Source organism: Aulostomus chinensis, chromosome 17 (assembly GCF_037954235.1).
Source record: "Aulostomus chinensis isolate RoL2024-O1b breed Wild chromosome 17, RoL_Achi_v1.0, whole genome shotgun sequence".
Lineage (NCBI taxonomy): Eukaryota > Metazoa > Chordata > Actinopteri > Syngnathiformes > Aulostomidae > Aulostomus > Aulostomus chinensis.
In genome coordinates, this window is record NC_141336.1 from 23,509,903 (window position 1) to 23,577,631 (window position 67,729).

The 67,729-nt window shown below is 46.1% G+C and overlaps 8 protein-coding genes and 1 long non-coding RNA gene across 11 annotated transcripts in view; 4 read left to right on the forward strand and 5 right to left on the reverse strand.

Moving 5' to 3' along the window:
* Positions 1-267: 267 nt before the first annotated feature.
* Positions 268-5,382, reverse strand: LOC147246849 (V-type proton ATPase subunit C 1-B-like). Its single transcript, XM_086182564.1, has 12 exons — positions 5,011-5,382; positions 4,510-4,577; positions 3,246-3,331; positions 2,703-2,797; positions 2,375-2,466; positions 2,195-2,290; positions 2,018-2,086; positions 1,351-1,443; positions 1,174-1,261; positions 1,000-1,097; positions 780-909; positions 268-386 (listed from the first exon to the last, which is right to left on the reverse strand). The coding sequence occupies exons 1-12, from the start codon at positions 5,242-5,244 to the stop codon at positions 294-296; spliced, it is 1,242 nt and encodes a 413-aa protein (XP_086038690.1). The 5' UTR covers positions 5,245-5,382; the 3' UTR covers positions 268-293.
* Positions 5,383-6,512: 1,130 nt separating this feature from the next.
* On the forward strand, positions 6,513-20,474 carry nol10 (nucleolar protein 10). Its single transcript, XM_086182992.1, has 21 exons — positions 6,513-6,695; positions 6,953-6,998; positions 7,127-7,225; positions 7,340-7,417; positions 7,507-7,544; positions 7,751-7,887; positions 7,988-8,053; positions 8,159-8,219; positions 8,891-8,976; positions 9,114-9,192; positions 9,635-9,784; positions 9,936-10,002; positions 11,180-11,232; positions 14,208-14,334; positions 15,263-15,342; positions 15,471-15,569; positions 16,178-16,270; positions 16,378-16,554; positions 16,914-17,224; positions 17,314-17,416; positions 18,154-20,474. The coding sequence occupies exons 1-21, from the start codon at positions 6,630-6,632 to the stop codon at positions 18,289-18,291; spliced, it is 2,154 nt and encodes a 717-aa protein (XP_086039118.1). The 5' UTR covers positions 6,513-6,629; the 3' UTR covers positions 18,292-20,474.
* On the reverse strand, positions 19,792-21,035 carry LOC147246851 (uncharacterized). Its single transcript, XR_015109820.1, has 3 exons — positions 20,970-21,035; positions 20,291-20,612; positions 19,792-20,162 (listed from the first exon to the last, which is right to left on the reverse strand). It is a non-coding gene; the product is annotated as an uncharacterized LOC147246851 (long non-coding RNA).
* Positions 21,036-29,772: 8,737 nt separating this feature from the next.
* Positions 29,773-34,747, forward strand: odc1 (ornithine decarboxylase 1). The gene is made up of 11 exons (XM_086182145.1): positions 29,773-29,932; positions 30,836-30,984; positions 31,121-31,254; positions 31,462-31,635; positions 31,734-31,906; positions 32,013-32,229; positions 32,319-32,402; positions 32,756-32,918; positions 33,014-33,129; positions 33,213-33,427; positions 33,508-34,747. The coding sequence occupies exons 3-11, from the start codon at positions 31,156-31,158 to the stop codon at positions 33,641-33,643; spliced, it is 1,377 nt and encodes a 458-aa protein (XP_086038271.1). The 5' UTR covers positions 29,773-29,932; positions 30,836-30,984; positions 31,121-31,155; the 3' UTR covers positions 33,644-34,747.
* Positions 34,748-35,353: 606 nt separating this feature from the next.
* On the reverse strand, positions 35,354-40,522 carry LOC147246853 (G protein-coupled receptor family C group 6 member A-like). Its single transcript, XM_086182143.1, has 6 exons — positions 39,954-40,522; positions 39,572-39,872; positions 38,571-39,377; positions 37,805-38,011; positions 37,605-37,722; positions 35,354-37,446 (listed from the first exon to the last, which is right to left on the reverse strand). Exons 1-6 carry the CDS (start codon positions 40,115-40,117, stop codon positions 36,521-36,523), a joined length of 2,523 nt encoding a protein of 840 aa, XP_086038269.1. The 5' UTR covers positions 40,118-40,522; the 3' UTR covers positions 35,354-36,520.
* Positions 40,523-41,767: 1,245 nt separating this feature from the next.
* Positions 41,768-47,230, forward strand: tmem151bb (transmembrane protein 151Bb). The gene is made up of 2 exons (XM_086182144.1): positions 41,768-42,063; positions 43,238-47,230. The coding sequence occupies exons 1-2, from the start codon at positions 41,980-41,982 to the stop codon at positions 44,645-44,647; spliced, it is 1,494 nt and encodes a 497-aa protein (XP_086038270.1). The 5' UTR covers positions 41,768-41,979; the 3' UTR covers positions 44,648-47,230.
* Positions 47,231-48,044: 814 nt separating this feature from the next.
* On the forward strand, positions 48,045-50,748 carry mtres1 (mitochondrial transcription rescue factor 1). The gene is made up of 4 exons (XM_086182608.1): positions 48,045-48,134; positions 49,264-49,708; positions 50,266-50,338; positions 50,422-50,748. The coding sequence occupies exons 1-4, from the start codon at positions 48,116-48,118 to the stop codon at positions 50,602-50,604; spliced, it is 720 nt and encodes a 239-aa protein (XP_086038734.1). The 5' UTR covers positions 48,045-48,115; the 3' UTR covers positions 50,605-50,748.
* A 1,425-nt stretch (positions 50,749-52,173) lies between these two features.
* Positions 52,174-56,795, reverse strand: bend3 (BEN domain containing 3). Of its 2 annotated transcripts, none has more exons than XM_086182374.1 (4): positions 56,608-56,795; positions 55,472-55,526; positions 55,079-55,257; positions 52,174-54,971 (listed from the first exon to the last, which is right to left on the reverse strand). In XM_086182374.1, the coding sequence occupies exons 2-4, from the start codon at positions 55,521-55,523 to the stop codon at positions 52,776-52,778; spliced, it is 2,427 nt and encodes an 808-aa protein (XP_086038500.1). In that variant the 5' UTR covers positions 55,524-55,526; positions 56,608-56,795; the 3' UTR covers positions 52,174-52,775. The 2 variants fall into 2 exon arrangements, with proteins under 2 accessions (XP_086038500.1, XP_086038502.1); XM_086182376.1 differs by lacking the exon at positions 56,608-56,795 and adding an exon at positions 55,639-55,868.
* A 5,870-nt stretch (positions 56,796-62,665) lies between these two features.
* The window catches only part of pdss2 (prenyl (decaprenyl) diphosphate synthase, subunit 2), a 22,071-nt gene continuing 17,007 nt past the window's right edge, over positions 62,666-67,729 (reverse strand). Inside the window, exons 5-9 of one of the 2 annotated variants that reach the window (XR_015109751.1) lie at positions 66,506-66,679; positions 66,166-66,297; positions 65,949-65,984; positions 63,447-63,561; positions 63,216-63,354 (exon numbers count right to left, since the gene is read on the reverse strand). Coding sequence is in view for 1 of the 2 variants with exons in the window: in XM_086182534.1 (XP_086038660.1) it covers positions 63,199-63,354; positions 65,949-65,984; positions 66,166-66,297; positions 66,506-66,679 (498 nt within the window). In the remaining variant the exon portion in view is untranslated. Of the gene's footprint in view, positions 63,355-63,446; positions 63,562-65,948; positions 65,985-66,165; positions 66,298-66,505; positions 66,680-67,729 lie in introns of both variants that reach the window. The other variant, XM_086182534.1, reaches the window with a different exon arrangement.

Here is a 67,729-nt window from a genome sequence, read left to right on the forward strand (position 1 = left end):
CGGAAGATAATATTTCAGCTCAATGCCGGATCTTTCACCAACCTAAACAAGCATTTTAGTGCTGAAACATAACGTGATTATAACCAGCGTCACATCATAAAAACATCCATATTTCCCAGAGGCTCGCAGCAGTGTCAAAGGCATAAATGCGCACGCGGACGGTCCCACTGGGGTTGGAACACAGACACTCCTGCCCGTTTGGGTTGGAAGAGTTTTTGTGTCGTTCAGGGGAACACAAGAAGGCAGCAGAGGGGCGTCAGGGCCTTGGTTCTGGGCTCTCTCCTCGCCGACTGCTAGCTGATGTCCAGCGTGCTCATGTTGATGTGGAAGCAGATGTAGGAGAGGTACTCCTGCTGGGAGAGCCCTGGGATGTCACAGGTCACCTGCTGGCCACAGGGAGACACACACACACACACACACACACACACACACACACACGGAAAAGCGTCACACACAGCTGCAGCAGTGTTTGTGTTCTTTTCACAGCTAATTGTGTTTTGCTTATCTCGCAGACAGCAAGCAAGTTGTCCACAGTTTCATATTTGTCACTGCGTCCTGGCAAGTCGGTGGATGAATCTGCATGAGGCAGATGTCACGAAGGCTGGCCAGCAGATGGCTGACAGCACCCTCGCTTGCTCATACACCCACAGCCTCAAGAATTTACCGATTTCTCTGTTTCCTTTATTTTCCAGATTGAAGATTTCAGCTCTTTTGTAGCCCATTTGTGAATGAATTATTGTCTCCTGGATGAAACAGTGACGCTGAGTGTCGTCCCTCACGTCTGTCTTGCTGACGGCAGCAGTCGGGTCCAGATGACCGAACAAGGAGGCGAGCTCTTGTCTCAGTTTCTCTGAGCACTTCCTGTCTGACTGCAGCAGCAGGGCCTGATAGCTCACAGGTAACCCATACCTGGCGGGGAATATCATCATGAGTCTACTCACGCGTGGAGATGACACGGAAACAAATGATTAATCATCATGAAACGACATCAGCACTGACCTGAGGACTGATTCCACAAACACCCTCAGAGCTTTCAGGTGAATCCAGGCAACAAATACTTCATTGTAATTCACCTTCAGCCAGCGAACAAATGTCCCCTACAGAGGAGGCATGGACACGTATGACACACGCCTCACACTCAGGGAGAGACCACAGATCCCCAGCAGGACTCACATGTTGCTCTGTCTCATGAACGCTGAGCTGCTTCATCTCCTGCAGCTGCTTCTCCTCATCGTCAAAGCTGAAGTGGCGCACGGTGAACCTGTGTGGATCAGAGGCTACACTATGGTGATTGACAGACAACATGGCTGGGGCTTGATGGGCCCGTTTCTGCCTGTTCATCCCGCTTACTTGCTCTCCTGGGCTTTGGCCTGAAATTCACACACGGCTCGTTTGAAAAGCGTAACCGTAAAAATGCCTCCTTCTCTGTTCTCGTAGAGTTTCCTGATGGTCAAAAATTGAGAGAAAATTAGAGGGGATGCAGTGCTGCATGCGAGAATCAACCCAAACCATTAGCTTTGAGCTAACGATGCGCAATTGTCCTTTTCTGCGGTGAAATCTACCTTCTTGAGTGCACCTGCTTGTGAGTACTTAAAAGGCAAAATATTCTTTTTGAGTAAGTATCACAGTGAACAGCAGTAAATGATAAAATATCACAATGATCTGAATTAAATTAACAGGCTTTGTTTGTGTTCACTGATGGTAAATTCTTCCTCATGATAACTTCCTTCTTGTTCTGCTCGGTCTCCGTCCTTCAAAGCACCTTCTTTTTTGGTGTCAGGTTTCCCAGCTCAAGCTTTGACTCGGACAACAAGTGAATATGTTTGTCCCGTACAAGAAGACTTCTCTCTGAACAGCTCGAGCCACTCTTACTTTCTGCAGGTAATGGAACACTTGTTGTTAGTTAGCCCGACCTTTAGCCGCTGAGAGCAGCTCCTCGGAGCTTTGCTGGTGTTCTAGTAATCGGATCACGGTGATTGGCTTGTCTTACGGCCAGGAGTGCTGAAAGACAACTCACCTGCTCGAGCGTGGAACCACAAACTCTGAGAACGATTCGTAGGTCCTCTCCCACAGCAGGTAGTTCCCTCTGTTCCCACACGGATTCGCAGCAACACACATTAGAGTTGTGGTTATAATAACACCAGGAGTAAAGAGTTAAACCAACTGAAAACACTTGGAACTTGTTGTCTCTGACCTAGTGACCACTACCAGGAGAGTGGTGAGGTACTCTGAGACCACCAGGTCGTCCCTCCTCACTACCTCCATCAGACTGCGCGTCTGTAAATTCCCTCTGGAGAGACAAACTTCTTAGCTCAAGATGGACCGACAGCAGAACACAAACTGATCCGCTCCAGCTGATCCCAGACTCACTCACTCCAGTTTGTGTTCCAGGCTCTGCAGGCTGGTTCTCACGCTGTTGTACGCCGAAGCTCGCGATTTTAATTCCGTCTCCACCTGCAAAACCTCCTGACACACATGCAGGAATCAACAGACAAGAACCCATAAATAATAGAGAGAGGAAACGTCCTCATGAGCTCAAGACACCTTTTGTGAGTACCTGAAAGGAAATTCAGACAAATATACTCTGCAGGATCTATGCAGAGTATGGAAGTACTTTGTTTTGATGAGTGCTAATGCATGTGAATATACCATTATTATAGATGTTTGTTAGTTAGCATTAGTTATGATGCTAATTTCCATACCTTGTTGATCATGTTTACAAGGCTGGTCAGAGGCAGAGCTGTGGGATATTTGCCTTTGTCCCATTGAAACTTTGTCACAAAGGTCAGAAGGTCCACTGAGAAAGACACAGAGAGAGAGAGAGACAGAAAGACAGAGAGAGACACACACACACATACACACACACACACACACACACACACACACACACAGACAAAGTCGTAAGCCAGCGCAAAGATAAAACCTGAGAAACTGCAAACACACATCATTCCAGGCTGGAATCGGCATGTTATTCTGGAGGTGTGAGGGCAGCAACAGTGTCAGTAGCGCTCAGTCACACAGGGTTGCAGTTCAAACGTACCCCTCAGAGACTGGAGGTGCGTCTTCAGGGGACACTGACGAGCTCTCTGCCTCCTGCCGCGGCCTGATGGGGGCGAAGCTATCAGATACATGAGTTAGTTTCTTTTTCACTGCAATTTTTTTTTTCATTTCAATCCTCTGTGTGTGTGTGTGTGTGTGTGTGTGTGTGTGTGTGTGTGTGTGTGTGTGTGTGTGGTATGACTCACCTCCATTGGCGAAGGCCTTCTCCAGCACTTTGTCACTAGACTGCTCCATCACCTCCTTCATGCACTGACATGTTTTTTTAATCACACTGAGCAGTCAACAGGAAAAACATCATTATTACAGAATATTGATAGAAACTCAATCAGGCACTTCTTCTGTCATACAGAGCCTGGAAGTCTCTAATAAAATCATTCCTTGGTGATGAAAATTATTGGTTTGACTGGTACGAGTACGGTCAAGACTTCCCTTAAGATCTGGACACACGGGCTCGACCTTCCTGGACAGTATTTTGACGTCATACAGAAGCTTCAACGTGACCCTTAGAGGGTATTTTGCCTGCCAAGTACTCACAAATAGGAGTTTTCAGCTCCAGAAGAAGTTTTTTTTTTCACCTCTAGCATCTCTTCATTTTGACTCTGGAAAGCAGAAAGAGCCTGTCACATACAGTACTGTGTATTTAGCTCAAAGCTAATAGTGACTGACGGATAATGACAGCAAAATTCCCCTCAAAAAAACAAACAAACATCTTTTTTGCAAACTCTCGAGTGCATGGATCAGTAGGATCCACGTCTTCCCCCTCCAGCTGTCAGCTAAGGAGTCAACAAACACTTGGATTTTAGGTAGAAACAAACTTAAAGTTTGCAGCTACTGTCAACGGGCCTGGATGAGGGCAGCTGGTTGCGCTTTGCTCTACTGAAAACCAGCGCCATACTGGAAGTTTTTTTGGTCTGTTTGTTTGTTTTTTGCACAATTCAAAGTGTTTGTGGATTACTGAGCATACAGCTGGATAAACAGGACAGGGATTATACTGATGGAAACACAGTTTTGTTTTGTTTTTGTCTAGTTGCTGGAGCTGCTGTTAGCCGTGTTGCCATTAGCATCAAACTAAATATGTGTCTGGCTTTTTCTGAGCCCAGAGTGATTAAGAAATGATGCAGGAGGGGAAAAATATCAACAAGAGCTCGAGACACTTATTTGTGTGTTCTTGAAAAGGAATGAACACTTTTTTGGGTGAAGTACTACTTTAATGCCCTCCCTTGCACCTAAAATACACCAACAATGAATTTAAAATCAGGAGGGAAACCAAGCATCAGCTTCCTCTGACCATCAATTAATCATGGCGCCGACCGCACTCTGACTCACAGTCTTATTGAGGACAGGGCTGCACTCTAAGCCCCGAACATGCAGCGATCAATGAGACAAAAAGACAACACGCTCATTAGTGAAGTAGCCCACATAATCAGTTTGGTTCTCAATATGTGTTACCTTTCAGTCAGTGTGTCGAGCTCAGAGAGTTCATCCGACACGCTGAGCAGACTGTCCAGTATCCCCACCTGAGGTCAGAACAGGCCGTGACTGACGATGTTGTGGCATCGCTGAGAGATTACAGTGCTGTTTATGACTGGTTTTTAAGATTCCACCTGATCACATGACACGCTCACTGTGGTTTTTACTGTCGGGACCATTGCTGTTGTCGAGATGTGACGACAGGCAGGTGACACCGAGTGAAGTGGGTCAGACGGAAATTTTGCCTCAAACTGCAGAGAGCAACCTGAGCTTCCACCGCCTCACCAGAGAAGGACACCAAACACCATCAGCCTCCTCCAGTCCCCTCCACTGTACCCATTTAATACTTACAATTCTTCATGCTTTATGGTTCTCACAGCAGTCACCGGGTCAGAGCCTTTTACACACAGACTTTACTAAGTAACTAAACCCTTGTGGTGGTGTTCAAGGGGACAGAATCTAACACACATCCTCACCTACCTTGAGATCTGGGATGGAGAACTTGCAGCAGGAGACCAGGTTCGTTTTGGCAATGGTACGCTTTAGTTTCTCTACGCTGGTTAAACTGGGCTTGTCCAGCGGAACAGAAATCAACCACAAGTCTGTCATGACTTCCAGTGCTTCACATAAAGAGGTCCAGTCAAAATCCTCCCAACAAAAACAGTTTGGCACGGGATGGTCTGTCACCAGAGCAAACAAGCAAACGCAGCACATTCAGCTCAGCATCAAGATTAAACCTTCTATTTCACTGAGACTCTGTCAAATTTTGTTTCAGCCGTCAGTATTTTGTACATTTTTACATTTATTTTTGTTTCAATTTAAAGGAATTTAATGCTTTCAAATCCTCCCCGCCCCCTCAAAAAAACAGAAAAAAGAAAAAAAAGAAATGACTATCAACTGAACTAAAACAGAGAAAGACAAGAGCTTTTACAGCAGGAATTCTTACCGTCTGGTAATCGTCATGAGGCTCCTGTGTCAGTGCCGCAGCAGCTTCACATGAGACACACAGCCAGCCCACTGTCCTCTAGGATCTCAACGAGCTAATCTAACACTCTCCAGCGACTTCATTTGCAACTTTGCTGTCACAGAAACCCGTCAGTTTTAAAATCCTGATTCCTTTTAATGTGTTTTTGCTGTTCTTTTTTTTTTTTTTTGTTATACTGAATACGATTTGTGACACAGATGCATGTCGCAGTTCAGTGAAAGTATTTGAACACTGCACACAACCTTTTACACCTCTGAATATCAACCTAATTAACAGAACCTATTTAAAGATTAAATGGATGTGTGGAGTTGCTGCTTGGGCGGAGGAAGGTGTTCTGGTGCGCTTGAGTTTTGGGAGCCAAGTTGAGAATTATTCAGCAAAACAAAACAAAAAACAAAAACACAATCACTCAAAAGGGTGTTTATCACCTTCTCATAAGGAAATATATGTTGCTCAAAGAAATTAATCAAGATACAATAACATTCTTTAAAAACACTTTCAAAATTCCTCCTTTTTCTGTAATTTGAGAAGTTGAATTCACAGCATACCGTGAATTGCATTCAGCTCCAAAAAAGTACAATATGTCACTGTTATGTGCATTTATTTAGTCAGTTTTGTCTGTTTTTGCCTTTGAGATATATCAGGCAGGGAATGGCGACAGGTATTTAATACATACATGAATCATATATTCATGTACCTCTGATGTCATAACCTGTTAATATGCTTCTATATTTTAGCTCTCAACATGGTGAGCCTCCTGGTGAACTGTGAGTGTTGCACTGGCCAGACGATGCTGAAGCTGAAGACGCTGTTGTGACGTTGCATTACATTTATAGACTACCATACCTGCCAGTCATTAAACCGTCAATCAGTTCTTACAATGTCCCCGTGATTTTCTCCATCGGGGGTCAAGCTAAAGTGGGCAGGAACAGGCGATGGGACGGACTTTACAACGTACTAAGTGCGTTTTGACTGATTTTCGGTGTTTCCACACGGACATATTTCCGAAAGCTCACCAGCACTTCCTGTTTTTGCGCGGAGGCAACAACGTGGATTGGGCTCACCGGTGTAGTAACTGTGTAATGAGAGACCACGGAATCCATCATCTTTAAAAATGCAGATATCGAGTGTGAATGATGTGAAGATTTATAACCTGAGCCACGGAAAGTCTCTGCCGGAGGTAAGAAGGACTTAGCCTCATTTCGCTGGCTGAAATGTTGTTGGGTTGCTAAATAACTCGCTAGCTAGCAACGACAATCGTAGTCAGACGAACTCTCTTTAACTTCTTATAACTTAGTATTTTCTTGATTGTCAGTCTTATAAGTAAAATTGAACCTTATTTAACAGTCATTAAATCAGTAGTACCCCCCCACTCCCATGCCGGCTTTCAATATGCAGCTGTTAAACATGAACAACCTCTCACTCTGTCCCTCACAGTGGCTGTCAGACCGTAAGAAGAGGCAGCTGCAGAAGAAAGATGTTGGTGAGTCACCAGCCTCATATATATAAGTACACATGTAGATATATATAGATATGTTCACATATAGATATATAGATGCCTGCAGTTCTGCTGACACCTCTGTTCCTACTGTGTTTTCTTTCTTTGTTTAGACATCCAGCGCAGGATCGAGCTCATCCAGGACTTTGAGATGCCCACAGTGTGCTCCTCCATCAAAGTGTCCAAGGATGGCCAGTTCATCCTGGCAGCAGGTTAGGACAAGAGTCCATGATAATTTAGTTTTTTGTTTGAGCCTTTTATAAAGTGGCACTGAGTGGCCCTTAAGCGAAACTGCTGAGGATGTTATGAGTTTCTTTTATTTTCAGGTACTTACAAACCGAGGATCCGCTGTTATGACACCTACCAGCTCTCCCTCAAGTTTGAGCGCTGCCTGGATTCAGAGGGTAAATCCCCAAATAATCCCTCCTCGTGTAGGGCTTCTGCATTGTTGTTGTCTCTTTTTTGATGGCTTCCTTTTCTCTCCCTCCCCAAGTTGTGGCCTTTGACATCCTGTCTGATGACTACTCCAAGGTAAGTCTCATTGTTGGCTTTGGAAAATTTTGGCCTAATAGGTTTGTGGTTTGTAAAAGCTTTTGTTTCTTAAAATGTTCATTATGTACTGCAAGTCGGCACTTTTGAAATACAAATATGTAGCTGATGATGATGGGTCAGTGTTCACGTGAACAGCTGCTCTTCATTTCAATCCTGTGTGCGTGTGTGTGTGCGTGCGTGTTCAGCTGGTGTTTCTGCACTGTGACCGCTACGTAGAGTTCCACTCGCAGCACGGTCACTACTACAAGACTCGTATTCCAAAGTTCGGGCGGGCCTTTTCTTACCACTACCCCTCCTGTGACCTCTACTTTGTGGGGACGAGGTGAGTTCAGAGTTAAATGATTGACTTTCTCTTATTCAGACTTGTCTGAAATGCTTCCAGTTGCCAACAACATTGTCGCCGTTTGTCTTTCCATGTTCAGTTCAGAGGTTTATCGGTTGAATCTGGAACAAGGCCGCTTCCTCAACTCTCTTCAGACGGACGCTGTGTGAGTGTGACACACAAAGTTTTCCTTCTTAGACTTTTTTGTCATATCACATTTTCTGTGTTGGCTAACGTTTTTGCCGCTCCTTTCACTTGCCTTGTTAACCAGAGAGCACAACGCGTGTGACATCAACCCCGTCCATCATCTGTTTGCCACAGGAACATCTGAGGTAAGAGCCAACAGAGGCACCAGGTACTAGCGGCTAGAGCTGCAGCTACCAGATATTTCCACCATTGATTAATCAATAATTTCCTCTGTATTTAGATAGCACTTTGGTTTCCAGAGCCGAAAGTTTACAGTCCAGAACTCAAAGAACCATCAACGACTAAAACGCAGCAAATCCGTCTGTGTAGTCGCAGCAGATGTTTTATGGTTTTGCTTCAAAATGACTGAAAGTCCAATCCAGCATCAAAGTAGTTGGTGGTTAATTTTCATAAACCTTTTCATATTTGGTCACACGCCTCTTTTTTTCTTACCATTTATCATTTCAGCAATTTAAAACTGAAGTTGCTGTTTTGGTTGTTTTATTTTAAACTGTGCCTTTTTCAGTTTTGGGACTCCTAACATTTCCCTTCTTTAAGTTCCCTGCTGTTGTTTGGTGTGAAGCATCACACGCCAGCTGGTCTGATGAAAAACAAGCCTGGTGCACCGTTTCTCAGTGTTCAAGTTCAGATTTTTCAAACTGTTTCCTCTGCCAACAAGAAGGAAGGCCCACTGCAGTGTTTCATGGTTGTAAATTCAGTCCCCTGTTAATGATACAACCTCTCAGAAGTGTTTCTCCAGTTCTAAGTGTGTCAGTCGTGGTTTTCTGGTTGTTTGACATCGTTGCTGGGTTACCAGGGAAAGGTGGAATGCTGGGACCCTCGTGTCCGGAACCGGGTGGGTATTCTGGACTGTGCCCTGAGCTGCGTCACTGAAGACTCCGAGTAAGAACCAAACTGTCCCAGAGAGACTGACACGGCTCTTTCTGTTCTCTTCTCTGCTTTAAAAAAGAAAAAAGATACAAGTGTTCTCTCGACATGACAGTGATTTCATGCTGTTGTTGTTGTTTTTTTGTCTGCAGAGTTCAACGTTTGCCCTCAGTTAGCGTGCTGAAGTTTAACGGCTCCCTCTCCATGGCTGTAGGCACCAGCACAGGGCAGGTGAGACAGAACCGCGCACTCTGAGGCTCAAAGATGTGTCACTGTTTTCTCACGGCCGCTGACTGTCACGTCAGTCCAGTCAGTGTGAGAAACACGATATCACTGGCCGGCGGCTCTGTGTCCTCAACTTCCCTTCTGTTTGTTGGTGTCGTTGTAACCTGTCAGCTGCCCACATGGCGTGAAATCCCACGTCTTCTTCTTGCGTTACGTCATGTGATCTTCTCGAGGAAGTCACTGTCACCAAAACAGGCGAGGGTTTCACCAAAAAGGTCAAGAGCAGCTGGTGATCAATAAAACAGCCGTCATGCAAGGCTGTTCTAATAATCCTGGTGCAGAAAAATGCTCACAAGTAACTCCTTAATTGGGAATTTGAACTTCTCCGCTCAAAGCTCTCATAGCTTGAAATTATTGTCAGCGTTTTTCTCTCCTCTTTGTCTTGAAGGTGCTGCTGTACGACCTGCGCTCCAGCCAGCCGCTGCTAGTGAAAGACCACTTCTACAATCTGCCGATCAAGTCGCTTAACTTCCACGAGCAAATGGACCTGGTCGTGTCTGCAGACTCCAAGATCATTAAAATGTGGAATAAAGACAACGTAAGCCCGGCAGTCTCAAATGACAGAATAGAAATATGCCTGAGGTTTCGTCAGATTTGCACGTACAACATTACAACATTTCTTGTGTCCGACAAAGAAAACGGACCTGACTGATGTATGAGATGTCAGTAACCTCTTCTGTTGACCACAGGGGAAGGTGTTCTCCTCCCTGCAGCCTCAGGCCAACATCAACGACGTTTGCATCTATCCTCATTCAGGTGAGCGTTGCCTGACTGCCGTCTCTCTGCAGCAGGCATGGAGCCTCTGGTGGGGTGTGGGTGTTGTCCTTGTGCTCTGCCTGGATTTTGATTTAGTAGCGATCAATTTGTCCGTGTCTGTCACTCTGAGCACCTGGAGGACGCTATATTTTGATTGTTGACTCTTGTCACAACATCCTGCTATCAGCCATTTCTCTTCCACCTCCAGGTGGCGCCATATTACAGTAGAAATCACACACCATTTGATGTAGAAGTTGAGTTTCATCATTGTAAGTCCGTGGGTTTACACAGGAGCGCTGAACTGAAGTTAACAATTGGCTCTGATGTAAACCACTGTCAACTGTCATTTTATGAGACGCGTTGAGAAACGAGTCGTACGCTCGGGTGTGTGTGCGTGCGTGCGTGTGTGAGTGTGAGTGTAACAAAAAACAAGTTTAACCCAAATATGAGAACGGTTCATCAAAACAACTTCATTTCAGGCAGCTCAATCGGCCAGCAGTACAGCTGTCAGGAATGATGTTGATGGGATTTGTAGTTTTAGTGAAAAACGAAGCACATGTCAGTGTTGGGCCACTGGGGTGTGTGTGTGTGTGTGTGTGTGTCTGTGTTTGTGGCACTGGCACTGGTCGGCGCTGGTCGATCAAGCATGCTGAATCACCTGTGGAGCGTCAGTGAAGCGATCTGTGCCGCAGCAGAGAGCACACAGAAGGAACGTTCTCCTTCTCATTTTTCAGGTTCATCATCTGAGTGTTCTGATGACACCAGAACCGTTCGTTTCATCAGCTGGAGTGATATGAAAATGTCAGGCAACGGCTGTTACGTTTACATCCACGGTCCATTCCCTTTTTTGGTTGTCAACAGGTTGCTGCCAGCGGCTTCTGTGAGGGGTTGATCTCCCTTCACGTGGGGGGGGGGGGGCTGCTTTACCTGCAGCTGAAGTCTTTGCAGGACGTTCAAGTGAAACTCTTAGGTTCAGAAACAGTTGATGCAACAGAGTCCTCCTCAGAGAAAAAATTAAATTCTACCTTCCGCTGAATCCAAACCACTCCTGTCTCGTTGTTCAGGTGTAACAGGACCTTGAATGACACGCGACTGGAACTAAATTCACTTTACGTAAGAGGCAAGTTGGATTTCCCCCCTGCTGCCCTGTTTGACTCCTGTCTTGTGTCTTCTGCAGGCATGCTCTTCACCGCCAATGAAGATCCCAAGATGAACACGTTCTACATTCCTGTGAGTGTTTTTCCATAACTTAGTTGTGACTTGAGCTCTCAACAGAGGCGCAGCAAACACACCCACTTCCGGAGTGACTCTCACTCTGTGGAGCAATGAGATGCTGGTTATTACAGAGCAGATGTGTGATTCGGGTCATTTCTAGAGGACACGCAGCAGGTTTCTGTGTGTGCGTGCGTGTGTGTGTGTGTGTGTGCGCGCGCAGACTGGGATCTGCTTTTATGTAAAGTGTTAATCCCAGGTTCGGTGCTGAATATCAGCGCCTCTGTTCTGCTCTAGAGAGGCAGGTCAGGTCTGCAGTCGTTGATCCGCCTGCTTCTCGGCGTGCTGGAACACTCCGGTCTATCCAATTTCACAGTGCTAAGCATTAACTTGTCAATATTCCTTTGATAAGTTTGCTTTCCTTGATGAATCACAAGGCTGCACAATTGTGAGAAAACATCTCAAAGTGACTGAAGTGCTTTTTTATTTTAATTTTGACTCCTGGTTTTATTGAAAATCCCATTTAAAATGATAACGGTGGGATTTTGTTGGGGTTTTCTTAAATCTAGAAAGCCACGTGTAGATGGAACATCTCCGCAGCGCCACAGTGTTTCATTCAGAACAGTATTTGGGCGCACGGGTGGCCTCCAGCTCGTAGGGTAGTCGGCCATATTGCGATTTAGATCCGATGCACAGCCCTACTAAATGTTGTTTTGTTGATCCCCTCAAGCGTTGGCTGGATTTCCTGGGGTTCACCACTCATACAATACAATCACACAACAAACAAACACCATAGTTAGTTTATGAAATGAAGTCTTAACTTTACTTCAGACGTTTACTTTCTCTGATCTATCGAAGAGCCAGCGACGTCTGCTCAGTCCCGCTGAGGGCTCTACCGCTTCAGACTGAAACAGGACGCTACATTGGAGCAGAAGCAGACCAGAGACCGTCTGGCTGCTGTGAGTGAGGGGAAGTGGAGCATGAAACCCATTTACTATCTTCTTGTCCGTTTTATGACCATCCAAGAAAAAAACTTTTTGACAAAGCACCGTCACGTGTAGGTCTGTCCCCGGATAGCGAACTATTTATTTGAAAATCATCCATTTGCAAAATCAAATTATATCCATAAAGCCTGGAATAGAAGGAAACTTGCAACTCGTACATACTGGCACTGTGGATGGACCGCAGCAAGCTGCTTTCACTGCTAAGCTTTAGCGTGTTGTTTACATGGTATGAATTCTAAGTTACTTACATGGTACATTGCAACACTTCGTCGAGCCGACAACATCCAAGTCTATCTTCCCTCTGTTCTCTCCCCTTTCATTTTCTTGTCTCTCTCCCTCCCTCCTTCACTCTTGGAGTAATGTTCAGTATGTTGTATCACGACTACTCGTATCAGTGTGTTGGCACTGGAATGAGTTCCTTTGAAAATGTGTCTGATCAGTCCCGTCGGGGATGGGCTGTGTTCCATCCACTCATTCATAACACTATGGAAAAGTGCGTTTCATACTTGGATTCCAGAAAGTATTGAAAGGTGACCTGCACTCCAGCCCAATCCGGTGAAGTACTTCTGTGGTAGGAGCAGAATGTTGAAATGGTGAGGAACACATAGTGCGTCTTTGTAAATCTCTTAGTTCAGAGACCTTGGCGTCGACACCCACTGGTTTGACATCATTCTCTGGAAATCACGTGATCAACCTAAACAACCTGATCTTCGTGTCCTCTGATAACTTTTTTTTTTTTTTTTTTTAATCTGAAGATGGCCAGTGTGGTTCTAAGTACCAGGCTCCTCCTCAGCCTTCAGGTGAACTGTCAGCTCCGCCTCTGGTTTTCTGAGTTGATGAGTCTGACAGCTCAGATCGTAATCACGGCCCGGCGAGACGCTTTATCAGCTCACGTGAGACGACGGTGCACAGTGGAGTTAATTGACTTATGACTCAGTGTGTAACTTTGTGTGACGTCATTGTCTATGGGGACTAAACAAACTCAGGAGAACAAGCAGAAGGTGGGAGTGTAGAGGCAGCCTGCGTGATTCCCATCTAGCTAGCTGATTCAGACTCAGGCAAATGTCTCAGTAAAGAAGTTACACTCTGAAGTTGTTTGTTTGTTTGGCCTTTGAATTGTTGAGCCAGTAGAAGGAGAAGTAGCTGCAGCAACCGACATTCCCTCCAGGAAGTTGCATTCTTGTGATCGCATGAATTCACACCGGTTCAATCGATTAATGCCACAAAAGTTTGCAACTTTGAAAAAAATCCGGCAACCACGAAATACTCAAATTAAACTAAACTGTAAGATATTTGTGAGCGTTTGCGACTTTGTGAAACTTCCCCATTGTTCTCCAAATCTGTCGTGCACAACGATGCTCGTGGAGTTGGTGGGGAAAGTCACAAGGTCGTAACTAACGTCGATTGCAGGTAACTTGAATAATCCATCGATCTGTTCTTGTGTATCCCCACTGCATACGACTTGGTTTGATCCACTTTGTAAAATAACTCCTAACACTCTCATTTACACACAGCGAGTCTTTGTTCATGAGCTCGTCTAAGTGGCTTCATGTGGACATGAGAACCAGACCATGGATGCAGTTGTTATAACTCCACGTGATAGGACCGCGTTTCCCACAAACACCAGTTGTCACGCATGCGACGCATCCTCGAATCTCTGCAATTCAGAGAAAATACGGTAGAAAACACAGTCTATTCAATGTAATCGTGTACTTTTGACTGCTACGATCCCAAAAAGAGATCCTGGAATGAAACTGCTGTGTCGGCGGTTCTGTAATCACCTGTATAAACCAACACAAAGCCAAGAGGCACCAACTTTGCTGCTGGTGACCTTCGGCACTGTCGCACTAGCAGTTGTTGTCCCAGCAACCAAAACTTTTTCTTTTTTTTTTTTGCCAGTGTGGCTGCAAAATAAGTCCCATATTTCATTCAAAGCAGTCTTAAAAAGTCTTCACTTTAACCAGTTAAAGCCGGTTGGTTTGTGTTCAGGCTCTGGGCCCTGCACCTCGGTGGTGCTCCTTCCTTGATAACCTTACCGAGGAGCTGGAGGAGAGTCCGGAGAGCACCGTGTATGACGACTACAAGTTTGTCACACGAAAGGACCTGGAGAATCTGGGTAAGAGCTTTGTGGCTTCTTTTGTTTTTTTTTTTGTACACGTGGGAGAATAAAGTCAAGTCTGAAAGCAGAGATATGTCATCTTAACCAAGCAATGGATGGCTTCTCTCTCTCTCTGCTATTTGGAGACCTTTAAAAAGGTCACTGGTCATATAAAGAAACTCACTCCCAGACCTGCCAATTAAACTCCAAACTGTGAATTGACCTTTTCGCTGCCTGGAGGGTTCCCACAGGTGGTTAGACCATCTAAGTAGAGGCTTGGAGAACCACTGGAGCTTTAGGTAGGAAAAGTCGTTATGTGTGGTAGGAAGGAGGGGTGGGAAGTGGGGGGGGGGGGGGGGGGTTGGACACTGGAAAGGTTGAATGAACATTGGAATGCAGGCTCAGCAGTAAAGAGATCAAATGACAAGAAGCAGAGAGGTGGTTGGCTGCAGTGGAATAAAGGCGGAGGGGAGGGGGGGCAGGCGGGAGAACCATGGTGTTGATTTACAGGAGCTGCGTAATGTGGCCCTGTTATGTAACTGCGGGGCAGCCGGGGTGGACTGAGTGGAAGATCCTGGGAAGACCACTTTTACTCTGCATTCTCAGCGTCCCTTCCCATTCACGCATGCTTGCTTGCTCACAGGCTCTGACGCAACAGATGTCTTTTCTAAGAATGACTAATCTCAGGAGGGAGACACTTCTCCTGACTACCACAATTGTTTGCACACTACAATCCTGGTCAGCTACACAAATGCCCCTAGACACAATGAAATTAATCAGACATTTCAGTTCTGGAAAAGGAGATATAAAAGGAGTTAAAAAAAACAAAAACATTCCAACAACAAGTATTCTCAGGTAATTCCTGAAAATAAAGAAAAAAAACTAGACATTTACCAATGTACTTTTTGTAAATTCCTCACTTTGTGTTGTCCTCTGTTTTTATAAGGTTTGTCTCACCTGGTTGGATCGTCCCTCCTGAGAGCGTACATGCACGGCTTTTTCATGGACATCCGACTTTATCATAAGGTGCAGTGTCTCAAGCTCTGTGGGACAGATCTTGAATATTTGTCTGGATCTTAAAGTTTCATCTGGCCACTACCCAAGAGAAACAAGAATAAATGAATTTGACAGATTTGCTGTTTTGTGTATCCCAGGTGAAGAGCCTGGCAAATCCTTTTGCGTATGAGGAGTATCGCAAGGAGAAGATCCGGCAGAAGATCGAGGAGTCCAGGACCCAGAGAGTGCAAGCCAAGGTGAGAGCTTCAGACTGAATGACCTGATGCTTCCTGGTAGTTGCAGCTCAAGTCATCGGTGCGTACAACCGGGTGCTTGATTTTCTAACAGCGGGGCAACAGCGGAAATTTAAGCTCATTTTAGTGAGGACAGGGGCACCACAGGGCTACGTCATGAGCCCCCTGCTAGATAGATTACTTCACTCATCCCCGAAGGGAAATTATGTCATGGTAGCCCTCAACTGCACCGCCTCCTTCCTCTCCAACCACATCAGTAGGTTTATGGATGATCCCTGATGGTGGTCTGTCTGTAGACTACCAACCCTACGTTGGAGAGTCTCATGCATGCCCAGGGACCCTCAGGCAGCCAGAAACACTACCCCTAACACGCTGTCACTCACCGTCCAGCACCCTGGCAACTCCTGTGTCATATAAAAGAATGAAGGTGGACGGTTACAGTATCTTCAATGTAATGAGGGGCCTCCTTACTCTCTTATTCATTTAGAAACATTTTTTATGACACGTTGGCTGTGTTGTCACGTGTTCTACTCTCTTCGTGGAATGAAATTCGATTCTTGAACTTGTCCCTTATATTTAATCAACTGTACGTGTTGTCCTGACCGAGGCAGACGCTGCCTAAAGTGAACAAGGAGTTGGCTCTCAAGCTGATGGAGGAGGGTGACGATGAAGCAGAGCTGGCGTCTCGGAAAAAGAAGGGCAAGGTAGGAAATCAAAGATTGATCACTCAAAGTGGGAATTTGTCCCTCAGGTGTTTTTTCTGAAGGAAACCAAGAGTTTCAATTTGTTATCTCAACGTTTCAAACTCAAGGCTTTCCCAACCATCCTGGGTGATGACCGCTTCAAGATGATGTTTGAAAACCCCGACTACCAGGTGGACGAGCAGAGCGAGGAGTTCCGCCTGCTCAACCCCATCGTCTCCAAAGTGGGACAGAAGAGGAAGAAGAAGCTGCGTCTACTGGCCCAGCAAGCTGCCGCTGCTCAGCAGGCAAGTCTGTACAGGGCTGGAGGCAAAGCTCTGTCAGTTCTTTAGAAAAGTCTGTGTGAAGGACACCTAGCTGCGTATTTCCCAAAATGTCCCATAAGCCTAAAGCAAGTACCATAACTTAATAGTGGGTTTATACATTCATTTCCTCTATGGAAGTATTGTAAGTAAGTGTGAAATCGGTTTCTAGCATCCCATAATATCTCCAGACAGTTATCTTTCTATCTCTTGCTGACAGACCTCTGTAAACAGATTCTGTTGTACACACTAACTTTCCTAGACATTGTTTACGATCGAGGGGTAAAGCCTTCGCTTGTCACAAAGAAAAACATCACACCAGTGGTTGTTGCATTTCTGTCCAGGAGGCTGAAGAGGAGGAGGTGGAGGGGCGCGACAGCTCCGAGGAAGAAAGCTCAGATGATGATAAGAGCTGGGTGGAGGAGGTGAGAGAGCAGCGGCGGCTGCTGCGGCAGGAGGACCGAGACCGCCAACGGCAGCAGAGGAAGGATGCGAACCGCAGCACCATCCTGCTGGAGAGCCACCAGAATGGAGGAGAGAAAACCTCAAACATGGCCGAGGGCAAGAAGACAAGTCAGCCTCTGTTTTATCAGATTAAAACTGGAGAGGAGTTCCGCAGTTTTAATGACATGGCCCGCAAGCAGAAACTGCAGAAGTATGTCCTTGGAAATGTGTCAAACTGAACTGTTAAAAGACGAGACGGCATATTTGATCAGGTATTGAAGAGCGTGTGTGTTCTTTCAGAGCGTCTCTGGAGGAACGTCTGAAGTTAGAGGAACGCTCTGGGACCAGCAACGTGGCCGACACTGCAGTGGGCAGCAAACAGCTAACTTTTACTCTCAAAAAGGTAACTTGCTCATGTTGCACTGTCCCCCCGGCTTTTCCTCTTATACTCCTGTGCTGTACGAAGCCATGAAACCAGGACTTATGAGGTGTGTTTGGACTGCAGGATCTGGTTTGACTTGACCCGGGCTCACGCTGGCAACAACAGCCACCCATCTTGGTTCCCTCCAGGATGGCAGTTTATTTGCTGTTGTTTTGGTACATTCAGATGGTGGTCAAAAGCATCATATTACTCATGAATCCAGTCTGGACCATTGAGTGTTTCTGGTTACTTTGGAAGTCTCTACCTTGTAGTATTTACATATTTCCCCCTGAGACCTCCTAAAATGGCAGCTCCTGCGGTCTGAAACTGTAAAACTACAATATTTTGCTCTCGAGATACTCACTCATTTTGTAACTTTCATCAGACAATAGATTTGACAAACCACACAAAATGATGTTGCGTGTCACGAAAAACATGCTAACCTCAATATTACACACTCACTGAATAAATAGCAAAGAGGATACATACACAAGGATGACCTTAAATATCTGGAAAACTGGAGTGAAACTCTGGGAAACTCACAGTCGTTAGGAAACGTGCTCTGTGCTCCCGGGTTCAGGTGCGAAGCACAAAATCATTTAGAAAATGAGCTGGTCAGGGTTATTGACGCAAAGATGGTTCTCTCCTCCCTTTGCTCCCACCAGGCGTCTGACACAGGCAGCAGAACATTTCTTATATTCATCTCTTCTCCTTTGCAGTCGGCGCAGCAGCAGCAGCAGCAGCAGGCGGAGCGCGACCACCACGAGGAGAGGAGGAAGCTCCGGCGCTCAGCCGGACACCTGAGCAGCGGCCGAGGGAGGGGCTGGCGCGGTGGCAGAGGAAGAGGCCGGCGCTAGTCTGCCGCGCTCAGTGGCGCTGGATTCAGATGAGGCCTCACCTGAAGTCTTCAGACACACGAGAACACTGATTTTAAACTTAATCTGGAGACATTCTGCACAGGAGATGGAACGGCTGAGCCGACCCAGCTCCCGGGTGCCCGTGGCCACGTGCCGCAAAATTCAGAGAGCATTAAGAGCTGATACCTTAATGTTCATGGCAGCGTACACCTGGCGGCGATATCCAAAACTCTTTGATGTTCTCTGAATGCATTTTAACGTGGGTGGCGCCAGGAGGAATCAGAGCTGAAAGGACTTGCTCTGTCTCAGGCGGGGACTTGGGTTTCAGTTAATGAAGGGGTAAGAAGTGTGCGTGAATGTTGGAGTGTTTCTTATCTTCTTTGTGATACTGTACATTGTGAAGCCAAACTCTGTATCAGCAATACAAAGTGTTTATATTTAAGTGAGGAGATACGTTTTGACATCTTTTTACTGCTAAAAAAAAAAAGAAGTTTATACGAACCCGAGTGCTTAAAAGGCTCAACTTGTGCAAGTACTTGTACAACATAGAGCCTGCTCTTTCGCAGGAGTTAAGTTCCTACTTGCGTCAGTAGTGAAAGGAGGGGAGGAGGGAAATGTGGCTGAGGAATGTTTTTTTTTTTTTCTCTTTCCCCGCCAACAACTGCAGTTCTTGGAAATAGAGGGGCTGCCTGGGTGTTCCTCCCTTCCCCCAATATGCTACATGGTGTGAACCCGCTCTGGTCCAGCGTTGGCCTCTTTCAAATGTGAGGGAGGTGGATCTCGGCCAGTAACACTAGCCCCCGGGCTCATTGGAGCTCATTTCACCGTCTGTTAGCTTTTGTGACCGTATGAACAACAAACCATTGAGGAGGAATCCAGTAAATTAGCATGTTGGACATTAACATCACCCTGCATAAGCAACTTATGTAAATGTGTCTGCAGACGGAGGCAGGGAAGGGTGTGCTGGGTAACTTCTGTTCTCAGAGGAACCAGATCTCAACAAGGTCCGGTACAGACAAGGAAATTAAGCAAATTAATAGCTGACTGTAACTGCTGCCAGGAGCAAACCAGATGAAAACAAATGCTAGCTACATGCAAGTAGCATACAAATGTCCCGGAGAAGCGCGCGTGCACAGTCCCGCTGCAGCCTGGAGAAGCGTGGCTCTGGCGCCAGACACATGCCGAGTTGCATGTATGAGGAGGAACATGCGGAGTTTTGGGAAACAAATTTATGAGTTTATTTCTGAGAAGTTCCTAACAAATATCCTGGCTGTGTTTAAAGGTCAATTAAAAAAACAAAAAAAACAAAAACACAGTCCCTCAAAACCTCAGTGACTAACAGGGTTTATCTCATCTGTCAGCGGATACGGGGAAGGGCAGCTGATGAGACTCTCACTCTCCATAATTTGTGTCAAATTATTGCCATTATGAGAGTATTTAATAAGTCAAGTTGCATGAAAGTTTGTTTTTTTTCTAAACATGTTGAAACAAAACCAGTGATTTATGAGTCACTCTACTAAATATTTGCTTTTTTGTAGGCGGTCATGTTTGTCACACAACAGTTGCTCGCTAGTCTCTCCTGCTCCCAGCATGCAATAATTGAAATTGACATTTTTGGAATCTGGAAGTGTTTATTCTATATTCTTACACATTTAAAAAAAAAAAAAAAAGCTTAATAACACCTTGCAAATATGAGTTTCTTTTGGTATCCTTTCTATCACAGCCGCAGAAACTCAGGTATCAGATTTCCTTTCAGTTCCAGGGGATTTTTGCTGCCGTCTCTGGTCGTGCGTCCCCGTTTGGTAGAGGTGATCATCAGTGGAATTATCAGTCATTGCTTTGTCTTCAGAAAACGTCGGAGCCTTCCAACGCTTGGAAAGAAAGCGCACGGTTCCTCACACATGACAAACAATTCACTGAATATGTCATTCAATTCAACTTTTTTAAAAAATACAACGAAAACAAAACAAAGAACAAAAAAAAAAACCTAGCACAATACCTTGGTAGGATGAGCGGGAAGGTTTTCATCAGCCATTTGTTGAGAGACGGCCATGAGTAGGAAGGGCAGAGGGCCCCGAGACAAAGGTCCAGCCTAGTTTATGTGCCGATGCGTTGAGTCACCAGTGACACCGTCCAAAATGTAGAACAAATAAACATCATCTAGCAAAGTGTCATGTGGTGTGGGTTTTTTCTCTTGGTTCCAGGCAAATTGTTCCCTTTTTCCTGTCATGACGCTTCAGCTTCACCATGACAACTGGCAATCAGGCCACAGGAAGTGGGTCAGCCAGCGCTGGCACAGAGTCAGATAACAAATGGGGTTTCTATGAAGGGAAAGGAAGCGATATTTAGTACCGCGCCACATAAACATTTATGAGCACCACAACATGCCTCGTGCTGTGGCGTCGCTGCCTTGTGGAAGTTATCAAGGCACGTTTTCACTTGTTTGCAGGATTGTAACTTGGTTCGTGGTTGGAAAGTTTCATTTCTAAATGCCGACAGAGCAGCAAGCGGAGCTGTGTCCCAATTCCATACAGTCGACTTCCGGTTCTGCCAAACAGCGTAACTCAAACGTGGAGGAGGTCTTGCAACGTTTGACGCGTCATCAGGCGCTACATGTTTTTTTTTCTTATCTAATTCTGAATAAAAGATGTTTAGTCTTTCATAAGATACATTTGTACCCTTTTAGTTACACGCTGTTTCCTCTGTTGTGGTTTTGAGTGAATTAGCGTAAATTCAAATGCTACATGCTAGCACAGACTTGGATTTAAACGCCAATATGATCATGCTAGCATGATACAGTTTAACAGGTAGCCTGTTTACAATTCTAATTTAGCAAGGGTTAGCGTTAGCATGCTGACATTTAAAAACAAATTCTTTACTTAGTTATTCCTAGAAAACGGGTCAAAAAAAGTGATAAAATGAATAGCATGCAAGCATATAAATAGTAAGCTAACATATTCCAACCGCTATGATGCTAATTCCATTAGTTCGGGTGGCATTTGGTTGTGAAAGCAAATTTTTTTACTTTAATCTGGACCCTGAAAACCTACACCACATCCAAGTATTTTATTGTTTATTAAGTAGTTTTTTTGTTTGTTTGTTTTTTTTACAGCTTGAGGAATGTTGAACGAATACCGAATGGTTGTCTTTCAACGCAGCCAGAAACTGTGTAGCAAAGTAATTCATTTGGAGCGGTGGCGGTTTGTCCGCTTGCTTTGATACAATATTCACTTTATTTTAGCTTTGTTGTTGCTCTCCTCCACCCCCCGAGGGAAACATGTGGCTCTGTTCCACTTGGTTCACTTGCTAGTCACGAAATGTTGTTTGGTGCTGAGTAGGTTGTGTACGGTGGGTTGTCGGACATTTAAAGTGAGCTGAGCAGCATTTAAAAAAATAAAATAACATAAACAAATGCAGAAATTCACTAGAAAGCCCCGAAAAGCTGAGAGGAGCTGGGATCACGACAACGAGGAACACCTCAAATTATCCGCTATCATTTCATTCTTTTTTTTTCTTCTTTTTTTTTTTAAAGGTAAAGGTAACGTGGATTGGTTTTCATGATGAAATGTAAAGTGTCATTGATTTGCTGGTGCGTGTCAAAGGTCGAACCGTCCCCCAGGAGGAGGAAAGAACATCGGCTGAGTTTGAACTCAAATATCCTGATCCCAGATCAGTTTCCGTACAGTCACGAGGAACCTGAAATATCATGAAATATAAAAGTATTTATTTCTGGTCCTGGAAATGTTTTTCGAAAAACAAAAAAAGCAACAACAAAAAACGTTTGTGATAAACTGAGGAAAATCTCTAATTTTGGTTTATGCTAATACATGTGTTTTTGTTTTTGTTTTGTTTTTTACAAGGGGGGGGGGTGTCTTTTTTTGGAATCAGCCCACATAAATTGTCAATAACTGTAGCTAAGTATGCACTCATAAAATTGGTCTAATCTGACATTTCTGAAAAATGAGCAGTTATGAAATGTTACCTCAGACGTGTAGAAGAAGTCTTGGAACTTCGCTGGTCGATAAGAGCCTGAATCCTTCTCCAGGCATCGAGGGGGGATGCCTTTCATCCCAAATTTGTCGGAAGGGTAACCCCTGCTTTCAACGTATGGTTTAAACGTGTTGCTGTTTTTGGGTGAGCGACTGTCTGTTTCCCTTATTTACACTTTATTTTGGAACAAGTTATGCAAAAGAGGAAATATTTGCGATGCCTGCAGGGTCCCCAGACTATTTTTATATTTAGAGGTTTAAGGCTGAGGGCGAAGTGAATAAACTGTCATACTTGAGCAGATCTAGAGCGTTCCTCTTGTTGTCAGGCGCTGGCTGGGTACCACGTATTTTGAACCCTTTTGTTCCTAAAAAATTCCCAGTAATTAGGAGAAGAAGAATGCTCCATCAAATCTCCCTTGACTTTTTTCCCCCCTCAGCCACTTGCAAAACCCTTTCTAGTGTTTCTGCACGGGCGCTCATATGAATATGGATGTCATTCAGTGTATTTTACAGCTCAAACCACAGTGCTGGTGAATTACTGAGCGTCTGGCTGCATAAAGAAGACTTGAAACGTACCGGACGACGCGCCTGAAGGCGTGCAAACTCTCATTTTCGGGCAGTTTTTTTGTTGTGTCTTGTTTTTCATTTTGTTAAAGTAAATGCTGTTAGCCATCAGTCGCCATTAGCTCCTCCAGACAAGAAACACTCGTTCTGCATTCTAGAGTCACAAATGAGGGCTGCAGGAGGGAAAGGTCACTTATTTGCTTGTTCTTGAGAGGCAAACAGCAGGTTTTTGGGTTGAGTGTTGCTTTCATTTATTCGCCTTGTTCCGTGGGTAAACCGCTTACCTGAACATATCACATAATAGAGTTCCCCAGGGATGAAAAGCAGGCAGGTTTTAGTCATTTGGGAAACTGTGACTCATTTCCACATTTACAGGAATATTAGGGCCTCAACTACTTTGCCATCTTCCTCTGTGAATATGGAGGCTTCGCAGCCTCCGCTGCAGTGCCGGGGCGGCTCTACCGTCTACCTCGAGGACATCGGGCTCTCTAAACTCGGTCAGGTTAGCTGAGGACACAATTCCATCACATTCCTTTGCCTGCCAACTTGTTCCAACTCTGTAGGTGAGACAGGCTTGTTCTTTTTCTCCTACTTCTGTCATGCAAAGTTCTTACAGGGCAAAGCCTTCACTTCAATCTGTGTCTTTTATCTCCAAAAGGATCAAAGGAGTAAAATGTGCTGATGCAGGCTGTTCACCAAGCTTCAGGCCAACCCAGGAAAGTACAAAAGATGTCCCAGTGAAAATGCCATCTTTTTTTTTTTTCTTTTTTGCCTCAGTCACCGCACTGCTGAGCAAACTAACTCAACCTTGAAAGAAGAAGGAATGATGAGTCAGCAGAGGGCCAAATTAAACAACTGTCCCTCTCATCAGGCAAGCGAGGCAGCTGCACGGTCAAAGCCTAAATATAAGGGCAGTTTTTATACCATTCAGGCTGCAGCCAGGCTTGATTTAAAAGGTTAACATGCAAATATACATCTTGCATTGCACTGATTTGTACAATGTGGCATTTTTCACACAGTGGGGAACAATTCAGAGCGCTTAACAGTTTACCTGCAAGTAGATGAGAAGACAAATAGGCTGTAAACTGCTTGTTCATCCCAGCAAAACGACTGGAAAAGTCCCTTTGTATCTCCTGCAGCCTGGAGTCGCAACTCCTGATTGCAGGAGGTGTCCTCGCTATTTCTCTGCCCCACCGTGACCCCTGGGACTTTTGCCCCTCTACCCCAGCTCTCTCTTTTGCCTCCCATGATCCCCTTAGACCTTCTGGCCTCACCCCTTAAATATATCCTGTTGAAAATGCAGACATCCAAGTTGTAACCCACCAACGGCACACGATCCAAAAAACCTCCCCCTTGCACAACTCCTAGAGTTCCGTACATCCAAAAGCAGCGCAAACGTCCGACATTTTCAACTGTTTGAATATGTCGTCGCCAAAAAAAAACAAACCAAAAAAAAAAAAAAGATTTTTTTTTTTAAATGAATCAATCCATCATTTTGTCTATGAAAGGTAAGAAATAATGAAAATTCATTCTCCAGAGTTAAGGGTCGTGAGTCGGTAAGTTTCTCCCATCCGACGGTTAAAAAACTGTTGAGTTTCCAGTCTTGTCCAAGGAAAAGAATATTCTTATGGATGAGCAAAAACCTTTGTGTTTTGGGCATTTTAGTCCAAATAGTTAGCTAAAATAGTAGCTGTCAATCCTTTCAGCTTCTGTGTCCGAACATCCAGCCAGTAATCTCCGCCGTGTCCTGCTGCCTGTGCAAACGTGACGGTGTGTCAAAAACACTGATGTGACACGGATACGTCAGGACCTCCACGTCACCTTTCAACAACAAATACTCACAAGAGACTCACCCCTGAATTTTGGTCTATTGCACTGCACCATGCCATGCATTGGAGGAACGCAAAGACCTTTTGTTTATCTGTTATATCACTGATGCTCTGGGAACGTTAGCAGAAGTAATGTAACGTGTGCAAGGGCCTCTGACAGCCGTTGACACTGCAGGAATGTTTGAGCGTTTCTGACCTTCAGATTGAAGAACGAAACCTACGGGGGCAGAGTGATTTCCGCGCGTTATCACCCTAACAAGAGAGCGCAGATGTTCGCCAAGGCCAGAGGACCAAACTTATATTATAAAATTACCCAACATAGTGATGTGTGACCGCACAGATTCTTCACGTCTCTGCTGGAGGGACTAACACTCTACAAATAGAGGGTTGTTTTGTTTTTGTTGTTGTTTTTTTGTTCTCATTTGGTGTTTTGATGAGGAGGGAGACAAGACATGATGGCTCAAAATATCCCACAGTCAGGAAAGGGAAGCTGTTGACTGGGAAGTCGGTAACATATGATTCACTTCCTCGTTACACTCATCAGAGCCCCTCATGCCCAATGGATGGACGCATTGTCTTCCTCTTCTCCGCTCCGTTATTTACCTTTAACTGGTAAAACTGCTACTGACGCCATCGTGTATTTCCAGAAACAGCAGTCAGTCATGCACATTTAAAGAAAGTGGCCCTCGATGCGGGTCGGCTCCAAAACATGATGGGAGCAACGACAGACTGGAGTGGAGCATATGAAACGGTTACCATGGAGACTCTACAGTTAGGTGCTTTTTGGGGTGGGGGTGGGGGGGGGGGGTTGGACAACACTTTTCACTTGTTGATGGTGAACAGGACGCACCTGGAAAAACACCAGGCGGGCGAATTCTTGTGCCTATCATCTTCTTGGACGGATGCTGTGAGCAGTTCCACGGCGCCAGCGGCTCTGGGAGGCTGCAGCTACTCCAGCACCGTGGTGCTTTGACCTAAATTCTTATGCTAACATTCTCACTCTGGCTTGAGCCACCAAAGGGATTTGTTGTTGTTGTTGTACAAGGCACCTGTGTTATAATAGCTCATAAACAATGTCTCTGGTCTAGTGACGTGTTACCATGAGCTATGAGAGTGAGCCAGCAAATCCTCTGCAGCCATTTCTGTCCAGAGAGTGAGGACACACTTCCACAAATACGTCACTGAGATATCAAGAGGGCAGGCGCAGTACCACATCAACCTTGAATGAACCGACTATACATGAGCCAAGCCAAGCCAAGGCAAGCCAAAGCCAAGGCTCGTGAGAGCAAACCTCCAACCTGGAAAGTCTCATTCTTGATGAATGCGCTGCATCTCCCTCCACTTTTACAGCGGCCTGTACTGACGCGACGTCTCAATTCAAGTATTTCAAGTTAATTATCAACAACGCACTTTCGTCCTGTTGCTGGCTGTGACTGTTTGGGGCAAAGCTGTGTGACACTCGCCACATCTATGTCAGTCTATTCAGTCACAGGTGATAAAGGTAGAGAGTTAACGCCGCGGGAGCCATCTGCTCCGAGCGGATGTGCCCAGGCAGACGAGCATTAAAGACCCCAGTTGTGGTAAGTCGCTGTCTGGGCCGCTGTAAAGGCACATTGAGGTCAAGCCCCCGATTTGCTAATCTCAAATGGAATGTCACACCTGCAGCTACTTGGAGGTTCAAATGAGTCACTCAGAATGAATGAATGAATGAATGAGTCAAACAGTAGCAGGTGTTACAACACGTTAATAGTGAGAGCATGTAAGGTCCCAGTGGAAACATTAGAGTGTGTCTTTCGCTTCTGTTTTCACGATGCGGCAGCAAACTTTGGGATGCATCACAAAATCCCACCTCAGCAAGTCAGTAGAACTCTCCCCCACGTTTGCCGGGCTGATTATTTTTTTCTTGGCCAAAACTCCCTTTAAAAAAAAGCACGACTTTACAGCAGCAGTGTCAGGCAGGCTGATGGTGCTCACGAACTGAGAGTCCCTGCAGTAAAATACGATTCTGCAAACATTTGATGCCAAATAAAAGCGGTGCAGCACTGCCAAGTTTGGATCCCAGAATCTGAGTTTTGGGAATTTGCCTCCATGTTGACATGAGACATGGATGTGCAGAGCCGGATAGTTGAAACTGTGTGCGGCATTTGGTGAGTAGCAGCTGACAAAGAAGTGAAAAGAATTACAAAGATGCAGTAATACTGATGGTACACAGGCACCAACACGCATACACTGAACTGTATCTGGTGGGAGGCCAATAACAATCATCATCCTTGTCTTTTGTGCGGCCTTGCAAATGTGGGAGTCGGGCCACAATGGTCCACAGTAACGGCAACAGAAAGTCCACACAGAGCAAGATAGACATTACAAGACAGGGAGACGGGGAAAAAGAGAGGCGAGAAAAAAAAAAACCAGACAAAGGAGCGTAGCCGGAGAGGAGAGAGAGGAGAGACAATCTATCTGGGGTTCGATATGTAATATGTTTTTAGTGTTTTGTGATCTTGTGATTTTGAACCAGCTGATAAACATCTGTTGAAAATGAATTAAGCCCCGAGTATGAGACCACTTCCGGCCTGACAGGCACGGGTCTGCATAGGAGGTGCAGCCCGCAGCAAGTTTAGATTCAGGGCAGAACTATAAGGAAATCTGCGACGCATCAGAGTGACTGCAGATTAGTTTTACCCCTACCCGCTTCTTAACTTTTTGACCCGCTCAGAAACGGCTGTGCTTTTTACATTTTTGATAATTAAACAACTTGGAAAAAGTGACTTCACTAAATAATTCTGCAGGAGTTTTTTTTAAATTTTTTTTTACATTTTTTTTTTTTAAATGGAAACCCTGCTGTGCGGGGAATAGATTGCCATCTTGACCTGGAAAAGATATTAAATTAACGACCACAGATATTTGGTCCTCGTGAAACCCTACAGTTTCTTGTTAGTGTCCTGGAACTTATGCCCCTGCAATGTTTCCATATATACTGTTAGGTCACACTGACCTTTTTTTTTTTTTTCCATTTTCTTCCATTTGGTAATGTCTGCTCTGCAAATCAAACGTCTATGCAAGCAACATTTGCACTGATTAGGAAGTGCAGTAAGGGGGGAAACGTCTGGGACAGGAGGGGTTCAGAGCAAGGAGCCGTTGCAGACCTTTAGGCAACCCTGAGCAGCATTTTCAGTGAGACGTCTGTCTTTCGTCCGTGCTAAACACGTGCTTTAAAACCGGGAAATGAATGATGGCGTTGCCCTCCCTCAGGTAAGGCCCCTGCCGTACTGTCATGTTTACATCTGTGTTGACAGCTTGCTATCTGACTCATCTTGTGAGCTCTTTTAATCCCATCAGGCAGGTCAAGACGTTTTGGAGCCAAACTGCCAGATGGCAACAGACTCTGAGATTATCGCCATCCAGGGCTCCTTCCGAAGCGACTCACTGGAACGGATTTCAGCACGCACAGCAAGGCAACAACTCCAACTGATGTGCAGATCCCAAGAATCCGTACAGAGAATGAAGCCATATTGCTTAGTTTTATCCTCTGCTTTGAGCCCCTTCAAGCTACACACTGAAGCTACATGTTGCCCTTCTGCCGGTGGAACGTAAAAATATTTCCCCATCACTGATATCTGCGTTGCTCTGTCTTTGACCAACATTTCACGTCAGGGAATTCTTCAGCTCTCTGAGAGAGTCGTCACCAGTAGAACCACTTCCTGTGCAGGCTACCGTTTTAGAGCAGAGAAGAAAAATGATTTCCTGTATGTAATTTCGGCAGAGATAATGGGGGGTGGCAGGGTCCTGCTTCAGGGCCAATAAGGTTGGATGGATGCATAGGCTTGTATACGCACTTATGCTGCATTTTAGCCAGTATCAGAGTATCAGAGGCGGTTCTATACTGGCACCAGTATCAAAAAAACATAAAGCTCTAGTTTACTGGCGACCTGTCCAGGGTGAACCCCGCCTCTCGCCTGTTGACGCTGGGACAGGCTCCAGCCCCCCCGCGACCCTTAATGTGTAGGAATAAGCGGAAGATGACGATGGATGGATAAAGCTCTAGTTTATATGTCAGAAAACAGAAAATTGTATCATGAACAAACATAAATTATACACATTGCTGCTGCATCTAACCACCAGTCCTCAATCCAGACGCCTCACCAGAAAATGAAACAAAATAAATGACATGACTACATTTTGAAAAGTGGCTGAAGCTGAAGACTCAACACTGGGCCCTGACTGACATGGCATTTGATGGGGTGGTGATGATACCGACATTAGGAAGTTAAAAACAAATAAATAAATAAAATAAAATTTAAAAAAAAAATCCAAAACCATATTGATCAACTGAAATCTTTAAAGTATGTATATTTAAAGAAGAAAAAAATATCTGTGTATGAAGACAGAGGGGGCAAGGACACAAACTCATACATAAACGTGCATTTTTATTTATTATTTTTGGGCTGATTGCTCAATACTGCTTCAATAATTGTGCCAAAAAATTATGTATTGCAGGCAGAAAGTTGGACTGTTTAACAATAAATCAATTTTATTGTGCAAAATTAAAAAAAAAAAAAAAGTGGGTCGGTGTAGCATTGCTGCACTGTCCACATCAGCCCAACTCCACATCTCTGTCTCTTGTTTCAGATTCAAATCCCTTTTGGAATCTTCCTCCCAGCGGTGCAGCCTGGCCTGGTCGTCTGGGCTGATTTCATGTTGGGAGGTTGGTTAGACGGAGTCAGACGTGTCGGTGGGTCGACCTCCAGCAAAATAATTTAGAATACATAAATAAATAAATAAATAAATAACCTGCATGAAAGGGACTTTTAAAATTGCACGTTTAACTTATTTATTTGTATTTCAGGAATAAATGGAAAGAAAACTCGGCAAAAGAGCAGTTTTTATATGTAAGGTCGAGCCTAGGACCGGTGGGATTCGGTACCGGTTCCGTCTGTCCCTCCTAATCTTGTGTGTGGTCCTTGGCAGGAGCCTGGAGGTCCCGTCTGTCTGGCTGCCTTCTTTGCCACCATGTGGATGAGGTGACAAGACCAAACCGGTTCATACGTGGATGGGAGGCCGGTTTCAGCTGGCTGCGTTGCCGTGGTAACGCGCTCTCTATAAATAATGTGGGGATCCTTTATCGGCTTCCACTTCAGTCGCAGTCTCGGAGTCAGCACCTCCAGCCGCGGACTCCATTGTGAGGAACTGCTTCCCCAACCCCCCTTTTTTCATCCCAGCTCCCGGGTCTCATGGACAAACTCTTTGTAAATGCTTTTTAAGGTGAGTTCAGACCGTCACCGGCATTTTTGCCTTGTTGTTATCATGAAGAAACATCAGTTTTCCGTCTACTAACGCTAGCTAACGGACCGGTTTGGTTCCCCTTCCCCAAGTAAGACACACAAAAACAGGAACTACCATGATGTTACTGTTTCAATGTGCTTTTTATTTAATTCAAAATGTCACCGAATTCAAGGGTTACCTAAGCTACAACGTGACCGGTCGTTAGCGCGGCTAGCCGCATGACCGTAGCGGCTAGCCGCGTAGCATTAGCTTGTGATCGGAGCTTCTCCCGGACTTTCGACTTTAGACGTGAGTAGTTTGTTGGAAAACAGCTTTGTTTGATTTAGTAAAATCACGTTTGTATTAAGTTTAAAAAAAAATCCAAATCGCCTCATGGCGTGACGATCTATAAGCGGAACCGGCATATTGACGTGGGCATCCTCTGCTAGCAGCCGATTGGTTCAATTTCACGTCATGGTTTTAAGTTTTAAGGCGGGTCTTGTATTTAACTGGAGTAAATCTTTCTGGGGGCGGGGCTTAAATGTGTGGCTGTCTTTCAATTCGTTTTGTGCAGATGGTGTCAAGATGACATGACACGGTTGTGCAGTGACCCTGTGGGTTTCCTCTATTTCGGTTATTCCTATGAGATGTAGAAGAGTTTAACTCTGTGAAATCTTTGACATTTGTATTTCAGATGTCACAGTGGCCAACATGAGAATGTATATTTGGGGGTTACTATAAAATATAAGCTTTCAATGTAGAAGTTTAATCCTTAGAGAGTAAACGATGGAATGTGAAAGAACGCCTCTTAGCATGAAGCATCCTGAGAGTCTGTCTAGACCTGCTTTGATCCACTTTGACCCCACGCTTATATGTGCTTAATATCGCGCTTTTTCTTTCTAGAATCAGCGCTTTAAGCGAACTCACACTGGCTGCTCTGCAGGCCCCGGCCTTGAGTCTTATCTAAAGGGATTTAACTTCACTGGTGAGCCACCTTGGCGCCTCTGCACCTGAGAGTCTGCAGCCTAAAATTCCATCTCTTTCATATCCAAGTAAGTGTCTTACTTTTAACGGCTTGACTCAGTTTAGCATTGTTGTGTCCTGAAGTCTTGCCTTCCCGATGCTGGGCAGTAAGCAGACATTAGTGATCAAAGCACCGCTCTAAAGGATGACTCCGATCTCTTACAGTTAACAGAGACCAATCAACAGGACCTCTTGTGACCATGAACACTCAGACTTCTGAGTTTGAATTCTCTTTCCTGGAGGAGGGGTTTTGTGCCCGGGATATTGTGGAGCAGAAGATCAATGAGTCATCCATGACGGTAAGGATCCTCATGTTTGGGGAGAGATGAATGTAAACAAAAAGTGACATCATACGCCCTCTGTTGAGCGAGCACTGATTGTGTTCTCTCCTCCTCAGTCATTCACACAGTTCTTCTGTTACATGTGTGGTGAATCCTGCAGCACCGGTGCTTTTGTTGGGACAGTTGCTGTGAAACCGATATGTCACCATTTGTTCCGTCTTCCAGGATGACCGGGATGCCTTCTATGTGTGTGACCTGGGCGACGTTCTGAAGAAGCACCTTCGCTGGGTGAGGGCGCTGCCTCGCGTCTCTCCTTTCTACGCTGTCAAATGCAACGACAGTCGGGCTGTAGTTGCGACGCTGGCATCGTTGGGGACTGGTTTTGACTGTGCAAGCAAGGTGTGTAAATACTGCCAATAGCTTCTCAGCTGCTGGGATGGCAATGCCAGCTGGGTCTGGAGTGAGTCTTTCTGACTGTTGGTGTTGTCCTGCTCTAGACGGAGATCCACCTGGTTCAGTCGCTGGGAGTCGATCCAAGCAGAATCATCTACGCCAACCCCTGCAAGCAGGTTTCTCAGATTAAATATGCGTCTGCTCACGGTGTCCAGATGATGACGTTTGATAGCGAGGTGGAACTCATGAAAGTGGCTCGCTGTCACGACAACGCCAAGTAAGACTTCCCCCACAGCAGACGGGTCCCCACCACATGTACGAGTACCTGAGACGCGTCTGCTGTCTCTGCCCTGTTCGCTGATCTTGCTTCCCTCTGCTCCCAGGCTGGTGCTGCGTATCGCCACGGACGACTCCAAGGCAGTGTGCCGCCTGAGTGTGAAGTTTGGGGCCCAGCTCAAGGCTTGCCGGGGTCTCCTTGAGCGTGCCAAGGAACTGGGGCTGGATGTGATCGGCGTGAGCTTCCATGTTGGCAGCGGCTGCACCGACCCAGAGACCTACACTCAGGCCATCACTGACGCCCGCTGTGTCTTTGACATGGGGGTGAGTTGCTGTTAGCATCTGTTAAGCTACGTCTCACTGCAGTGGGGTTCCACTCAAAGTGAACTGTGAATTTTGTAACCTCCCGCTAGGACGAGCTCGGATTCAACATGAACCTTTTGGACATTGGAGGTGGTTTCCCTGGTTCAGATGACACTGAACTCAAATTTGAAGAGGTATTCTTTCATTTTCTTTTAATAAAGCAATATTTTCTTTGCCAAATACGTTTCTTTAAAACAAACAGACTACAGAGCACTGGAGGCCAAGGAGGAAACGGTGCACAGAGTGAGGGAAAAAAGCATTTTTAGAAATGTATTGTTCCCATCATGAAGTTATTTTGAGGCCAGAAGATATCAGAGCTTAAATAATTAATAATTACATTTAGGGAACAAGTTTAGTCTTACAAGGTAAATGTATATATTTTGTTCTCTCTGGTCGCTCCAGGGCTCCCTACAAGACACCATGTCCTCTGTCGTCTGTCTCATTTTGAACAGTGTTTCTAACCTGTGACCCCTCTGTGCCGTACCAGATCACCGCCGTGATCAACCCGGCCCTGGATAAGTATTTCCCTGCTGACAGTGGCGTGAGGATCATTGCTGAGCCGGGCCGCTTCTATGTGGCCTCTGCTTACACCCTCGTGGTCAACATCATAGCCAAGAAGGTCCTCATGGACGAGGAGTCGGCCTCCGATGGTAAGAGACAACGCCTCGGTTTACCAAAAATGGTAATTGATGCATTATTTTTTATATTTCTGAGTTGTGAATGGATGTTTGATCCTTCGCGGCAGAGGAAGATGAAGTCATCAGTGACAGGACCCTGATGTACTACGTCAACGATGGCGTGTACGGATCTTTCAACTGTATCCTCTACGACCACGCTCACTGCCTGCCAACGCTGCATAAAGTGAGTTGCGATCCGGCGCTGAGCTGTTCCTCCTCCTGGAGGGAGTTGTGGTGATTAACCTCTGCCCCTCTTCCTTCCAACAGAAGCCAAAGCCAGATGAGGTCATGTACCCCTGCAGTATCTGGGGCCCAACATGCGACGGACTGGATCGCATTGTAGAGCAGTGCTACCTCCCTGACATGCACGTGGGTGACTGGCTGGTTTTCGAGAACATGGGCGCCTACACCGTGGCCGCCTCCTCCACCTTCAACGGCTTCCAAAGACCCGATATCCACTACGTCATATCCCGCCCGGCCTGGTGAGTGAAGCTCAGTCGCAGCTGTAAATGCATCGTGTGTGCCCCTGCGGTGTCTAACTGACCCTGGTTGTGTTGTCTAGGCAACAAGTGCAGCAGATCTGCTGCCAGGGCCTGCCGGCTCCAGTGGAGACCTCCCTGTTTGAAGTGCCAGCCTGCTGCGGCCGAGAGAGCAGCCTGGAGATGCCCATGAAGCCCTCTCAGGCCCACGTGGTGTAAACCCGTGCTGCTCACCATCTCAGATCTAGCATCCTCCGCCATCAGTTACTGGAGAAGCCTCATTGTATCGTTTATTCTTTCCTCTTCTCCTCCATTGTTTGTGGAAATTCTTGGCCAGTTACTTGACAGGAGATGGAGGGGGGCATGTTGTTGCACATACTTGTGTGTTCTGTGGAAGCTGGGGATCAACCCTCAATGAAATGAGGCTGAATCACACTCTGAGTGTCTCTGTGGGTTCAGGCACACCGTAGCAGGGCAACTCAGTACATGAAAGTGTTCAAGACTTTCTGCCCTTGGTAGGCGGGGGGAGGACGTTAGGGACAGAGCCATGACATCGTGAAACGACTCTACCGAAGGTTTCCCATCACCGCTTGAACCTGAAGCATTTGTCCAACAGGTGCCCGTTCACTCTCGTCAATCGAAAAGCTCATTTACAGCATTGGTTAACTGAACTGTTGCGCCCCTGGAAGCCCTGTTACCAGCGGAGTTCACGTCCCAAAACTCTAAAAGAGGTGGTTGGAGGGGTGATTTAATTCCTCAATAATGGCTGCTATGTTTATATTTATCTATCTTTTTTTTTTCTCCGTGATCTCCTCTTCTCTACAGAACGCCGTTAAGTGTTAATCGTTAAGATTTTAACATTGGAAAAAGCTACAGTCGGTATCCTCTCTGTTCGTGAAGAAATGGCTGCTCAGCGTTTGTGCTCTGTGAAAGCTTCTCTGCTGACAGTGGCTCAAGTCATCATTCCAGTTAAAGCATTTCATTAATCACATGTGCATGCGTCACACTGGGCGTGTTAAATCGTAGCGCATATTACCATGAAATCACATGATTTGAACACGGCTTTACAGACGCTCAAACTGGCCGACACTTGCAAATCTTAAGATTAAGACTTATCAGCAGGGACTCAAGCGCCACGCTGCCCCTCTCCTCTTCATTTTATTTTTCATGTTTTGTAGCCTGTAGAAGGCAAGACTTCTCAGTCATAAGAAGCAAGTACGTTAAAGTGGATATGAAAGAGATGGGATTGCAAATTCATGCTTTCCTATGGAAACTTCCTGAAGTTTTGTATTTTTTTAAGAAATAAAACCGGTGCAGAGCTGATTTGATGACTGCTGTGTGCTTTGTTGGCGTGGGTTCAGGGAGACTGGAGTGCCTGAAATGTGTTGTCAGCAGGATGTCTCAAGAGCTCCCTCTAGTGCTGGTAGAGGGAACTGGTTTACGTTACCCTTTTTCAGTCTCATTCATCACGATCATCAAGTATTCAACATACATCATAACTAGTTGCACATAAACACTGGGATTTACAGGTACTATGTTAACGTTTACAGAGCTGTAAATAGAAACATTACTCCATAAGATGTTACACAGTTTTTTTGTCATTAATTTTAGGGTTTCATCATTTTTAAATATTTGAATTGGTGCGACTACAGATTTGAGGTGGTCAACTCAACAAATAGAACATTAGATTTTATTGAAACAAGGTGTATTCCAGGTGAAGGTGAAATTAAAGAATAAAATCTATTTTTTGGATGTAATGAACAACATTTTAAGCCTCACTTCTCCAGTATTTAATACAACTAAAGTGCATTGATTTCTCAGTGTATAACTACACTGTTTACGATTCAATTTTTTTTTTTTTGGAGACTAAAACAATCAATATACAATCAGCATTAATTGTAACGCGAGTAACAACAAATCCAAAAATGTACGTTCAAGAAATAAAGCGGTTCAACAACAGATTTCCTTTTTCTTGTTTGAAGATGATAGAAGTGTTCACACTAAACTGGCTCAACTCTGAGTGTGTAAACATGAATAATCTCATTCACGAAATGGTCTTACACACTGTGCCCTACAAAACCGCAGGGCGATTTTAGCCCTAAATGAAGTCTTACAGACAGGAAGCAAAGCCTGATGGCTACTTGCAACTTCTCAATCCTGACATCTGTTTGGTTTTTACAGGTGGGGTGATTACCACTTCCAGACAGGAAGAGAACAAATTGATGGATAAGAACATTTAATGAATAGGTGGCCCGGTGGTGCAGTGGTCCTCACTGTGGCCTCACAGCAAGAAGGTTGTGGGTTCGAGTCCCGGCTGCAGCACGGGGTCTCTCTGTATGAGTCTCCATGTTCTCCCTGTTCCTGCTGGGTTCTCTCTGGTACTCCAGCTTCCTCCACAGTCCAAAGACATCAAGAGGGACCAGGTTAATCCAGACTCTAAATTGACCGTAGGTGTGGCTGGGAGAGCCAATGGTTGTCTGTCTCTATGTGTTGGCCCTGCCATGGACTGGTGACCTGTCCAGGGGGAACCCCGCCTCTCACCTGCGGGCTGCTGGGATAGGCTCCACCCCCCACCACCCTTAACAGGATAAGAGGTAGAAAATGGATGGATGGACGTTGCTCAAAATATGTACTTTCAGGTACTCATAAATGGATGTCCAGAGAATGAGCACCAAACTGCAAGGGTTTTGTTTGTTTTGAGTTTAGCTCCAATCAAAGTGTTGGTGGGTTACTGGACAAAGAGGTTGTGGACCATACTGGACTGGACCGCACTTGAAAGTTTGGAAGATGACATTTTTGGGCAATTTTGCTGTTGCTAGCAGTTAGCCACGGTTAGCTTCAAGCTAAACTAACGTGGCTAGCTCTTTCTGCATTCTGAAGTCACATAGAAATGACGCAAGATGGGAAAAAGAAAAACTTTTTCCAAAAGGCAAAATAAATTTTTGTATTAAGTATTGCTTTTAAAGTATGGACCCAAACTTTGGTTTCTACACAAACAATACTGTGGAGAAAAAAAACCTCGATATGCCAGCAGGATACATGTAGCACAAAGGCAAATTGCTCACAGGTGTCTTTACTCTGGATGAACATCTGAGATCAGGCCTTCACCACAGCAATGCCCTTCTGCTCGTAGTGCTTCCTAATGTACTCGGTGATGGCGCTTTCATTGTTAATCTCCTTCTTGAACACCATGATGTAACACTTGGGAGCCAAGTGGGTGCAGAGGATGCTGTAGCTGGAGATGAGAATGGCCGTGCTTTCAATAGCTTGTTTGTGCCTCCCGAACAGACTGATATAAATCGGGATGAAGAGGATCCAAATGACCAGGAACAGCAGCATGCTGATGGCAATTAAACTGGCATTTTTATACAAATCTGGCAATTGCTTCCCTTTGAATGCAAACAGGAAGCAAATGAGGGCCAACAAAGCATTGTAGCCTAACATGGCAATAAAAAAGCCAGAGGAGCCTTTGTCACATTGCAGCAGGATGGTTGTACTGAGGACCTTCCTCTCTGGTAGCGGGGGGTAGAGGTACAGCCATGGAACACACAGAGCTAGCTGGATCCCTGACACGACCACCACCACGGCCAGAGGGCGGTTCAGCTTCTTAAGCCAAGACTTCACCTTCGGGTTGAACATGAAGCCCACAAAGATCTGGAGCAGGTTAGCCAGAATGCAGGAGATACAGAGGGAAAAGGCAATTCCAAAGAGAGGCAAGCCCACCATGCAGGAGGCTGCTGTGGGCTTCCCCGGGAAGCTAAATGTCAGGCAGAAGCAAGCCAGCAAAGACAAAAGCTCCAAGAAGCACAAGTAACCTCCGACAGACTTCACGATGGGAGTGTTGAGATGGATCATGAACAGAATAGCAAACCCGATAGTCATTATGATTCCGAGGGCTTGCAAAAAATTCATGATGACAACGAAAGGATCGGACCAGGTCTGGAAGACGATTCTTTTGCTCAAACATTTATCCTTTTCTGGGGATGAATACTCAGACTTGCTGCAGCGTCTGCACTCCACACCTGCAGGAGCAAAGAAAGAAGAGAGACGGTCTTAAAAGTTCTAGGAATTCCCTCATATTGGTTAATTGGTTTAGTTTAGAAGATTCGATTTCCATTATTTGAGGTGGTGGAGATTTAGGTAAAGGACAGAGTCGTCTGCAAACAGGATTATCACTCACCCTTTCCAGGGGAAAACTCTCCGTCTGCACATGGAACACAGTCGTTGCAGCACTGGTCCTTCTTCTTTTTCAGCTCTTCTCCTGGTTTACATGTTTTGGAGCAGTTATAAGCGGTGATCTTCCAGGAGAAAACAAAATCAGAACACAATACCCGTACATTGTTTTAAAGGAATAAAACCGTGACGTAAATTTAACCTCACCATCACTTTGCGCATTTCTATCACAAGGTCATCTGGTAATTTGATTTTTCCATTCGGCCAGTATTCCCCGATGGTCTCTATGTGTGTTTGCTCTGAAGTCATGTCCCAGTAGACAACATCGTACCCTAAACTGGGGTCTCCATTGTCATCAAAATATATATTGGTGTTGTTGACGGTGAAGTTGACTCTCCTGATTTCTGCTAGAAGCTGTGGAGACAAACAATGTCAGCCAGATGGTGGCACATCATTATTTTTTGGTATTAACTGTTTCAATACCACTCACATATCCCCTTCTGGAGCTGCTTTATTGAAAGATAAATGCATTCAAGCCGTCGACAGACTACTTCACACGTAACGCTCATTCACGGTCAATCGCAGAATAATTTAAGGAAGCAGCTCCTCCAAACTTTCCAAATGTTTTTAGACCAAACGGATGAAACTCTGATCGTGAAACGAGTCATTTCGCAGGGGACGCTAAGCAAGTTGTCAGTATTTGCTTGTAATAACTGTCACTGCCACAAGATGGAGACAAACACGCAGCGTTATAGCTTTAACATCATTTACAATAGCTTAGCTTAGCATAAAGCCTGCTAGCCTGACTAAAGGTGATAAAAATCAATCTACTTTCCTGAGGCCAGAAATACCTGACGGTAAAGTAGAGGCAGTCATTACGGTTAGTAGTGCTTCACTGACCACTGAGCAGTACTGGTCCTGAAAGATGCGCAGTAGAGGCGGAAAATGTTGCACCATAAAAACTTGAATGTACCTCCAAGGTTGAAAACTGGTCACTTTGTTCACACCGCTGGCTGTCACACTTCAGCAAGTGTCTGAGCCCCTCGACAATGACTTGGACTGCTAAGTAGATGTTGTATGATGTATCCCGGTCAATATTATCGGCCAAGCAGCTCAGGCCCAGACATCCCTGAGCCCCAGGCTGGTCCCCTGGTAACAGGCAGTTGTCTCCTCTGCTCCTCTCCGAACACAGTGGATAATGAGTCAGGTGATGTTTGAGGATGCCGTCATTGCTGCCGTTGAACAGTGAGAAGACGTAATCTTTAAAACCAGGGACCTCGTTCCTCTTGGAGTTGAATCCAAAGACCCGGCCGGCCAACTTGATACCCGGCATTGAGGAAGTCGATGAAGAGGTGGACCAGGAATCACTTGCGATCCATGTTCTGTTGAGTTTGTGGTTGACAGCTGCTTCCATAATGAGATCAACATACACTCCTTTGGTGAACATGATGACAGCCTCAGCAGAGGAAGCGTTGATGCTGCTCACCAGGGCTGACAGCTTTGTGTGGGTTTTGGACTTGTTCTTGGAAAAATACCCAGGCAGGATTTCAATAAATTCAATGCAAACGTCTTTCATTTCCCTGAAATTGTAAACGAGCCGATCGCTGCCGTACTTCCCATACTCGTCGTCACTTCCTATAATAGCCACTGTTTTCCAGTTGAACTGCTTCACCAGCTCAGCGATGGCCTTTGTCTGATATTCATCACTAGATATTGTTCGCAGAAACGTGGGGAACTTCAACTTCCTGCTGAGCAGCTCGCTTGTTGATGCGTAGCTGATCTGTGGAACGCAGGAACACATCACATTAGTTCTGCATTGCATTGCTATTATCGCATTTAGAATGTACAGAATCTTGAAATTGAATTTTAAAATGACACAAGGAATTCTGCCTGATCTAATAATTTGCCCCAGATTATGAAAAGGCACTCCATGTGTTTTGCATTTCAAGCGGGCAGGAGAGAGAGAAGACCAACCTGGGCCACTGAGGACAGAGCCAGAACTCGAGCAACTGCTATTGACACTTCAGAATACCTCTCCCCGATCACTGCCTTGGTCAGGGGCTCGGGGAGAGGTGATTGAATGTCAGGAGGCAGTAAACCGCTCTGGCCCTTCAGCAGCTGGAGCGTGGCTCTGATGGCCAAGGTGGGATCTCCACAGGTGTCATAGATGTCATATCCCAGAGTGATGTTGGGTAGAACCCTTGGGGTGTGTTCGTTGATGTCCCTGATGGCATATATCATCACTTGAGAGTGTAGAAAGCTTCTGAGGTCATAGCTGAAAGATGCAGAGAGAACACGTGGAACAGACAGATTCATACTGTAACGCTTCACGTCAGCGAGGCCACACGCAACTTACTGGCTACAGGAGACGGGTCCGGGGTCTGTGGTTCTGTTGGTTTGCAAATGGATCGGGAAAAGTCCTCCGATGATGACGTCCCCGGGGCTAAACGCGCGCAGAAACTGAGTCTCTCCTAACAAAGGGTTGCAAACAGCCACGAAAGTGACGCATAAGAAGAACATTGTGGACGTCCGCTCCTCTCTGAGAAGAATGAACAGATTCCTGGCTCTCGTGTAACTTCCCTCGCAGGGAAGTCAGGCAGCATCATTTGCACCGTCAGACGGATTCTGACAGACTTTATGCAAAACGCTCGTCTGAACCAACTTAGTGGTTTTAAGTCCTCGGAGAGGAAGATTCATTCCTGCCAGTCTTGATGATGAATCTATTTTACTCAGGCGATAATACCTCAGACATAAAAACAACAACAACAACAACACAGCCTGGATTAAAGGTTAAAACCAATCTGGTGGTTGTTCAGTCACTCTGCCAGGAGATCGTGGAGGTGACACTGAAGATACTGTAAATCAAGGCAGGACCACAATGCATGTCGTGACTGGAGTGACCAGTAGGGGTCAGTATTGAGAAAACCACGAGTCAACGCTGAAAACGCGGGGTTGGATTTCTTTCTTTCCTCCAGTTCCTTTAATGATGTTCTGTACGTGAAACATTTGCTTGCATGCATTAAATATTTCACCCTGACGAATTATCATCTTGATAATAATAATAACAACAATGAACTGTTACACAACCCAAGTGAGTATGAATCAATGTTAAATGTTTCAGTTGCTATATTAACCCTTTGGGGTTCTGCTGGTTGTGATATTTGGACCTGCTTTTTTTTTTAATTTTTAAAAATACTTTTACAAAAAAATCATATATTCAAAGGTAAAAAAAAATTAAATTATTCCCCCATTATTATTTTTTTCAATTGGAAGTTGATAACTGTATCATTGTATCAACATATTTATCAAGGATGGTCGAAAATGTTCATTCAAAATTCAAAAAAGTATTCGTTTTCCCATTATTTTTTTAAATTTGAATGACACACATCTGTCGACGTGTTTTTGCATATTTCTGGGTAAAGATGATTCCCTTCATCCTGATCTCAATCTGCTCATGTTGGTTCATTTAAAATGATCAGAAAATTACACGTTTCTACAGCTCAACACGGCGTCGAACCAACAACTGCGACGACTTCTAAAAATCACATTTTCAAAACAGAGAATCCAAGTAATTCTTAACATGAATCACTTGACAATATTGAACGACTCATTTGACGGTTTGGAGATTCCACCATTCTGAGGGTTCGAGTCAAGATGCACCCATCCTCCAGTTTTACCTGCAGGATTGTCTTTATTTTAAATTCTTGATGTTGTGATTTCAATCAAATCGAGATTTACTGCTCGGACCCATCTTAAAAGCACAGTCTCTGCTAATCTCGATTTATAGGATTAATTATGCAGCCAAAAATCTGAAGCATTAATCCCTCCAATACTGGGATAACCTCCTCGGACGCTCCTGATTTTATGATATGTGGTGACACACAGGCTCAAAGCATGAGCGGGATAGACTCTGGTTCTCTGGAGCAGCTCTGTTAGGGGGGGACTTCCCCTTTAAGTGGCTTCTGCAACAACATCTCCCGTGTACCTGCCCGCCTCCCTTAGCACCGCGGACAGCTCCACAGCCCGCTGACGACGCCGTCCCCTTCTGCCAACGCTCCGCGGGCCCCGAGGGGCCGACCACCAGCTCCACGCCATCGTCTTTGATCATGTTACTGCGGCACTGACAGCCACATCGTGGAGGGAGGGAGGGAGGGTGGGATGCGGGCTTCCCCTTAGACACTCACTGGCTGCCTCATCTTCCAACCGCCTGGAATCATCCCTCATCTCTGGGTCGCCTCCTTTGACTCGGGCTTTTCTCAGGATGGGGAGTCTGGACGCAACAGCAGGTGTCTGAACCAGTGGCGCGTCCTGTTCGAAGAGGTGGGGTCTCTCCTCCACCTCCACGCCCCGACATCGTTACCAGCAGCCGCCCGCCCAGCATCATGTCCCCTCCGGCGTCCGCTGCGACGGCGAGTGAGAGCAGCACCACCACCACCACCGTCTTCGAGGAGGACACCAGAGAGGAGGTATCGCTCCCAGACAGCCCCTGGGACGCCTGCATGTCGTTGAGGCGTCCTTCTTGTTATTGCGGGGTTAGAATTCATTCAAGTGCATGTTTGCATGAAAACGCTCTTGCACACATGGCAGTGGACCCCCCCCCCCCCCCCACACACACACACACATACAGACACACACAGACTCCCCGCCTGCCATTAGCTCAGAGGGCCTGCAGCATTGATTTCCTCTCTCATTGTCTCTCTGGAAAACAGCTTTTCTGCAGAGACATAGAACCGAACAGACCGAGCTGATGAAACCAGGCACACTGCATGGTGTGAGGCAGTTCCTGACACGCAGGTGCCCTGATAGGTGCATGATCCAATCAGTTCTACTCGGGGCCACAGTTCACAGCTCATATACAAACTAATTAGATCTCCAGAGGGCAGGGCCAGTAAAACCACGGCATAACGACCCCAAACGAAAACAGCCCCAACTGTATTTCTTGCTGCAGTGAAGACGAGCAGTGGGGCGGCAGAAGGAGGTCTCAAAAAGTCATCAGATGCGCTTATTTCCTGAACAGTCTTTGCCTGACTTATAAAATTAAGGGTTTGTTTTTTGTTGCTAAAAATGTAGTGTGTTTCTTCCACGAGCGACCACTCATAAAGCTGACGAACAGCTTTTAGAAAAATAAGCGCATCTTCAACATGTTTTTAAGTTTTTCTTTATTCACTCAGCCTGCTACTACTAGTTTTTATTTGCATATTTTTTAGTAGTCACAGTAGTTTGAAGTTAGTTCTTTAAAATCTTGGAATGCCCTCAGTTTCCCGTGTGTCTAAGCTTCTGTGCAGTCATGCTGGAATCCTCACACCTCCGATAAAGTGGAAGTTTTGAGGAAGCGTGTCAAGTTCTCACAGCCTCACAAACCATTCAACATATCAAGACGTGGCTCGCGCCGCACGAGCAGGCTTCCATCGATGTTGTTTTAGGAACAGAAATATGACACGGCTTCTTTTTTACTGATGCTGCTGACTGAAATATTGAGCGTCAGCCATTTACACACTTCGCTAAGTCATGGGGGGGGGGCAGGTCGGACCCTCTGCTGTACGTTTGACTCTCCTGGTCTAGGTCACGCTGACGGTGCAGGGACGTACACAGACACTAGAAAACTGAGCGTCTCCTCTGTTTTGTTTGTTCCCCCAACAGCAGAGACCCCTGAAGCAATCCCTGAGCAAGTCTCTATGTCGGGAGAGTTTCTGGAAATGCCTCCTCCTGTCCATCCTCATGTACGGCTGCATGGGGGCCATGGTCTGGTGTCACGTCACCAAGGTGACCCGCCTCACCTTTGACAGTGCCTTCAAAGGGAAATCCATGATGTACCATGACAGTCCCTGCTCGGATGGCTATATTTACATCCCCCTGGCCCTACTGGGCATGCTCTATTTGGTCTACCTGGTGGAGTGCTGGCACTGTCACGTGAAGAACGAGCTGCAGCACAAAGTGGACGTGGAGGGAATTTATGAGCGAATCCAGAGGATGCAGCAAGCTAAACCCTGCATCTGGTGGAAGGCCATCAGCTACCACTACGTACGGCGAACTCGACAAGTTACACGGTATCGCAACGGAGACGCCTACACCAGTACCCAGGTTTACCACGAGCGTGTCAACACCCACGTGGCTGAGGCGGAGTTTGACTACGGCCACTGTGGCGTTAAAGATGTCTCCAAACAGCTGGTGGGTTTAGAGAAGTCGGCGCTCACTAAGATGAGGTTCACCAAGTGTTTCAGCTTCGCTAATGTTGAGTCGGAGAATTCCTACCTTACACAACGAGCCAGGTTTTTCACCGACAACGAAGGTCTGGATGACTACATGGAGGCCAGGGAGGGCATGCACCTGAAGAACATTGACCTGAAAGAATATGTCATGGTTCTGTGTGACCCGGAGCATCACCCCTGGTACCTGTCCCATTACGTCTTCTGGGCCGCTTCATTCCTCACGTTCTCATGGCCTCTCAGAGTCTTCACAGAGTATCGCACCGCGTACGTCCACTATCGTGTGGAGAAGCTGTTTGGCCATGATTACCTCCCCGTGACCCCTTGTGACGATCGGCCTTACTGGCGCCGCATCCCTCGTGTCAACACCATTGACAGTACAGAGCTGGAATGGCACATCCGGTCCAACCAGCAGCTGGTGCCCAGTTACTCCGAGGCTGGTCTGATGGACCTGGCCCAGTGCCCGTCCAACTTCAACGGGATTCGTCAGAATTGCGAGCGCTGCCACAGAGCCATAAGCTGTTCCTCTGTGTTCTCACGCAGCGCCCTCAGCATCTGCACCGGGGCAAGCTCCCGCATCCCCTTCAGCGGCAGCCGGTTCTCTCTGGCGCGGCGCTACGGCTCCCAGCGCAGCTGCTTCTGGAGGAGCGGCAGTTTGGACGACCAGGAGAGTCCCAGCGAAAACACCCGCTGTCTCTCAGAGCGCCTCACCACAGACGATGAGGAGCCCCCAGACTACGAGGACGCACTTTGCTACCCGGTGCTCATCGTCCACTGCAGCGAGAACTGCCACAACCACAGGTCCTTCCACAGGAACGGCTCCTGTGTGGAGACTTCCCTATGACCTCGCCCTCTCGGACAAAACAAATATCTGTAGCATCCAAACAACTTCAGATGCAGAGTGTGTCTGAACGTAAGATACACATAGAAAAGCCTAAATCCTGAATGTGTGAATCACCACAGCAATAAGAGTGATTAGCGAGTGGAGAGCAAGAGCACACACACGCATGACGTCCAAGACTGTTACACTGCACATCAATACCGAAGCTTTTAAGATCTCAATATGACTGAAACTGCAGTTACCTCATAAGAGCTTCTCCGAGGCCCCGGACAAGACGGACAGATCAAATTCATCAAGCGCAACGTGAGAGCGGAGCTGATCCCGATGGTCTGAACATCATCGCTCTACAAGTCCAACCTGCTTCCACTTACAGCAATAACTGTGATCAAGTATCATCTCCACAAGTGAAAGGATCGACACTTATGCATATCACAAAGTAACACTGGGCAACACAAAACCCTCCAGTCCATCAAGAGACTCACGAACTCTTGGGTTCTCTGGCTGTTATATCAGTTTGTAACTATTTAATTTCTGATGTTGCGATGTAGTGGTATAATTTACTCTATTTGGTGTAACCAGATTTCCCAGAATGCCTTTTGACGAGGCCAGATGAGTCTGTTTTCTGTTACGGTCAGACGTCCACTGAGATGAAGGGACTGGCATCATTAACATCTCTGCTTTGTATTCAGTGGATTCCTCTCTTTTTTGACTCTTGACTGTTGGTACAATATGGCAGCTTTTGGATGTTGAAGGCCTGATACCTAAAACCGATGTTTACAGCTGACATTTTAGATTCCTGAGTTTTTTTGTTTTTTTGTTTAATCTGTAACAAAACTCCACGATAGATGTTGGACATGTGATATCACATGTTACAAGTTGAGTACCTGCAAGGAAATAAGGTGGCTTGGTGTTGAAATCTCTGATGGATTTGGCTTTACTAACATCAGTCAAACACTTTACCTTCCAGGAAAATGCCAACTTTGGGGTAAATATGCTTATTTTCTATCCTTTCCTTCCTCCGCACTGCATTAGCAGACCGAGACCCGCAGAGACCTGCTAGTCAGCATAGCACGGTCAATTGTTGTGGGTGGGAAGTGTTAGCACAACCCTGTCAAAAGGAATACGCTTTTATTCAAAGAAGTCTAAATGAACTAAGGTTGTTAATTTCATCAGTTATGAAATGACAATTTGAAAGGAAGGCAGCACGGTGGAGCAGTGGTCCTCACTGTGGCCCCCCAGCAAGAAGGTTGTGGGTGGAGCCCCGGCTGGAGCAGGGGGTCTTTCTGGGTGAGTCTCCATGTTCTCCCTGTTCCTGCTGGGTTCTCTCCGGTACTCCAGCTTCCTCCCACAGTCCAAAGACATCAAGAGGGACCAGGTTAATCCAGACTCTAAATTGACCGGAGGCGTGGCTGGGAGAGCCAATGGTTGTCTGTCTCTATGTGTTGGCCCTGTGATGGACTGGTGACCTGTCCAGGGGGAAGGCTGCTGGGATAGGCTCCACCCCCACCACCCTCAACAGGAGAAGAGGGAGAACATGGATGGATGGAATTTAAAAGGAGACATTGTAATTTTAGCATTAAACACTCTGGAAAAGGAACACTGTGTCAACACAGACCAAGAAGTTGAAGCGCGAACACTTCCCATCCACTACAACTCATTGCGCTAAGCTAACTAGCGGTCGGTCTCAGCTCCCAAACGCAGCAGCACACAGAGGAAAGATGGGAATCTCTAGGCTCTGGATCTGACGGAGATGGACAATGATTCCCCAAAACTTAGCGTGTGTGTTTTTTTAAATTTTTTTTTTAACCGCATACTGCCACGATTTAAAAAAAAGGGAGAAAAAAAAAAAGACCGTTAACTGTAATTAAAACCACAACTCATCCTTACATGAATCTTGTAGACAGGTTTACATTAAACAGGTGTGTGACACGTTAGACAACCGCTCGGCTGTCCAACCCAGCGGGTGTCAAGCAAACATGAGGAACATTAAATCTACGCCCAAATCTGCATGATTTCCCTCTGCCAACATTATAGCTGAATGTAAACCACCAGCGCACATTATGTAGTATCTCCATCATGTATTTAGTGGTGACTTCACTGTCTAGTGTGTAAAAACTGAATGTGCTCACACCAACATGCCACCGTGTTTCTCGAAGAGAGTTTGACATTTGATTCACCTCCCTCTTGAGGACAGTTTATGCACAGCACATGGACATCACACCGACTTTATAACGCTGACTTTTTTAATAACAGCAACACATTGTATGCATTCTAGCAAATAATATCTTCTTACATTGGTTTCGATGATGTAGTGACAACAGTATTATGCACTTGAAGTAACACTAGACATTATGAATTGTCGTGAAGCTGAATGTTGATGTAAATTCCCTTCAAGTAATAAAGTATTCAAGTTGTTATATTGGCAAGTACGTAACTGCTCAGACAGAGAAAAAAAGTACTCTTATTCCTTCTTGTACAAAATATTCTTGCTGTTGTTATAATTGAACGGGATGTATAAATAATATGATTAACTTTTTCAAACATGTATTCAACTTCTGGAAAAGAATAAAAGTTGCAGCAGATGTCAGGGGGGAACCCCGTGTGTAAGACTCGAAATACATCTTGGTTGTATAATGTGTGCCCATCACAATGACCTTGACCTTTGACCTGTAAATGTTTTTCAGGGTCCTCCTTTGTCCTCCCTCAAGGGGTTCAGAGATATTGTGTTCATATGACGTGACCTTTGACCTCAGAAATTCTTTCAGCTCACCCTTGAGTTCTGATGAATGAGGAAAAATTTGGAGAAATTCCCTCGCGCCATTCCAGAGGTACGACATAACGAGGAATGGGACAAAGACACGAGGCCTCCGACTTGGGTACACTAAGAGTTCCAGATCAGGAGTGTGTGAGTACTGCAAGAGTGTCCTTCACCAGAGGAGTCTTTTTTTTTTTTTTTTAGAAGAAAGGCAATAAAATTAATTGGCTTGATTGTACGTTGCTGCATCAGTATTGGGTTCCTGTTATATGACCCTTCCATGGTTACTGGGACTCTTGAATGGAGCTGAGCCTCCCTCAGTATCATTACTGGTGTTTTTAAGTCAAAATATGAAAATATGAAGAGGAAACAGCCTGTAAGCGACTGAACACTCTTTTTCCTACAATTAGAACGCTCAATTTAATTTTGCTCTCTAAAAAACAAACTCACAGCCTCTGAATTCCCTTGTGAGCACATCTCTGATTTCATGCGTTATAACTCAAGGCTCAGGATGTTACGCACCGTCATTTTTTTTCGCAGCAGACTGGCAGAAATTGGGAGAAATAAACACGTTTAGACGCCCATTTAATTCGGTTAGAAAAGGAAAAAAAATAAAAAGCGTTTTCTCCTCCTGTGCGCCAGGGGGCGGCATTTGGGAGGAGGCTGCAGATTAAACCCATCACACTGTGACGGGAAACGAATCCCTGGCAGGAGCTATGAGGGGTTGCTTCATAGGTGAGTAGGTACCTGATTCAACCGCTACACGTGGATGACTTTAGACTTTGAAACGAATTATTTGCTGGTTAGCAAACGTGGTATTTTCACGCGCTAGCTAAAGCGGCTAAAGCTAGCGGCTAGCCGCTTGTGCCTCTCCGTCTGACACTTGCTCACGGAGGAAGCCATTACAGTGCATGACAAAAAACAAATGGAATAAAGGTGCAAAAAAAAAGAAAGAAAAGGAAATAGACAAAACACAACAGCTCACATTTAGGACATAACGAGCTCTTTGAGCGGTTTTTGACAACAAGCGTAGCTTTCTGGCCTCTGTGAGCCTCTCAGTGCTACAGAGAAGTGCTGAGAGACGAAAGGTCAAACAACCTAAGAGAGACAAAAGCGTTCGATTGGCTGCGGTTTCGAGGTTAAACCTGCAGACCGAGAGCAACCTGAGGGTTGCAGGTTTAAAAAAAAAAAAAGAAAAAGGGATCGCGTTTATTTTGGCTGGTATTGTGGATGTGTCGTGTTCATTTTTACTTAAGTTTTTTTTTTGTTTACTTAAATCCCGTTTTGTTTTTGTGGGGATTAAAGTAGAACCTTTTAGAATGTGATTTGTAGCAGGATGTCACTGCAGCGCCACAATGTGCCACTGATCAAGGTAGCGCCCCCCGTGACTACAAAAACCAAAACCAAAATGCAAGTGGACACACAACTGCCATTTTGATCAATTGTGCGGCTCATTTAAATGAAACTACCAGTGTTTTAAAAGTTTTTATTGGCTTTAAACGAGACCGTGTATGAAAGATGTCTAAAACACTGAATTTGATGGTATGTTTTGGAGCAGATGAATGAAATAAAATCTTAGGTGTAATCTTTTTTTTTCTTTTGTGCTTCATTAATTAACTCTGTACCGGGGGGGGGACCCCCATCAATTAAAGTTATACTTCCCCAAGAATGTGTAATTGGAGCTCAGAAAGAAGTTTTGCTGCTTCGCATCTCTTTGGCTCCAGGATACAAAAAGAGCCAGCCTCCTCTATTTAGCTTGAAGCTAATGGCTTCCGGCTTCTAACAACCAAGCTATCCACAGTTGTGTTAACAAAAAAAAAGGGTGTTGTCTGCTATAACCCATGTCTTCTTCATGTGTTTACAGTGAGTGGGTGGAGCTCCAACATGCAGAGCCTGGCAGTGCAGGTGTTAGCCATGAGGCAGCTTGGCCGGCTGAACCAAAGCCACCTGTTGGCTGCTGGATACGGACTGAGGCAGACTGAATGGTCTCCCAGGACCATCCACACCCGCCAGCTGTGGGGCTGCGCTGCTTCCACCGCCCTGGGCTGCCACCGGCCGGCTCTCTGTGGCAGGTACGCCATGAGGAGCTGGTCCGTCCATCAGCTGAGGTTCAAAAGCAACAAGAGGAAAGGTGCTGCCAGTGAGACACAGGAGGACGAAGACGAGGATGAGGAGGACCCAGAGGACAGTGATTACGAAGATGAGGTCGTGGACCCCAATGTACCAAAAGACTATAAAGACATGGAGAAGCATGTGCAGTCCTTCCGCTTTGATGTCATCATGGGGGCTGGCCTGAATATCGCACGCAAGTGAGTTCATAGCTGCTGATAGAAGACAACAAAGTTCAGGTGTTGCATGAATGATCCTAATGCAGTTTTGATATTCATGAACTAACGAACACCAGCAGGCGTCGTGTGTGTATTTCCAAGTCCTCACAAGTGGGCGCCTTGAGCTCACGAGAGCGTTTTCCTCACCCGCATCACTTCCTTGTGGCTCCAGCACGTAGAAAGAACCAGCCACGTCTACTCAGCTAGAGGCTAAAGGAGACTGGTGTCTTAACAACAAGCTACACCAACAAAAGAGCAAAACAGTCTGAAAGCATCCGCTTACAAACTCTGAAGCGCGTCGTCACGCTCAGTAAAACCAACTGTAGCTCTGCATTTGTGATAGATTTGATGTTGTTAGCTGTCGGGCGCCATTGGCTTCAAGCTGCGTGGCTGCGTCAGCATGCTGGAGTCACAGAGGTGCTGCGGCGTGTCAGAAACTTCTATGTGTGAGCACCTGAAAGGCAAAAAAAAACAACAACAACAAATGGCTTCTTGGTGCGTTGTATGGCTTCACCAAACCTCTGCTCATCTTGCAACAGTAAAATAGAGGACAGCTTCTACAACAGAATGCTCCGACTAAATGGACAGACGCTCATCAAGAAAAGCAAATCAGTGAGTGCCGCATGTTTTCCACTCATGACGTTTCCCCGACGCTGTCATGGCGGTGCAGACTCACGTTTCTGCTTTGCATGCAGGTGAAAGCTGGCGACACCTTGGATCTGGTACTGTCAGAGAGCAAACAAGCTGACACCGTTACTCTGATGAGAGTCGTCCTCAAGCAGGTTTCGGGTGAAACCACCAAAACAGAGAAGTACAAAGTCGTTTTAAGACGCTGGAAATTCCTAGAGCTCTCGAGGGATGAGGTCTTCAAGCCGTGAACCTGGAATAGGACGGCACCGCATGGAAAATGACGGGAAAAAACTGCTGTGGATCTGGAGAGGATAAGATAGGTGTACTGTAAAGAGTTGTTACTGTGCTGTTTCACACACTCTCATACCCAATAAAGATGCACGTGGATGTTCTGGAATTCTGCTCTTGTATTTACTTACCCTGTAAGGAACCACAAGACAGTCTGTTGCAACTTGGTGGTTTTCATCATTTTGGTGTGTTGTCCCGTTTCCCCCCCTTAGAATTGTGATAAACAATACTGAGGATAGGATAGGATAATTATCGCGGCAGGTCTATGAGTGAGTTTGTGAACAGAAGACCGGTCATCTAGGAATGTCTGACGCGGATATCGGCTCAGTTTCACTCGGGTCTCTTTGCTCGTCCTCTATGGTTTGTGATGGCGAGTCATCAACAAATGAGCTTCAAGGGCTTTTTACTCTCCTGCTCTGTACAAAATGGGAATATTTTGTACAGAGCAGATACCGGCGCTGGTAGGCATCTTCCAAAATCAGTTGTAAAATGTCAGCCATCGGCAAACATCCGATCGCTCGTTTGGAGTTTGCTCTTTCTTGCAGGGAGGGAGAGTTTTTGATAAGACAGCAAACAAACAGTGTAAGAGGTGGAGAACTGAAACCGCATCTGTTCACACGTTTTCCTTCAGGTAACCCGGATGTTTTCACGCCAAACTGATGTGACTCAGGCCCTCTGCTACACAAACATTCCTGATGATGCATGTAAAAAAGAAAAAACCAAACCAAACAAAAACGCTTCGGGTGGGTGTGCCGAACGTTTCCTGTGAGGGCGCTGCTCATCTCCCGACTGTGGCGGCGGACCGTTGCTTGATGGGTGGAACTGTTAAACATTCACAGCATTTTACTGCTGAAGATGACCTGTTTAGATAGCAAGGAAAGTCATTCGAGTTAAACCAACAGTAGTAAACTCACCGCTGGACTGTGGCGGCTCAGCAGAACGAGGGCGTTTCGCCAGTAAGTCCTAATATTTAGATATATTTGGACCGTCGACTTCCAAATATCACCATCCGCTTCTGCCCCAAAATCCAATATCAGTCGGGGCTGAAATTACAGGCTAATAAATCCTCCATGAAGGCTTGAATACCATTAGTGTGTACTGATACCCACTCATATGTCATGTGATTTTATTAGAAATAGGTTATCATGATCCATCGTCATGTTAAATTGTCTTATAAACTTCTATAAGAAGGCTTAACATAAGCACATTGTTATTCAAACAGAGGTGGCACGATGCTACATCAGTTACTGCCATGGAAATGCATCACATCATCGTGATTAAGTTCTATTCAAATAGAAAATGTGATCTAGACTATCAGCTACTATCATTGTTAATGATTTTTAAGGCTACAACAATATTGACAAAGTATGTTAGATAAACTATGACAGGTTTGGCGTATAAATAGAAGCTTTTTAAACTCTATCTGACAGTGATAGTTCTACATTAAAGTAACACTTGGCCCGGAAAGTGTGTTCTGCCTTTCGAGTACTCAAAAATATATATTTTGAGCTCAAAAAGTTTTGTTCCCCCCCCCCCTCCTGAATAACCTTTTTGGGCTCCAGCAAGCTGGAGTCAGCCATGTTTATTTAGCTTGAGGCTAAAAGGTGACTGGCAGTTTAAAACGGCTGCAGCAACAAAACGGCAACACTGTCCGAAAACACTTGTTTACAAACTCGAGCACATTTTCCTGATGGTCTGGATAAAGAAAACACGGCTCATACAAAACGATGCACGTGAGAGTTCGCAAAAGGTCGCTTCTGCTGCTGCTCTGCTGCTGTGGCTGCCGGCAACAATCAGCCTCCAATCAGCTCCACGCCAAACACACCTGGCCGGCTCTTTCAGCATTCAGGAAACAAAAAGAAGTGACGCAGGAGGGGAAAAGCATCTTTGTGAGCTTAGGGCACCTATCTGAGAGATACTTGAAAGGCAAAATACAACTTCTTTGGGTGAAGTATTGCTTTAACTACAACGCTGTGGTCAGAATTTAAAGTAGGACTAGAAGTAGAACTGCAGAAAATCGCAACAGCTTGGCTTCATCCTACAGAGGACAGCTTGTACAGTAAAAGTTCAACAATGCGTTGTCTGCTTGTTGTCTGATGACAGAAAAGTGTCTAACTGCAGAGTCGTGTAACTAGGACACAGTGCTCGACCTCTTGGCCTTCTTCAGAATGTCACACTTCTTCCGATTGGGACGCCGGCAACGTTCGTCAATGCTCGGAACACATTCGTAGTGCCACACCTCCTCCATCTTATCCACAGGATACACCGTTTCCACATAGTGACGGATGAGCCGGAGACGCACCGGGTCCAGCTGCTTCTTGTTGCAGGCCCCTGAATGGTTGTACTGCAGGCGCAGGTTCTCCTGTGTGAAGAGCTCAGGAAAGAGGCGGACCAAAAGTCTGGCGGCAAAGTTCCCAACAGAGAGGCTCTGCTGGACAATTTCCCGAACCTCAAGGTCTGAGAGCAGGTAGACAGAAGGAACAGGGAAGTCCGGTTTGGACACAGTCAGTTCATCCAGAGGGATTTTGCAGAAGTCTTTACTGCTCTTCTCAGGTGGTAAAGAGGGAATATCTGGATCCTCCCGCATGTTCTCTGGATTGAGCTGGTTCAGCTGGCAAATAAAGTCCTGCTCCGGATCTTGACCGTAAACTTTGCGCTGCTGCAGGTAGGACCTCCTCTGCTCCGTGTCGCGTCTCCTGCACCTCTCGTCGAGTTTGCCAATGAATTCCAGGACCCACACCCTGTCGTTCTTGGCCTGCGGGTAGACTAACTGCACATAATGACGGATCAGATTCACACGAACAGGGTCGAGCTGCTTCTTCCCGAGGGAGCCGCTGCAGTTGTACTGCTTCCGTGTGTTCTCATGGGTGAAGAGCTCTGGGAACATGAGCACCAGCAGCCGGGAGGCAAAGTTCCCAATGGACAGGCTACATTCATAGTTACTCTTCAGCTGCTCCTTGGACAAGAGGTACTCCTGTGGAACAGTGAATTCTGGCAGAGGAATCTCCAGATTGTCAAAATCTACAGGCATAAGCAGCGACTTTTTGGACTTGCGACCGGGCCTCTCATGGTCGCACACCTCTGGAACCTTAATAATAGAAACGTCTTCAGGAAGACTGGCCAGGTCAAAGCCTTCGTCGTTGTTGTCAGGTTCACTCCCGTTGCCGTTACTGTGGGGCCCCTCCAGAGCGTCCTCCATGTGCTGGACGCACACCTGAAGCCAGCTGTCCTCAGGCACGTCAGGAAAATTTGCCTCCATATACTTTCTTATTACTTCCATCTTGTCAGAGTCTAGAATCAGCTGCCCTACGTTGTTAAAACCGTTGCAGCCTTCTGGCACTTTCCCCTCTTCAAAAACCTCTGGAAAGAGGCGGTGCATCAGGAAAATAACGAAGTCCTCCGGGGAGGAGAACTCATCTAGCTCCTCTGTGGCTTGTGTCACTGCCAGGCTGCTCTGCTGATTATCCAGAGGGACATGCTCCTCCTGACCCTGCTCATTAATGAAACGATATGTTTGAGGATGCTCCGCTTTTATCCCAGCTCCAGTGATTGTCTGCTTCCTGAGCAGCCGAGCACTCTCCATATCCCTCTGGGCCCAGAACCGATTAAAGAAGTCATTAATCTGAAGGAGGCATTCTTCCTGCCAGACGCTGTTGTTCTTGACAGAAGGGTAGCACACCTCAACGTAGTTGCGTATCAGCTGCAGATGGAGAGACTCCAGCGTTCTCTTGCTCGCCATGCAGTCGTGAGAGCACTCCCTGGCTTTGAACAGCTCTGGGAAGAGGTGCACCAGTAAACGGCAACCCAGCTCCCCGGCACTGGACGTCTGCTCCATCAACGGATTCAACTCATCAGTTGTCAGCAGATACTCAGGCGGAGGCTGGAACTCTGCCACCATCTCCGCTGGTTTGATCTGCTTTTTTATCCGCATGACTTCAAGGGTTAACAAGTCCACTTTGCTATGCAGCTGCGTCATGCTGGAGTTGAGGGTATTGAGGATGAAGAACATTTTCTCAATAAGAGGATAAAGATTGGAGTTTGTTGACAAGGTTTGGTCTGACGTGTCCGTCGATGGTGAGATTTCCAACGAGCCATTTTCCTCTGAGCTTTGGAGACTGGATGAGAGGACGCTGCTTAAGTTGAGCTGGTTTCCGACACCAAGACTGGCCTGCTGCTCCAGGACAGGAGCGTTCTTCTTCTCCGAGATCCTGTGGGAGATGCTGAAGAGAGGCTTCCTGTAGGAGACCCTGGACTCCCTCTTCTCTCCGGTTGTGGTGAGGCATAGAGGCTCGTGTCTGTTGCTCTCATCCATCAAGTGACGCCTCATCTAGACACAGTTCATAAATACATTAAAAACACAGCGTACAGTAGTGAAATCAGGTCCAGACTTTCCTTCTGCTTCTAGTTGGCTAAAATGGTGTGAGAGTTGCTGACCTCGCCAGAGACTCTGGGTCTTTTGCTGCTTGTGGACTGGTTAGCGTCAGGGCCCATTTCTGCAGATGTCCGTTTACCAGCCTTAGTGGCCCCCGGAGACCCTCCACCGTGTCCTTCACCCGGCTCGCAAATAGCAAAGTCCTCCATCTCCTCCTTAACGTCCGGGACATGCTTGTGGTCTGCCAGTAATGACATTTTCACATTTGTGAACATCCTCCCACATTCACTGACCAGTAACGTGGGTAACATTCTTCATGATTCATCCAGGATTTATAAGATAATCTGACGCCTGAATAGCAGTGAGGTGTCAAAAGGTTTGACCTAAGGCTTCTAAAACATTTAAACGATTCTAAAAATAAACAACGATAACTGCGAAACGGCTGCTGAGCTTACCTTTCTCAAGCATCGTTTCATCTGAAACTTCCCCATGCTCAGAGGAACTCATAGCCTGAAAAAACAAAAACAAAACACAAATAATGGTTGATTATCAAGTGTAAACATGAAAAAGCTGCCAAGTAATTCAAGGTGATAAAACAGCACCAGTAAAAGTAGTTGTGCACCTGAACACAGGCGCGGAAGAGAGCCAGCCACGTACATTTGGCTTGGAGCTAAGGGCGACTGACGGCTAGCGGCCATAACTGCCCAGAAAAACGCGCACCATGCACTCGCCCTTCATCCTGCCGTATTCTCAGTAATACACACACACTTTGATTTGAGTTAGAAAATACACAATGGGGCCACGGAGCTAAACGTGGCTGACTCTGTCTGCGGTCTAGAGTCCATAAGCCGTGTGTGTGTGTGTGTGTGTGTGTGTGTGTGTGTGTGTGTGTGTGTTGGGGAGGGGGGTACAGCTGCGACCCCCCCCCCCCCCCCCGGATAAAAACTGCATAACGACGCCCTGGAAGTTTTTGAAAATGTTTTACTTCTGTTTCACAAACTCGGTGGCATCAAAGGCACTTCAGTTGTCACGTGAGAGAGTACAGTGCCCTAATAACACAGCACGTGACCAGCTGCAGTCACACTCACACACACACACACACACACGAACTGTTTGCTCAACACGTCTAAACCGGTTTGGTGTGCGGTTAACACGGTGTCACGAGCCGTGGAGAAAACAAACCAAGCCGAAGACAAAAGTAGAGGTTTGTTTGTTTGTTTGTGGCCTGGGCTCAGGGACTCCTCGCTCTCCTCCAGGAGCAGCTACTTCCTCATTCTTCCGCCCATGAACCCTGGGACCAAAACACGAGATGTTGCTCTCTCTCTCTCTCTCTCTCTCACACACACACACACACACACACACACACACACACACACACACTCGCACACAGACGCGTCACAAAGACCCAATTCCTTTGCGCCATTGCGTCCATTAATGCGCTGCTCACTTGTGCACAACATTAGTGAATTATTATAGTGACGCGGCGATGTTTGCGTGGACCAGTCCCTCCCCCACCACCACCACCTCCTCCTACACCCCCCCACTGCTCGGACTCGGGCTAAATTAGCAGCGACCGGCGGCTCGAGCTCACCTTTGCGGTTCCACGCAAGCCTCCCGGACTGTTAGCGGCGTCTTGGACATGTCTGCGCACTATCGCGGTGGTTGATTCGCAGACAACTCTTGTTCCTGTTGTTGACGGGGTTTTTTTTTTTTCTTTTCTTTTTTTTTCCTCCTCTCTCTCTTTCTCGCTCGGCTTCTGTGATTTCTCGCGTGACGTGACGTGACGTGACGTGACGGCGCGCGCGCGCCTGCTGTGTCACTTCCGCACACAGCTGTGGAGGAGGGAGGGGGCGCTAACAAGAGAAAGATACTAGTAAAGCTTAATGTTACTATCAGAAAGCAAAACAAAAAAACCTTGGTTTTTAAATTCACTTTACTGCAACTGAACAAAAATACTTCATCTGTACGAGTATTTGATCGCGGTATTTTGAGTTTCCTGTAGCCGGAATGAGGCTGAGAGCTTCGTTTGCTGACTGCAGACTTCAGTCTCGTTCACGGTTCCAACTTTTCCTTGCAGAACAAATTTCAAAATCCTCCTTTTGCTGCTGAAACACTCGGAACGGATAAATAATGATCTGACCTCATCTTGCTGTCAAACTTCTTTCACTCCTTGTAAAGAAAGCGCACGTGTACCAACTGATGTTCTCATGAAATCCCAACTTTTTTTTTGGGGGGGGGGGGGGGGACGGGACAGCGACTCAACTTTACATGATTTTGCCAAAAGTAAACAAGTTTTGTTGTTCAAATTCCTTAAATTCAATTTCTTTCCTTTCTCACAGCAAACTTGTGTCCTGCACCAAGCCTCATTCTGCCTCCTGTTTACACTATGAAAATACTACTACTACTACTACTACTAGTAGTAGTAATAATAATAATGACGAGCAAACATAATAGTACCTCCGGGCTCAGGCCGTAATAACAATAATGATGATAATAATAATTAAACCAGCATCAGTTGACATCAGACAAGCCAATAACTGGCGTCCCAAGTTACGTAAGCAACATTCTAACACCTGCTAAATAGAACTAATAAATCTAACATTCAATACATAATTCACAAACATCAGAACTTTGTCTCTCTTTAAGCTAATTTGTCTTAAGATTTTATAAAACAACCCCTAATGAGCTTTGTAGAAACACACACACACGCGCGCACACACACACACACACACACACACACACACACACACACACACACACACACACAGAGTTCTTGAACTCTCAGGAAGACATCCGGCATTCACAGATCATTTAATAACATTCCCATGGTGAAGAGGTGCCGGATTTCATGAGAACACAAAGTAAGGAACATCCCTGTTTTGTCGGACCCCTCTGAATTACCTGGCAGCAACGTGGAGGTACGCGCACTCAAACTCAAAGATTTTGTGGGCGACATCGCCCTCAAGTGGACACACAGAGAACTGCACAGACATTTGAATGGCGGTCAAGTAGAATGTCGAGTTGTTGCTGTTAGTGAGTTGAGCTGGACTTATTTATTAGGGCCTGAGCCTGAAGGTACTTCAGACGAAGACCCGATTATGTTTGTTTTTTTTTAACTGATTTTCCTTTTTAATCTATTTAATGACATTTTTTTTTTTTTTTTTTTACTGGTGATTACTGAAGCTAATGCTGCTCTGCTGCTGGCTATTGCAGTTCTTAAACCTGCTTCTCATTGTTCCTTATTTTCTCGTGTGCATTGGTCTCAAATTGTTCTTTTACCTTTTTGTATTTTAAAGTCTCCATATTTTTTGTGTAATTATCAGTGCGTTGGTCACACGTATATAAATACGTGTAATAAAAACGATCGCTTGTGATGACCTTGATTTATTTCTAATACTCAGCGGCAAGATGAGCATAACAACCAAATTGAAAAGTCAGAGAAATAATGGGGAATCTAACAAGTCAATTTTTCACTTTTTTTTCCTCTTTATTTTTGAATTTATTTGTCTTCTTCCACACCTTTCCCCCTTTGTGTACTAGGTAAGACGTGATGTCACTTCCTGGTACCTTTAAAATCATCCCATCACAACGGTTGTGCGAACAAGGAAGCAGCGTTCACACCTCTTGGTCCTCTTGGCCTGACCCAAACAATGACGGCTGAATAATGCAGAGGAATTCTAGCTTGTCTCTAGAAAAGTTAAACACGCGCGCGAGTTGTTTTCCTCCCGTGAGAATCTGCTGATGAGACGTTCAAAAGTACCTGAGGGCTCATTTTTGCCGTATGTGGGGGATGATAGCAAGTATGAAGCAATTTTCGACGATTATGCACAGAAAAAGGGGGATTCCAGCCGTTCAGATGTCCCTAAAGTAACACTTGAAGGTCTGCATATCAAACATAATGAAGTGAAAGTGCAGTGTTGCCAAGAACGTCTGTGCTGGAAGTGAGGGGAATCAGATCAGAGGATCATTTGGGTTTGGAGCGGCAGCAGCTGAGCTGGTGAACTGGTTTCCTCTGATGAACAAAGGTCTCAGTCGGCCGACGAGGAACAGAGGACCATTATTCCATCTTCATCATTGTCCGTTTCATGCACACACTAGCACCCAATGTTCTGTCCCCTGCCACAAATGTGTCGATAGCGAGATGATATAACAAGACAACGTGTGGCTGGTGTGCTTCTCATTATTCGGCTAATGAGCTGTCTCCATGGCAGTCTGATCTGTCAGCCAATGAAGCGAGCGCGGCCTGTGCAGGGGGAAGCACGGCCCGGGGTTAGCCAGGCGACGGCTTGCTACGAGGGGCCGGCGTGCGGCACTTAACAGTGCAGAGAGCTCGTTAAAGTGTCATTTTTGTCCAATATGCTCGCCTGTGTTGAGGAGGCCAATCAGCCGTGCTGAGAACGACTTCCATTCATCAGCGTCAGCTATATGATGATATTAGCAGGTGTTTACTGATGGGCCATTCAGCAGAAGACAAATGGAGAAGACATTCACATCACTCCACACTCATCATACACACCGGCTTGGTCCTAATAGGGTCACGGGGGCTGCAGATTTATCCCAGCATGCACTGGGAGGGGAGGGAGGCAGGGAAAACACCAGGCCCCAGACGTAAGCCCATGTGACACTCTGACCTGGATGAATTTATAGAGGGAGAATCGGTCCTTTCCCCCTCGTCACACCACAATCCAGATATCTGTCGGCTTCCTGTTCAGCTTATTAGCGTCATTTCGATGGACCACGACTCTGGAACGTTTCTGCAGCTGGTCTGGAGGCTGTTTTAAATGTCGCAGCGGAGCGGGTTCTGTATGGCCGTCACAGGTGTGGCATTCCTCCAGCAGGGCCCTGATGGAGGCTTCGTACTGATGAGTCACGGCGAGAGAGAAGTATTTAAATAGTACAACGCAAGGCACAAGTACCTAGACGTACTGCATCTTAGTGGTATCCCTGTCAGTCACAGTGACCTTGACCTTTGACAACCAAAGTCTTGAGTCCCAAACGACGACACGTTTACTCCCAGGTGGGAGGGGCGTCATCGAGGCCGAAAGCAGTTTCAGTTTCAACCCTGAGATCCACTAAGAGCTGTGAGCCCACAGACCCGAGAGGTCAGCGAGGGTCCTGCTTGTCCGGCGGAGCCGAAGAGATCAAGCTGTTCAGGGATTTACACACAAGTTGTAACATTTTGAAGTTGGTTCAGGAACCGGTCTGAGCCTGTTTGGGGTTTGTCAGGTTGTGGTCCTCCACTCATGAAGGATCATGAGTTTGTCTTCCTCGTGATTCAATCATAAAGTCAGTAGTTGTCCGTGTTAAGACAGTAATAAAGTTCTTTTTAAGGCTCTGTCTGTCAGATTTTTGGTTCATGCCGTACGTCTGGAACGCCTCCATTGAATTTCTGCAAATTTGGATCAAACGTCCACTGAGACTCGAGGATGGACTGGAAAGTTTAGCGTTCGCTGCAGCTCCGCTAACTAGCCGCCGGCTGCGAGGTGACACCCACAGACGAGTGTCCACCTGCTTGTCTGGCTCTAAAATTGGACAGTGAGACAATCTACCAAAAAATTGCGATGCTTCTTCAACTGTGCTTGAACCAACCTGCCCAGATCTCTGATAAATCACCGCTGTGGCCTGACCTGAGCCTCAACCACCAGCTCTTCTTATACTCCCCAGAAGGAACCGCCTCCTCTGCGTGTTTGTGAGTTGGACTGAGCCGGGTTCTCATGTCTCCTCACACCGGGCCGCTGTTACCTGCTTCGGGTTCGGCGTGTAAACCTGCTTTCAAGACACCAAAACCGCCCCGGCACCCTCTTCAAGGCGCGGGACGCACAGCTGGCAAACCTCCCCTTCCTTTCAATTGGACTTTGCAGGAGTCATCATAAGAGATTGAAGCTGGCAGTCGAGACGCTGTCAGGGAGGACAAAGGCCAGGATTTTTGTTAGGCATTAAACATTTAGCTTTACCACTGGAGGAACTCTATTTTCCTCTTGATGTTGAAAACAAAAACACTCATCACATCAGATCCTCTTCAGCAGTGGACGGCTGATTTCTACTGGGACTGTTGACGCAACGCTGCTCAGGACAGATCTCCTCCGCTGAAAAAGTTTTGTTTAGTAACTGTGTTTGACATTCTGGCAGCGCCCCAGTCGCCTTCCTTGTTTGGTCCCCTTCAACTTTCCATGTAAGTTTCCTCATGTCTCCTCACGGCAAGGATAAATATTTCAGGAGGAGCCTGAGGCTTTCCCTGGCACAAGCTGTACCCAGAAAGCTCACGCTGCGGAAACCGAACCAGTGGAGGAAGTGGACGTACGTGCCAGCATCAGGCGGGACCTGGTTCTCAAGACGGCTCACACCACATCGCCTCCTCTGGCACTTCAACTTCCTCTTTTGTAACCAGTCTTGTCCCCTTCAGCGCCACCCACCCCCTCTGTTTCTTCCATCGATTTCCCTCTGTCGCTCATTCTTTTTTAAACTACAGTTCTTCTTTCTCCGCCCACTCTGAGCCGCGTACACACTTGTTTAACTTTGCCTCTTTCTGTGTGTTGTCCTGTTTTTGCAACAAATCAAATAAGTTGTGGTCAAGTTTCATTTGCTGGCTCTTCATCTTGGTTCCTGATGTATGAAACTCTTTACATAAACAATCTGATGAGACGTCAATGGAGGAATTGATTGGGAAATTTACTTCTGGCACCATTCTGAAGGCGGGAGGTCACTGTTGAGCTCTACAGACATCTGAAGGGGGCTCAGGCCAGTGACTCAACATTGCCTCTGGTGGTAAAAAGTAGTATTACAGGATGGAAAGAACTACTAGCGTTTAAAAAAAAAAGAAGAAGTTACAAATAGCACCTTTAAAAAAAGGTGCTTAAAGACTTCCTCTGAAAAGAAACTCACCGCAATGCTTTCTAAACATTACTGACAGGACCAGCTCCAAGACTGGAGCTCTTTATTTTATTTTTATTTTTCTATTTTTTTCCCCCCCCAAGAAAAATAAGTTGCACAGAGGGACTTCTGTCTCAAACTCCTTCATTCAAATTCAAAGCCTGGGAGAGGCGTTGTGATGTGGCGGGACCAGGCTCTCGCCTCTGGAGCTAAACAGAATCCTCTTTGTTGGCAGCGTGGCCTCCATCCTCTTCCTCTGTCCTTCAGGTGTGGCCTGGATGTGACAGACAGCTGCCGGCAGTGGCCTGCTTTCACACCTTGGCTGCCCCCACCCCCCCCACCCCACCACCACCACTCTGCAGACAGCAGCCTGGGAAACCACAGGCCACCAGGCTGGCGCCAGCCGGTACAGCTCGGAGCACGGCAGCCAGCCCAATCAATACCTCTGCATTTCCTGTCCATTTGCTCAGGTCTCTTCATTAATAATTACTGCCTGGCGGAGCTTCAATGGACTGGCTGGCTGGGCCAAGAGGAGAGGCTGTGTGACCTTTTCCCGCCCCCAAGTTGACTTGGAACACATACACAGGCGCTGATACGATGAGGCAACATCGCTTCCCCGACCGTGGAGACGACAGCGTCAGGCTATTAAAAAAAAACACACACTGTTTTACAGCTGTGCTTATCAGCAAAAGTACACACCTGGTAGAACATGACTGGGACATTTTTACAACGGCACTGGAGCTGATTTTCTATCTGGCACCCCCCCCCCCCACCCCCACAACACACACACACACACACACACACGCACGCACACAGCGAGCACACTCACGAGCTGAGTGAACATCATCTAAGAAAGAAACTGTGCTACAATAAGTGCTTCTCTGCACATCGTCTGCTGCTCATGGCACAATTTCCAGATGACACTTCTTCAAAACATCTTAAACAACATTCTGCCGGTGCTGATAAGCCGAGCAACAATAAACTGCCAGGTTTTAAGACGCAGCTTTGGCGTGATGATTTCAGGAGAGGATGAGTCTGAACCAGAGCCACAGCAACACACGGCAGGATTATCGAGACGTGTGTTTTTATTTCTTTTTCTAATGACGATCGTTTATGGGCGGCGCCGCCGCATGTCTGATGCTCACTCTCGGTCTCTGCAGATACCAGCCGGCGTGGGGCGCCGCACAAGTTCATTTGCTTAAGTGTTGCTCAAGTCTTGCCTGTTCTCTCGTCCTGTGGCCCCCACAGACGACCCAGGCTGTCCATTGAGTGTGTGTGTGTGTGTGTGCGTATGTGCACGTGTGTGTCTAGGTCAAAATTTGGTGATGGTGGAGGCGATGTTCTCCAAGGCGGATCGAGCCTCGGAGGAAGGGAAAGCCTGGATGGCCTCCAGAGCCTTGTTGCCATGGTAACAGCATAAGTCCACCGCCGAGCTCACGCCTTTCTCTGACTTCACTGCTGCCAAAAGCTGTCGAGGGATGAAAACACACATTAGTTTGTCACGTTTGTGTCACTCGTGCTACTATCCAGCTGTCAACACAGCAGAGAAAGTTAGCCTACTCTTAAAGTGACGGTGGAGACTGGATTGTGCAGGAGCAAATGACAGTGTAGAACACCGCCATTCTGCATTTGCGCCCCGCTGCCGGATCCACTAGAGGCGTCTTACCACGTCTGACTGGAAGGGAAACATTTCACGCTCATTAGAGGGAGTTATGCTTGAAAAGATGGCATGAAAATGCCCCGATTTTAATTCCTCTGGACTCACAGCTCTCCCCTCCTCTCAGAGGACGAAAGCAAACGACTCAACCTGGAAAGTAAGAATCATTACTGGGGGTTGCCAGAACTTTCTGTTTTACACTGGAAACTGTTTCTTTGTTGTTGTTTTTTTTACGTTCTGATGCCTGTAAAAGTGACAGTAACATTTGTCTTGGTGTAGATTTGGTGTGTGTGAGAGTCAAGAGTGTGGCTGCACTCAAGTAGCATACTTAAAAAAAACAAAACAACAACCACCAAAACATTCATCAAGCAGCATGCCAACTTCTTGGGAAACACGCTGAATGTCCGTCATTTTTAGAGTCAGAAAGGTCCATAGATGCCCTCCTCTCCTCCTCCCTGGTGCATCGCAGAGCTCCAGAACCCGACCAGGAGGCTAACTGCTAGTTAGCTTAGCTGTTATGAGCGCTAGCAGTGGGGGAGTAGTAGAGAGGGCAAGAGAGAGGCAAATTCTTTGCCTGTATGAACAGAGCCAGCACCAAAGCATCCACAGTGCCTCCTGGTATGGATGGGATGTATTTGTACAAATTAAAAGCTCCAGTTATTCAAATAAATCTAAAACACTAAAGTGGAATTTATTATTGTGTCTGTGCACAAAAAAAAAAAAGGAGGCGAAAAGAGTTTGCAAACACCGACATGATTATTCGGGGGGGGGGGGGGGGTGACTAATAAGGTTGACAGCTACTGAATTGTCTGCTGCCCCCCACCTAACAGTACCCAGAGTGCTTGTGATCAGCTTTTAAAACATCTCATCTAAAAGAAAATATAATTCCAGTGAGGCAGCTTGATTATTTGAATAATTTAAAAGAGTTTGCAAGCAAGGTCGGAGATGCAGACAAAACAAAGAGCTGCAGAGAAACCTGAAGCCCTGATCTGCAGTTTCACAGACAGAATAAGATAGATCTCCTCACACCCTCTGCTGGGACATTTCTTTTGCTGTGGGCGTTTTAGCTCATGAATTCTAGAGGAGGAAAACCCCGTAGGCCTTTCTGCTTCTTCTTTAAATATCTGCAGGTGTTGGGCTCTGCGTCACCCTGGCTGCTTATCTAATTCAGGAAAGATTCCACTTTCATTTCATTTCCCACCGTTTTCTCTGTGTTGTGATATACGGAGAATAAATATCCCGCATTCTCAGCGTTTGAAGGTGAATCAGAAGTCCTGTAGAAGGGCGGTACAGTAATTAGCTCTGACATTATCATGGTTTCACAGTCTTACGTGATCACCATCAGATATAATGACCAAAGTTTCATGCTCATGGGCCGAAACCTCCGTTCTGGCCCTCCTTGTGTCCCATCATCTCTCCTTCCTCTGGTCTGCTGAAGGAGAGTCTCTCCCAACATCACCGTCCCAGAGCCTCCGTGTCTCCTCCACAAATAGGCCCCAGTAACTAATCCTTCCTGCTCTGGTTTCAGACGGGACCAGATAACCGCCCCAGCAAACAGCACCATCGGACCCCTCCTCTGGAGCTTCACACTCCACCTGCACCCCCGGCTGACTTTGGAAAGCTAGAGTCTGAACTTTGATTTACTGAAGGTGACAGAGAAAAGACGAGCTGCTTCTGTGTGACGGCTCAGACTGATGCAGCGCTCAGAGAGAGAGAGAGAGAGAGAGAGAGAAGCATCAAACACCGAAAACTGCAGCTCTCTTACAAACAGGGTTCATGTATAATCTTACCAATAAATTTCCATGAATTTTCAGTACCTTTGAGGGAAATTCATGACATTCTCTGAAATGTCTCTTCCTTTCATGTCAAAGTACGGCTAAACAATATATTGGTATTTTATGGAAATTGTAAGATGGTAATATGAGAGGTGCAGTATTTGCTTAAGGCAAAATAGAACTGAATGAAGTGGTTGTGGTGATGGAGATTTCCCAGCTGACAAATGACTTTACACACTTATTGTCCATCCTCCCCAGAGCCAAACAAGAAGATAGAGACTCTTCTGTCCTCTCTGCAGCAGCAGAGAGCCAAGACCGATGCTTGTTAGCTTAGCATCATGAGTGGCAGCGGATGGGAGTGACAGCGTAGCTCTGCCAAAAGTCATCAAATAGAGCAGGAATTAATCCTTGAGTTGCCGCATCAAATCACGACACCCAACAAGGAGAGCAGCTCAAACTCTGGGTCTGGTTCTAAAATTGCAAGGTCTCGGAGTTTCAAATTAGACGAATGTTGCACCCAACTAAAATTAAAATCGACGGAGGCAAAGACCAGGTAAGCTACAGGCTACAGAGACGGTCTCCTTGCATCATAAACATGGCGTGGTACCTCAACGAATCAGCTGTGCTCACCTTAGAGTAATCCAGCTGGTTTCTCAGTGTTGTTGCCTTGAAGAGAAGAAAGAATAAGTTATTGAGAGAGATTAGAGAGGCCGTCGAGCACCCGAAGGGTCACTGGATCAATCCCCACCTCCCCCCCACCCCGCGACAAAGTTTATTTAAATATGCAGCACAAGTTAGACAGTTTAGGACCTTGCTGCGGTGGAGCTACGGCCCATCTGGATGGTACCTGGTGCAGCTGCTGATGCCACCTCTCCTGTCCAACGATCTGACGGTGGAACACCACAGGGGCGGAGCTAAAACTGAAGGACACCGACTCTCCTGCGCTGCTCTTCACGAACGGCTGCAGGTCAGAGTTTAGCTGCAGAGAGGAGAGCACATTCGTCAAGCTCCTACTCCGGGAGGTTACGAGATGATGGCTGATTATCAGCTCCTCTGTGGAGAATCTCAGGACCTCTTTACTCTCCACCGAAGTCCACTTCAGCACTACGATATTAACTGTGACGGTGTCAGAAAAGTAGCCCCTTCTCATGGAGTTGCCTCCGCTGGTTGTCTGGTCCCGGACGTACCTTGTGGCTTAGAGACAGGTGCTTGCCGTACTTGTAGGCCAGTCTCTGGGACTTCTTGTCGTGGTGGGCGAGCTCCATCGCAGCTTGACAGCTCTTGGCCAGCAGCGACCCGTGAGACAGGAATGTCTGCTCCTCCCACGCCGCCACGTCAAGGCCACCGGTGACATTATTCTCCTGCAGAGCAAATGAAGGGGGAGACACCTCAGATCGGAGCTTCTTTGTTCAAGCCTCCATCAGAACTCCATCACAGCCTTTGTCCACCCATCAGGCTGTTTTCTTCTTCTTCTTCCTCCAGGTGAATGTTTCAGCCTCACTGTGTCGAATCCCCTATTTGTGCAGAGTTTTTCACTGAAAGGTCATTTTCACTATCTGTGGGGAAAGCGTAAATGTTCTCTGCTCCCGGTGCAAGAAGCAGGATTTATGAATTTATTGAAGATGATTGACAGGTACAGTGTGGAACTTTGGAGCCTCACAAACCGTAATCATGGATTTTAAAGGAGGAGTAGGAGTTCTTATCTGATCTAATGTAATCTTGTGTCACGTAATTTTCATGATGGCATTTGAGGAGTTTAATGTGATGATTAAATTTGTTTATCAGCAAAAACTACATCAGAAACACATTATAGTGTTGTTAGGAGCATTCTTGTGCATTGATACATGTGTGGAGGGTACACTAAACCAGTGACGTACAGTAGAAGATAGACAGGTCCGGGACAGGACAGCATCCGGGTCCAGACCTGGACCTGGTCTGTGTATTAGTGACTTCTGCTCTAAATACTCGGATGCACATTTTTTCCACAATGAAGCACTTGAGGCTTGGTTTGGAAGGCGTGAATGTTGAGAAAAAGTATGAAAACTAGGTGTGTCGCTCCCTGGAGAAGAGGCACACATTTGTTTCAAGGTTTGAGCGCGGTGACTTTTTTTATTTGGATGGCGAGGTTGAGCCACGTGCGTCCGTGCAGTTTGTGTTGAAGTAGTTGTAGATGTTCAAGAGAGGAGCGAAGGAACCAGCGGTACCACAATCAGACGTGAAAAAGTGATGTCAAGCCGTCCAAAATTTCAGCAGTTCACTGGAATTCAAGTAGAGGGAAGCAACCCCTGCAGTACTGATATTAGCAGCAATGGAGGCAGCACTCGTGGGTACGGCAGTGTCATTGCTGCTCTTTAATTACATTAAGAACAATATCATGACTTTTTCAGCTGTTAAGACCATGTTAGAAGATT

Coding starts and splice junctions, on each gene's coding strand:
- nol10 (XM_086182992.1), top strand. CDS start 6,630: ATGCAGATATCGAGTGTGAATGATGTGAAGATTTATAACCTGAGCCAC. Junction 7,418..7,506: donor GCGCTGCCTGGATTCAGAGG/GTAAATCCCCAA, acceptor TCCCTCCCCAAG/TTGTGGCCTTTGACATCCTG. Junction 15,570..16,177: donor CCCAGAGAGTGCAAGCCAAG/GTGAGAGCTTCA, acceptor TGACCGAGGCAG/ACGCTGCCTAAAGTGAACAA.
- tmem151bb (XM_086182144.1), top strand. CDS start 41,980: ATGTCCCCTCCGGCGTCCGCTGCGACGGCGAGTGAGAGCAGCACCACC. Junction 42,064..43,237: donor AGGAGGACACCAGAGAGGAG/GTATCGCTCCCA, acceptor TTCCCCCAACAG/CAGAGACCCCTGAAGCAATC.
- LOC147246853 (XM_086182143.1), bottom strand. CDS start 40,117: ATGTTCTTCTTATGCGTCACTTTCGTGGCTGTTTGCAACCCTTTGTTA. Junction 39,873..39,953: donor GGACCCGTCTCCTGTAGCCA/GTAAGTTGCGTG, acceptor TGCATCTTTCAG/CTATGACCTCAGAAGCTTTC. Junction 39,378..39,571: donor CTCTGTCCTCAGTGGCCCAG/GTTGGTCTTCTC, acceptor TGCGTTCCACAG/ATCAGCTACGCATCAACAAG.
- bend3 (XM_086182374.1), bottom strand. CDS start 55,523: ATGAGTTCCTCTGAGCATGGGGAAGTTTCAGATGAAACGATGCTTGAG. Junction 55,258..55,471: donor TGAAACGATGCTTGAGAAAG/GTAAGCTCAGCA, acceptor CATTACTGGCAG/ACCACAAGCATGTCCCGGAC. Junction 54,972..55,078: donor GACCCAGAGTCTCTGGCGAG/GTCAGCAACTCT, acceptor AACTGTGTCTAG/ATGAGGCGTCACTTGATGGA.
- LOC147246849 (XM_086182564.1), bottom strand. CDS start 5,244: ATGTGCTGCGTTTGCTTGTTTGCTCTGGTGACAGACCATCCCGTGCCA. Junction 2,291..2,374: donor AGCCTGGAACACAAACTGGA/GTGAGTGAGTCT, acceptor TTGTCTCTCCAG/AGGGAATTTACAGACGCGCA. Junction 1,262..1,350: donor GCCAAAGCCCAGGAGAGCAA/GTAAGCGGGATG, acceptor TGATCCACACAG/GTTCACCGTGCGCCACTTCA.
- mtres1 (XM_086182608.1), top strand. Junction 49,709..50,265: donor GGCCTGAATATCGCACGCAA/GTGAGTTCATAG, acceptor ATCTTGCAACAG/TAAAATAGAGGACAGCTTCT. Junction 50,339..50,421: donor TCATCAAGAAAAGCAAATCA/GTGAGTGCCGCA, acceptor CTTTGCATGCAG/GTGAAAGCTGGCGACACCTT.
- odc1 (XM_086182145.1), top strand. CDS start 31,156: ATGAACACTCAGACTTCTGAGTTTGAATTCTCTTTCCTGGAGGAGGGG. Junction 31,255..31,461: donor TCAATGAGTCATCCATGACG/GTAAGGATCCTC, acceptor TCCGTCTTCCAG/GATGACCGGGATGCCTTCTA. Junction 33,428..33,507: donor GTCATATCCCGCCCGGCCTG/GTGAGTGAAGCT, acceptor TGTGTTGTCTAG/GCAACAAGTGCAGCAGATCT.